This window comes from Siphateles boraxobius, unplaced genomic scaffold, assembly GCF_051911475.1.
Source record: "Siphateles boraxobius isolate OS27281-9 unplaced genomic scaffold, OSU_SipBor_1 130, whole genome shotgun sequence".
NCBI classification, from domain to species: domain Eukaryota; kingdom Metazoa; phylum Chordata; class Actinopteri; order Cypriniformes; family Leuciscidae; genus Siphateles; species Siphateles boraxobius.
The window spans coordinates 562479-634567 of record NW_027508734.1 but is presented as its reverse complement, the minus strand read 5'-3'; the positions used below and the strand labels follow the sequence as shown (position 1 = coordinate 634567).

Below are 72089 nucleotides of genomic sequence, written 5' to 3'. Positions count from 1 at the left end.
TTGTTTACCATTCTTAGATTCAGTAGCTCCACTTCATGTTAAAAAGTGCACAGTTAGACCTGAACCCTGGCTAAATAATGTGACTTGTGAGTTAAGGAAAATCTGTAGAAAATTAACGAAAATGGAAAAAAGATAAGCTACAGATATCTGTTCAAATGCTACACGAATCTCAAGTTAACTACCAGAATGCTGTAAAGATGGCTAAGATAAATTACTTTGCAGATGCAATTGCTAGAAATGGTAGTAGGCCGCAAGATTTATTTAATATAGTAAAATCTGTTTTTAATCCAAAAATTGATGTGTTATCGCATCCTCTCCTTATCACTTGCAAGGCCTTTTTGGATTATTTTGTCCAAAAGATCTCGGAGATTAGATCCACGATCGAAACAAGTTTGTTCGATCCTTCAGTTGCCCGGACATTATCTGTTAGTTTTGATCATTTTGAGATGATCTCCTTGCTGTCACTAACCGAGATAATTAAACCGTCAAAACCAACTGACTGTTTATCAGACATTATTCCAGCGAGATTAGTAAAGGAAGCTTTTGATGTTCTTGGCCCGAGTATTTCATCTATCATAAATAATAGTCTTTTAAATGGAATTGTTCCTAAGCAGTTTAAACATGCCTATGTCCAACCTCTGTTAATAAAAAACACATCTTGACTCTGCGGTTGTATCAAATTATCGGCTAATTTCGAAGTTACCTTTTCTATCGAAGGTTTTGGAGAAGGTCATTCTGAATCAAATTAATACCTATTTGCTTCAAAACGATGTATTTGAAAATTTTCAGTCAGGTTTTAGGGCTTACCATAGTACTGAGTCTGTTTTGATTAGAGTTTCAAATCAGCTATTGACTGCAGTTGACTCAGGGTCCTCAGCAGTTTGACACCATCGACCATGAGATCTTATTCACACGCCTTGAAAATAATGTTGGAATTTGTGGTACAGTACTTGAATGGTTCAAGCCCTTTCTATTAAATAGAACCTTCTCTGTAAATATTGGTCAAGAGCACTCACAACCTGCATCCATGCTCAGTGGGGTTCCACAAAGGTCCATTCTTGGCCCAATTTTGTTTTCTTTGTATTTGTTACCACTTGGGTTAATTCTTAGGAAACATGGAATCCCTTTTCACTTTTATGCAGATGATATGCAAATGTATCTCCCTCTGAAAAAGAATTGCAAAAACCAAATAGAGTTGTTGTGGGACTGCTTACATGACATTAAATCATGGCTATCCTTACATTTTTTAAAACTGAACAAAGGAAAAAATGAAGTTGTGTGGTTTGGAGTTTCAAATAATTCTGTTGATCTGGGTGATCTAGTCTCTTTGTGTAAGCCATTAGTTCGAAATTTAGGGGTTTTGTTTGATAGTGATCTCAAGTTTGAGAGACAGATTTATTCTGTGGTCAAGTCTTGTTTTTATCATTTGAGATTAATAGCAAAGGTGAAACCATTTTTGACCATGCATGATTTTGAAAAACTCATTCATGCTTTTATATTTACAAGACAAGACTACTGTAACTCACTATACGTCGGCATAAATAAATCATTGATTAATCGCTTACAACTGGTCCAAAATGCAGCTGCGAGATTCTTGACAGGTACTCGTAAGAGAGACCATATTACCCCAGTTTTGAGCACTTTAAAATGGCTACCGATCGACCACAGAATATTTTATTTTTTGTTTATAAATCAATGCATGGTATGGCTCCGCTGTATTTAGCAAATCTGATTAAGAAATATGAACCAAAACGGTTTTTAAGGTCAGCTAACCAGCTGGTTTTAACGACTTCTAGAACAAAACGGAGAAGCGGAGATCGAGCTTTTGCAGCGATTACCCCAAAACTCTAGAATGACCTACCTATTTCTATTAGACTAGAACCTATATTAAGTGTGTTTAAACAAAAGCTAAAGGAATATCTTCTAGATTTACATTTAACTGGATATAGTAGCTGTTCTTGTAGGCTTTTTAGTTGAGCTGTTTATTTTATTCTCACTTAAATGTGGCGTAAATGTCTGCGTGTTTTTGTATGGTTGTGTTTTTTGTCTCCATTCTTGTACAGCACTTTGTTCAACAACCAGTTGTGTAAAAGTGCTTAATAAATAAATAAATGAAATGAATATATAGTGTTGACATGGCAACTAGTAAATACACTAAGTTTCGTCATGCTAACGTGTGGAAAGTTTTAAACCATGTGATACAACTAGTTAGTTTGTGCCCCAATAACCTTTATTACGTATGTAATATTAATTTGTGAAATCTTCACCTGTTTGCCAAGTGTTTGTCATATCTGGTTTTTACAACTTTTACTCAGGAGCGAAAATCTGCCTTTAAACTTGAAATAAATAAATACAGATTTGACATTTATCATGATGATTATCAATATTGGCTGATATGAAAAATGTAGCTTGATATTTTTATTTTTGTTTATTTTTTTGTTGCAATATCATCCAGCTCTAGTCAAGACATCTGTCAAGGCTCTCTCAAAGTTATGAACAATCTTCCAGTAACATATCTCAACTCTATATAGACTCATATAATAACTCTATTGCGCTTCTTGTTACTGTTTGCTGGTGATTGACTAATCTCTTCTTGTTAATAAAGTCTGCAAGTGGATCTACAACTTCTTTGACACGCTCCCGTACGTAACAATCTGGTCTTTAATTATGTTCTCAAAACGTTATGTTCATGGGGAAAAAAATCTAAAATGTTTAATTAGACGTTCCTCTAACATTTCTTAAATGTTATTACTAGTTTCAGAACATTCAAAAGTAACGTTTACATAATATTTGCAGAGTAAAATATTCCTTAATGTAAAAAACTTTTTTTGAAGGTTCAGAGAACATTCAGAAATAGCATGTCAGCGAAACGATCTTAGAAGATATTTTTGCGCGCACACACACACACACACACACACACACACACACACACACACACACACACACACACACACACAGAAGAAAACCTACCAATTAAAACAAGGAGTGTAAATAGTTTGTGCTGCATTCTGAAACAACAAGATTACATTTTCTCAATATCAGCATAAATGCATTAACCCCTACTGATTATTGTCCAATATGTTTTTAAAACCACAAACCTGTTTGATCTTCTCGTCCTCTATTCTCCTCTCAGGGTTTTATGAGTCTTCCTAAGCTTTAATATTCTCTTTAACTGCATGCAAAACTTCAGCAGTCCTCGTGTCACCTTTACTGTCATGATGTTTAAAACCAGCTTGAAAAACTAACTGGACCGCTTCAAAACACAAATCTGTAGGTCATAAATTGTACATGTGGCTTTTATTCAAAAAGTGTGTTTTTTTTTTACTCAGTTTATTATTTTGTGGTATTTTTATGTTCATCTTCAACACTTGCTAACCTTATGAAAACGGCAAAAAAAAAAATTATAAGCTTCTGAATAATGGTCAGTGTTGTGCAGTGAATGAATGTGTTTTTGCACACCTCATCTGCTCTCCGTGTCAAACCAGAAGCCTCTCTTTCTCCTGTCAGAACACATTTGTGTAATGATGAGAGGTTGGCACCCGCCTCTGGCCATTAGGCAAAATCACAGGCGACTCATTCTCATACACTTTAAAAATTTCCAAGATTATTTAAGGATATACCATTTCAGTTCCCTTTCAAGGGAACTCGAGCTGCGTTGAGACGTGGTGGGAACGCTCTGCGTGATTGCGTCGTGAAGCACGTGTATAATCAGTCCAATGGAAGAGCGAGACGTCATAGGCGGTGACGTCATAGACCAGGAAGCTATAAAGCACACCAGAAAACAGACCGCGACAGCTTCTGTTGCCTTCAGCAAGCGATCTGTGTATTCTGTCCTTGTCATATTTATTGTTGTCTGTCAAGTTGCAATATATATATATATATATATATATTATGGCAAAAGAGAGCAAGCAGCTTTTGTGTTGTTCCCTGCCCACGTTATATCACGGGTGGGGACACACACATCAGCTTTTTGTTACTATTTGGGAGTGGAGCATGCCACAGTCAGTTCTCGAGGGGGCTGACTGTGAGCATTGCGAGAAACTGTCCGTGAGGACGCTCCGCTCCCGCCGGGCGTTCTTCGAGGAGGACGGTTCGGTTCGCGCTCCCCGCGCGGGTCCCGCTGTTGCCGATGCACGGCGGCGACTCGCATTTTGGGGTTCGCAAACGGATCTGACAGCGGGGGTTGGGACGGGCTCTGCCCTATCTCAGCTTTCACCTGTCAGATCCAGTGCTGGCGATTTCCAGTTCCGAGGAATTGGTATCGTTAGTGTTTTGTTTAGAAAAAGAGAACAAAACAAATAAAGATATTAAGAAAAGGCAGATGTTTGAGTTTTCAATAAATGAATAAATAAGTCAGCTCATAACTCTGTTGAATAAAGAGGAGCTTTAAAAGGAGGTTTATCTAGTGTTGTTGCTAGTTAAACATTTTCTGGCCAGCTGAACTTTATGAGAGTGAAAATAAGGAGTTTATTAGATGAAATAAATCTAAAAACAGAAAAACTCTGTATCTCAGCCTCCTCGTCGGGGACTGCCATTTTTCCCTATCTCCACACCACACTGAGGTGTCAAGATCGTGGAATAAGTCGGTTTCTATTTTATGTGTTTAATGCCCTACGTCTAACTATAGTAATGCTATGGGTATTAAGTATCATGGTATGACAGTGCCTCGGGTTAAAGAGACGCTTGCTAGCTTTCTCTCTCCCGAGTCGGCGTCATAATTTTTAACCCCGACGTTACCCACCAGCCATCTAAATAAAATAAAAAATTTTAGGCAACGCTGGTGGGTAAATTATAAAGACATGGATGAATGTGAGGTTGTCAGCACTGACGCTATTCGAGAATTGCGTCCTGCAAAAACAGATAAACTATACTGGGGAGGGACGGTTTCGAGAAATCGTTTCTCCTCTGCGTCCTCTGGGTGGCGACTCTCTGAGGAGGGTCGCACACGGCCAGTTCGGTTGTTTTCCTGCTGGTGGCCACGGACTGATATATATATATATATATATATATATATACGTTTTTCTGATTTAAAAAGTAAAGAAAAATAAGATAAAATTATGTCTGTTCTTCTGGATGCTCCGCTTTCAAGAAACTAAGAATAAACCGTTCAGCGGCGTTCCAGAGGTTTCTTCCTCACCAATCTATGTTTCTGAGACTGCTGGGCGGAGCAGTCTCAGTCTACTAAGCTCCTCGCAGCACAGCGAGCATCGCCATTTGGGCTCCTCCACAATCAAAGGGGACTTGGGTGGCGGTAGCAGTCTAGCCAGTTAGAGATATGCAAGATCTGAGGACTATTTTATCTCTAAAAAAGCTTGGACAATAGGAAGCCTTGATGCCGAAGCTATCAGGCTTCTAAAGGGTGGTCCCCTCCGGGGTAGGGATGGTTTTTGAGAAAATCGTTTCTCCTCGGCGCCCTCTGGGGTGCGACTCTCTGAGGAGGGTCGCAGCGCTGCCAGTTCGGTTTTCCTGCCGGTTCGCCGTTCAGGACACCAAGGTGTCAGTGTCCCCAAACGATCCTCCGAGGGGGGTCGTAGAGCAGTCAGTTCGGTTTCCCTGCCGGTTCGCCGTTTCAGGGTGCCGAGGTGCCTGCTTTTTCCAATGATCCTCCGAGGAGGGTCATTGGAACTAAGTTATTTAAAGGGAGGCAAAATCTGAGGACTGTCATCTCTAATAAAGCTTCTGAGGGCTCCTCTGGGGCAGGGACGGTTTTGAGAAATCGTTTCTCCTCGGCGCCCTCTGGGGTGCGACTCTCTGAGGAGGGTCGCAGCGCTGCCAGTTCGGTTGTTCCCTGCCGGTTCGCCGTTCAGGGCACCGAGGTGTCAGCGTCCCCATACGATCCTCCGAGGAGGGTCGTAGAACGGTCAGTTCGGTTGTTCCCTGCCGGTTCGCCGCTTCAGGGCACCGTACTGACTGTTCAACCAAATCCAGAGGCCAGTCTTGAGAGACTGGTTCCCCTAGTAGAATTTCTGGCAGCGTGGAAACTACTGCCACATATTTCTCGGTGGGTCCTGCACACTATAGAAAAGGGTTCAGAATTCGGTTGTTGTCCGCCCAGATTTCTAGGGGTCCTCCCCACTGTGGTGGACCCCGAGCAGGCTTTGGTTATGGAGCAGGAAGTACTGACACTTCTGCAAAAGGAGCTGTAGAAGGGGTTCCTCCTCCCGGCAGACAGTCAGGGTTTTACTGCCATTACTTCATTGTTCCGAAAGAGGATGAGGGGTTGCGTCCTACTCTAGACCTGCGTCAATTAAACAGCATATTATGCTTACGCTAAATATGATTGTGTCACAGATTCAGTCCGAGGACTGGTTTGTCACAATAGAGTTAAAGGACGCTTACTTATCTTTCCATCCTCATCACAGGAGGTTCCTGAGGTTTGCTTTCAGGGGCGAAGCATACCAGTATCGGGTTCTTCCATTCGGCCTAGGTTATCACCCCACACCTTTTACAATATGCGTGGATGCAGCTCTGGCTCCTCTGAGATTCCAGGGCATTCGCGTATTAAATTATATCGACGATTGGTTGATTTTTAGCTCAGTCCGAGCTTTTGGCAGTTCAACATCAAGATGTCGTTCTGTCCCACATAAGGAGGTTGGGGTTGCGGCTCAACACCAAAAGGAGTGTACTCCTCCCAGCTTGAGGACCACTTTCTAGGTGTATTATGGGATTCGACAACAATGCAAGCACGTCTGTCTCCTGCACGTATTTCTGCGATTCTCACAGCCGTAAAGAATGTAAAACTAGGTCAGTCACTCACTGCAAACAGTCTCTGAGACTGTTGGGTCTCATGGTAGTTGCGTCTAACGTAGTTACTTTTGGCCTTCTGTACATGAGACCCCTGCAGTGGTGGCTCGGGACCAAGGGGTTTTCTCCGAGGGGAAATCCGTTTTTCGCATGATCAAGGTCACGCGGCTATGCCTTCGTGCCTCGGTCATGTGGAAGAAACCTTGGTTCCTCGCCCAGGGCCCAGTGCTGGGTGCTTCTTGTCGACGCGTCACGCTATCGACGGATGCTTCCCTCACAGGATGGGGGGCGGTCATGAGTGGCCGCTCGGTGAACGGTCTTTGGCTGGGGCTCATGGCAGTTGCGTCCAACGTAGTTACTTTTGGCCTTCTGTACATGAGACCCCTGCAGTGGTGGCTCGGGACCAAGGGGTTTTCTCCGAGGGGAAATCCGTTTTCGCATGATCAAGGTCACGCGGCTATGCCTTCGTGCCTCGGTCATGTGGAAGAACCTTGGTTCCTCGCCCAGGCCCAGTGTTGGGGGCTTCTTGTCGACGCATAATGCTATCGACGGATGTTTCCCTCACAAGTCGGGGGCAATCATGAGTGGTTGGTCGGCGAAGGGTCCGGACAACACACTGATGGTCTCGTATATCAGAGCAGATATCCTGTTGAGGCAGGGGCTGTGGCCCGGGGAATGGAGACTTCACCCCGAGGTGGTGGAGCTTCTTAGGGAGAACTTCGGTCAAACTACAAGTCGACCTTTCGCATCGCTTGTACAATGCATTGCCCTTGTGTTTCTCCCTCACGCATCCAGCTCCGCTTGGACTGGATGTAATGTAATAGGTGTGGTTGCCACTACACCTATACGCTTTTCCCGATATCTTTGCTCCTGGGAGCTCTGGAGTTGTGGATACTGTGGGCTCGGCCTCTGAGGGGGCCCAGCTCATAGATTCAGGTTTCTCGACCGAGGTCGTGGAGACCATACTCCAGTCTAGAGCTCCCTCCACGAGAAGACTAATATGCTGTTCTCTGCCTGGTGCAGAGAACGCCTTCTGAATCTCGTTTCTGCCCTTTTTGGTACAGTACTTGATTTCTGTAATGAATGTTTCTTTGCTGGGCTATCTCTGAGGAGAGATCCCTAATTTTGTCTTCTCCGTGGTACATGAGGCTGAGGCCTGCACGTACTTGGATTTGCACCTGGTTGGTGGTAGTATTTCTTCACCCCAGATCGGGCTGTATTTCTAGGTCCCTACTAAATGTGCGGTCATTTGTGCTCCAGGCCTTCTGTCCTCCACCTTTAATACCCCAGATCAGGAAAATCTTAAATCTGTTATGCCCTGTCCGGGCTTTGGATGCTTAGGTCCACAGAGCTGCTCAGTGGCGTTTATCAGAACAATTATTTGTCTGCTTCGGGTAACCTAAGATAGGTTGCCCTGCATCTAAACAGATAATGAGCAAGTGGGTAGTTGAGGCTATCTCACTGCTTATGAAGCGGCCGGACAGCGTTCACCTGTGGCTGTTCAGGCCCATTCTACTAGGAGTATGGCTGCCTCTAGGCTTTAATTTCGGGTGTTTCCCTTCAGGATATTTGTAATGCGGCAGGCTGGTCCTCACCTCATACATTTGTCAGATTTTATGACCTACACCTCTCCACTCCCGGGGCTAGGTTGCTTGCTTCTAGTGTGCGCAAGGACTTCACACAGAACGGGCATTTGTCTTATGGCGTAGTGGGTATGGGGTTCCCACCGCGTCTCAACGCAGCTCGAGTTCCCTTGAAAGGGAACGTCTCAGGTTACGTATGTAACCCTGGTTCCCTGAGAGGGAACGAGACGCTGCGTTCTCCCGCCATACTTTCTGCATGCCCTGATCGACTTGCTTCAGGCTTTTTCAGAAGCTGTCGCGGTCTGTTTTCTGGTGTGCTTTATAGCGTCCTGGTCTATGACGTCACCGCCTATGACGTCTCGCTCTTCCATTGGACTGATTATACACGTGCTTCACGACACAATCACGCAGAGCGTTCCCACCGCGTCTCAACGCAGCGTCTCGTTCCCTCTCAGGGAACCAGGGTTACATACGTAACCTGAGACGTTTTTCAACTTTTTCTAATAGAATGTGCTACTTGCTTCTTCGTAATAAAAATAAAAATTGATAAGAATGTGAATGTGTGCCTTGAAATGCAATGTAAGTCGCTTTGGATAAAAGCGTCTGCAAATGCATAAATGTAAAAGTAAATCAGAATCAGAATCAGAATCAGAAAGAGCTTTATTGCCAAGTGTGCTTGCACACACAAGGAATTTGTTTTGGTACTGAGGCTTCCAGTGGACATATACAAATACAACATGAAACATAATACTACAAATTATAAGAATAAAAAATAAAAATATAAATATATGAGAATAAAACTATCACAGTTGGGTTTAGTCAGAATAGACATTTTCAGATTTACAGATTGTGAACCTATTTACAGTGTTTTGAATATTATAAATAAATAAATCTACATATAAGTATCACCTGAGTTGTGGGATATTGCACTAAACAGTGGGAGTATTGCACTTACAGGCATATGCCTTGGGAGGAGTGTTAACTGTTCAGGAGGGAAATGGCCTGTGGGAAGAAACTGTTCCTGTGCCGAGATGTTCTTGTGGCCAGTGATCTGAGTCTCCGTCTTGACGGTAACAGTTCAAACAGGTGGTGTCCAGGGTGAGTGGAGTCTGTGATGATTTTACCTGCTCTCTTCCTCACTCTGGAAGAGTACAGGTCCTGGAGGTTTGGCAGGGGGGCACCAATAATCCTCTCCGCAGTCCGGACTGTCCGTTGTAGTCTCCTGATGTCTGATTTGGTAGCTGAACCAAACCAGACAGTGATGGAAGCGCACAAGACAGACTCAATGACGGCTGAGTAGAACTGAATCAGCAGATCCTGTGGCAGGTTGAACTTCCTCAGCTGGCGAAGGAAGTACAGTCTCTGCTGGGCCTTTTTCACAGTGGAGTCAATGTGATTGTCCCACTTCAGGTCCTGAGAGATGATAGTGCCCAGGAACCTGAATGACTCCACTGCTTCCACAGTGCTGTTCATGATGGTGAGTGGGAGGAGTGCTGAGCTGTTCCTCCTGAAGTCCACGATCATCTCCACTGTTTTGAGCGTGTTCAGCTCAAGGTTGTTATAACTGCACCAGGCAGCCAGCTGTTCAACCTCCAGTCTGTAAGCAGACTCGTCACCGTTTCGGATGAGACCGATGACAGTGGTGTCGTCTGCAAATTTCAGGAGCTTGACAGTGGGGTCTTTAGAAGTGCAGTCATTAGTGTACAGGGAGAAGAGCAGTGGGGAGAGAACGCACCCTTGGGGAGCGCCAGTGCTGGTGGTGAGAGTCCTGGATGTGTGTTTCCCCAGTCTCACTCGCTGCTGCCGGTCCGTCAGGAAGCTGGTGATCCACTGACAGATCGAGGATGGTATGGAGAGCTGGGTCAGTTTGGCTGTGAGAAGACCAGGCATGATGGTATTGAAGGCCGAACTGAAGTCCACAAAGAGGATCCTTGCATAAGTCCCTGGTCTGTCGAGATGTTGCAGGATATAATGCAGTCCCATGTTGACTGCATCATCCACAGACCTGTTTGCTCTGTAAGCAAACTGAAAGGGATCCAGCAGGGGTCCAGTGATGTCCTTCAGGTGGGCCAGCACCAGTCTTTCAAACGACTTCATGACCACAGGCGTGAGAGCGACAGATCTGTAGTCATTAAGTCCAGTGATTTTGGGTTTTTTGGGGACAGGAATGATAGTGGAGCGTTTGAAGCAGCAGGGAACTTCACACTGCTCCAATGATCTGTTGAAGATCTGCGTGAAGACCGGGGCCAGTTGGTCAGCGCAGGCTTTTAAACAAGCAGATGAGATGCCGTCTGGGCCTGAGGCTTTCCTAGTCTTCTGTTTTTTGAAGACTCGGCTCACGTCCTCCACACAGACCTTAAGCTCAGGTTGGATGGCAGGAGGGAGGAGTGATAATTGGAGAACAGGAGGTGATGCTGAATGTGTGAAGTGCAGATCAGACCGGGTGTGTGGTGTGAATGAGGGCTTTTCAAACCGGCAGTAAAATGAATTTAAATCGTCAGCCAGGTGTTGATTGTCCACAGATCGAGGGGATGGTGACTTGTAGTTGGTAATGTTCCTCAGGCCATTCCAGACTGATGATGGGTCGTTGGATGAAAACTGGTTTTTCAGTTTATCAGAGTAGTTCCTTTTAGCAACTCTGATCTCCTTTGTCAATCTGTTTCTGGCCTGGTCATACAAGATTTTATCCCCACTTCTGTAAGCATCACAAATGATTACACAAATGTAATCATTGGTGAAATTTACTAGCAATTTCTTAGTGAAAATGATCTCGAAGTAAATCCTGCACCAGATCCAGTGTATTTCCAGTGTACACTGGAAACACAGTGACGGCAGTGATGGAGGACAGACGCTGAGTTAGGGAAGAATACTTCTTAAAGTAGGACGTTACATTCTAAAAAAGTAACAAATGATGTGACATTGTTACTTTTAATGGAATGTTACTTTCTGCGTCTGAGACTCTCCTCTCGGTTTTTGGATGTGACACTTATTTGTATCTGCAAAATCCGTTATTGATTGATGACCTGTAGTTTTCAAAGCTGTGAACAACATGGGAAAGGAGGAAAGGTTTGACACACACTGACTGCTTTTACTGAAATCTCACCCTCTCGAGCCAGAATTATGTCGTATGAAAACTGACTTAACCGAATTCATGTTTATACATCATTCTGAAACATTCATCTAACATTTTTTTAACGTTACTACTTGTTTCAGAACATTTAGAGAACATCTAAAAGAAACATTCCCATAATTTTTGAAGAAAAATGGAGTGTTCACTTAACGTTCGTATAACCAAGAAAAAAAAAAACGTTTTTAAAAAACTGTCACGACGCTACACAGGGGAACAGTAGATCCAGTAGCAGTATGTTTATTGGGTAATCCGTACACGTAATCCAGTCCAGGCAAGGGTCAAACACCATATAAGCAATCCAAGAACAAAACAAGAACGAGAACGAGAACGAGAACGAGAAACGAGCAGAAACAAACCTCAGAAGTGTGGTGACATAAAACAACGACTCCGTGACAAACACTAAAACAGACAGGGTATATATACACACACAGAACTAACAAGGTGATGGAGAACAGCTGAGTGCAATGAACTGATGAGTGACAGACAGAATGCTGGGAAATGAAGTTCCAAAGTGAATGACACCGTGGAGAAGGAGGACCTCTAGTGGACACCAGGGAACACAAACCCAACACTGTGACAAAAACGAACGTTCAGAGACAACGTTTCCACAACTTAATGGGATTGTTAGCAAAATATTCGTAGAACATATTTTTGTCAGCTGCCTGCTTAGCAATTTTAAAATGTAATTGATCAGTAACAAATTAACTATATTTCAATTATATAAATCACATTTCTCCCAATGATTTAATAACTTTCCCAGACAGCAACATACAGTAGTGTCGACCCAGATCCGGCCCACATCTGGTACACATGGATCCCACACGCCCCGGATCTGGGCCGATACTATGTTGCTGTCTGGGTTGTGGTGTTTGATAATTAAGTGCATTTCTTTCTTTCTTTTTAAACGTTTTTCGGGTTTTTGTGTGCATCTGACTAGTTCATAAGCTCTTTGTAAAGTATTGTGTGTTGATTTCTTCAGCGAAGAGAAGTAGTGTTTCAGTGCAGCTGATGAGTAAGTAACTGGCAGTGGTAATTTGTTCTTGAGTTTATACCACATAAGGCTTTCTGTAATAATCTAGCCCTCATGCAAAGCATTTCATTACCTGAGGACAGTGATGGGTCTTCTCTTTCCTACAATCTAAAGCCCAATAGCCAAAAGCAAAACACATGGAAATGATCTCTGATCCGATGGATGCACATGACAAGTCAAGTAATCTCATTTGGTTGTTCTCAATGAGACATATTAAAATAAAATTTGTTTATTTGATTTAGTTGTTTACTATAGAAATGTGTTTTGATTCAGTCAGAAACTGTATGGAGGCCAAATGCTCCAAATAAACTGGATAAACCCACTGGACCCACCTACTGTCTTTGGTTCACTGCAGTTTTAAGGAGAAAATACTCAGCAATGCTGTCGTCTTATGAATTTACACATGGTTTGTGTTAAAGCATATTAAAAACACCACATAGACATATAAACAACATTAAAAACTAGCTTTTCACCACAGGGGGACTTTAAATAGTGGCTGGTGAACTGACTCTCAAGCGGGGTTGTGCTTTGGTTCGGATTTGGTTTTTTAAAGATGTAGTCTGTAAGAATGACAACTAGTGGTCAAAATAGGTACTGCAGTCGAATTCAAAATAATAGAGATCGTCGTTTCTCCTGCCCCGCCTCCTCAGACTCGACGCTCACACAGGTCGCCAGTTTGAGCACACGCAACAGGAGCGAGTGCAATGGACAATGAAAATTGGCAACGTGCATTATCACAAACCAAAACAATAACAAACATTCCAGCCCGGAAACGCACGTCTCAAAGTAAAATAACTGGATGTAGGAGTGTTTTACAGAGAAACGAGTATGTGAACTTAGCATGTTTCCTTAACGTCTGCAAACATATTATTGTACTTTTATGTTTTAGTCCATGTTTAGGTCCTGACTTTGCTTAGGGCCCCCAGAATGATAAGTGCTGTGACAAAAGCCACAGGAACAATGGCTGTGTCTGAATTCACCCCATTAACTGTTGAATAGTAGTTTATTTTAGCCATATGTAGTGGTGTCCGAAACCATATTGGACATTATTGAGTACACTCGTTCAATCCCACAATGCACCACAATAACAATTGTACAACTGATGTACGCTCAATGCCAGAGAATACCCATAATGCACTGTGAGGGTCGTGCCGAATGAATCCATCCAGTTTCCAAACCCCTGGTCCAATGTGGCTACAGCGTAATATCAAACAGGAATAAATTCCTTTTTAATTGTTTATTGCATCGTTTAATTAAGCTTAATACATGCTAGTTTCCATGACAGAGTTACTAAAATACCTCAATGTCTATCGTTCCTTAAATATGATACACATTTCACAAAGCAGTTACAGGACAAAGAATACACTTTTGATGAATGTATTGATAAAAACAGAAACTGGAAAATACTTAGTCTAAATCATTAGTTTTTGTATTATTTTCAAATTTTATTATCCAAAGTTTCCAAGGTTTTCAAAAATTAAACACTAAATCACTTGGTACTTAGAGGAGCCCAAGACTAGATTATTATCACTTTCGTAAACAAATTAAATGAATGATATAATGAGAAAGAAAAAAGCTCATCAGTAACTTGAAATGCATTTAATCTTATTTGTAAGTTCTTATTCTTGTATTTGTCCAGTATGTAAAGCATCAAAGCAAGAACAATGTCAGTGCATTAAATGTGATTGATTAAACACACTAATATCATTATATACCTCTAAAAATTCGTAACCGTTTGCAGAAGTTATTGTACATGTGTAACGTTTCACGGATATCTCTCTTCACATGCAGTTGTTGTCTTTTGTGTGTTATTTTCTTGCAGCTGGAAGATCTTTCCATCGGGACGGACTCGCCATGTTACGGTGGATCGGGTGTCCATCTTCTGCTCCGAGAGCATCTGATTCACCTGCAGACCAGAGTTCATCAGCCATCCGTGAATATACATATACGGAAGACACAATAAAAACATTCTGTAAAGCCAGAGCAGAACTGTTGTGTGTCTCTGTTCATTTCTGGAGTGTGTTTCCCATACAACGCCGTAACTAGCGGCTTCACTACTATAGTACGATGTATCATTGAAGAAATCAACTAGCTAGTAACGACTGCTTCCCGAAACCATATTGTTTTAGATTACTATAAATTTCTATTACATTTGCTATAAATTACGGACATGGCATCTCAGGACTATTTCTCATTTATTTTCTCAGTTATGTTCTTACGCACTCCAGCACGTTCACACATGCCCACTCGTCAAAAACTGCACTTTAAATCTCTTGACAAACTAAAAGACGTAAATTACATTTGTATGTATTCTAAAATAAAAGATACAGGTTATACTGAATGCCAGATTGCTTATTTGGCTCAAGATCAGGATTTATTGAGTCCACATGTCATGAAAACTAGAAACTAGTTTGCGATGCTGTTTGCGAATGTTCGTTGGAACGATGGTTTCAGGAAACACCGACTCGTTGAACTGCTGATAATGACAGAACGTGCTACCATAGTTGCCTAACGATGCTTTCGGGAAACACAGCCCTGATTGGGTAAACCAATGATTAAATGACTCATTCATAAAGAGATCCATTTACTTCATTTCTGAATGAATCAGCCGTTTCAACGAATCAAATTAATGACTTATTCATTTAGACATTTACCGCCCCCTACTGGCAGTTTTAGTATCATTTATTTAACTACATATTTTTGGGATAGTTCACCCAAAAATGAAAATTGTTTATTTACAATCGTGTATGACTTTCTTTTGCGTATAATATTAAAGAAGATATTTTGAAGAATGTTGTTAACCCAGCTGTTTTAGTCTGAAAATATATCTAAATACCAATTCAGATGGAGCTTCTGAAAAAAAAAACATGGCCGTTGAAGCCCAGAAGTTTATGTGTAATACATTCTATGTTGAATCAAATGAAATATTTCTCCCTAAAGCTACTTCTTGTAATGTCTATTTGATGCTTTTCTCATTTAACACAATAAAGACTTTCAATGATCTTTTGTGGTTAATTTCTCAGCTGAATTTGATGTGATTAAAACTGCGATTAATTGATCGGCACATCATGTAGTTAGTTAAGGTACATTTACACCACTATCATATGCTTAAAACAGATACGTTTTTCCTTTGAGTTTTCTGCGTACAGACACCATTGTCAAATCGATCCACATTCAGACGGATCCACAAAAACGACTAAAAACGCTGTTCTGCTGCCAGGCCACTAGATGGCGATGAAACACTATAGACTGAACACATAATATTCACGTGCATGACATCATCGCCTTCAGAGATTCACGTTTTTGTTGTTTACACGGAGACTGTTTTCACAAACTTGCAGTTTGAAACCCGTTTTCAAAAGTTTGCGTTTTCAGGCGTACAAAACGCCGGTGTCATGTAAATATACAGCTAAAATGCATAAAAAGTCATACGTTTTTAATTGAAAACGGTGTTGTGTAAACAGACCCTCAGATTAAAAATTTTAATCATTTGACAGCCCTAGTATTATATATATATATATATATATATATATATATATATATATATATATATTTCCTTTTGTTTAAGGTTAAGTACTAAAATGACCAACTACAACTGAAATTGTATCTATATATCTATATATATATATATATATATATATATATATATATATATATATATGTATACTGTATATGTAACTAATAAAAATGTCAAAACACAATATGTTTTTATGGAAAATATTAAAATAAAGATGATCATGCAGCAACGACTCACCTTAGTTTCGATGGCCGCCATCACAGCCGATTCGTTCAGATATCCGGCTGATCTCACTGCGACTCTGACAAGCTGTATTTCCCTAACTACAGCTAAGAAAAACAAACACATATTATTGTGATTAATAATTAAAAACACACTGCACATGCGAGAGTCACAGGAGCTCACGGGTTTTGCAGTAGAAGAACTGTAGAGTCGAGCAGGAGACGTCCGCCATCTGTCCTTCAGTCCCGGCGGACGCACACTCCTCCTGGCCGTCAGTGTTATCGGGCTGTCCTGTCTCCCATCTGACCGAAGACCACGACACGTTGGTCTGATCTGACCAGAGCCACAAGTTCTTGGACAAGCCGATCCAGGTGTCCAGACCGTTGTTTTCAGTAATAACACCTGCGAGGGCCTTGTTCTCCGTGTCGTCTGTAATCGTGGCCATGTCTATGTAGTTGGTTCTGCAGTAAAGTTGAGCGTCACGCCACGTCATGCTCGTGTCGATGTACTTAAACTTGTCTTTGATTTTGTTCTTGTCTGTAAGGATTCAGACGTGTGGTCAGGACATTGAAACATGTTTGACAATCTGAAGAAAGAGTGTGATAAAACATGACCTAAAACTCAGTTTGCTTCTCATTATAAGGACCTTTTGACTGAAAAGCAAGATATTAAACGCGTATTTAGATTGGGTTAAGGAAGAATATTATGAGGAAAACGACTTTGCACAAGAGACTAAGCAGACTTCCAGATTGTCAGTGAATGTGTTGCATTGTTTCTTACCAGTTTGGCAAAAAAAGTTTTTTTCATCAAGGCAGGTTGTATCACCCCATTTTTCGTTTGCGTTAAGAAATACACAGGCCTCGTCTGTGCGGTACGTGTTCGGCTCCAAGGATTCCCACTTTTCATAGCTTATCACCTTATTTTGATAAGACCAACGCCAAGTGAGGACGCCGTTGTAGAAACCAATCCAGGCAAAAGAGCCAAAGTTCACAGCGTCTGCTGCTTTCTTCAGTTTCTCTCGGTCTCCATCGCTCTGAACCGTAGCCAGATCCAGGTGTTTCTCTCTGCAGAACGACTGCGAATCCAGCCAGGTCTTCTGCTCTTCCATCAGAACGAAGCGATACGGGTCGCACGAGGTCTTGCAGAGGATTCCTGTGGATGGGAACAGCAGGAACATCAGCTGTGGTACGCTGATCTGACAGCAGTTTCAGTCTGTAGTTTCCCACACTAACACTCACCCAGCACCAGAACAAGCTGGATCCTCATCTTTGGTTTGTTCACTGGAAGAAAGAAAACGAACACAATACAAAATACTGGAGAGTTTTTCTGCAACCAATTGTTTCTAGTCAAGGTTTTTGAAACACTCTCTCAAGCTTCATTCAAACGTTTCATGTTTCTTTTTTTTAAGCAACTGTTTTCATTTTTTTCTAATAATGCAAACAAATACTAGTTACAGGTGACAGATACAACAAAAACCAAGGCCAACAGCCAACATGGGGTGTGTGTGTGTGGGTGTGGGTGTGTGTGTGTGTGTGTGTGTGTGTGTGTGTGTGTGTGTGTGCGTGCGTGCGTGCGTGCGTGCGTGCGTGCGTGCGTGCGTGCGTGTGTGTGTGTGTGTGTGTGTGTGTGTGTGTGTGTGTGTGAGTGGAAGCATTTAAACAAAGGAACATCTTACAGATGTATAACAGACGCAATAAAAAAATAAAAATAGAAATAATAAAAACATTCTTGACAATAATAATAATGATGATGATGATAATAGTAAATATAATAACTGAAGGATGGAGGATGAGATGATATGATAATATAGTCTTATATAATAATACAATAATGGTATAATAAGAATAGTAACAGTAGTAATAATGATAAAAACAACAATAATTATCTCTTTTCATCAGGAATGAAGGGGAGGTTGGAGGATAAGGAAGAGGACAAATAATTATAATAATAATAATAATAATAATAATAAGGCTATTAATAATATAGTAAAGCCAGATTCTTTCAAGAATAATTTGGTAAAACTTCAAGTCACACACTGGAAATCATGATCAAGAGGGTCATGATTTATTTCTCTCGTCAGCTCAATGCTGCAATTTTAATTTAAAGCTTTGTACTGATAATATAGAAATGGTATTAAATTGGAAAAATGCAAAGTAGAATTGCAAAAAAATACCAACTTTACCTGCTTTTGACGACTGAAGGTTGGCGCTTCCAGCTGCTTCTCACAAGTATATTAAGTTTCTGCTCACAAAATCCTTTTTACTTGCCTTTTAATAGCTCTTTATTACGTTATGCAAAACCTTTAGTCTAGTACTGTATGTACAACACTGAGACTGATTACTGCAATATGAGGCTCTTTATTCAAATAGCATCAGAGAGCATGAAAATACATGGTAAAATCACAGAAGTTAAAAACTATAAAACTGGTATATCACAAAATGAATATGTTTATATGTATGTACATTAAACGTAATGCGTTACAATATTGCGTTACTCCTTAAAAAAAGTAACTAAATTTGTTACTTTTTATGGAAAGTAATGAATAAAGTAATGAGTTACTTATTTGGAAAAGTAAATGTAAAAGTAATGCTTTACTCGTTAACTTGAAAAAGTAATCTGATCACTTAACTCAAATTACTTGTAATGAGTTAACCACGACACTGTGTATGAATTAATTTATTTACCTTTATTCCTTTATTTACCTTTATTTATTTATCTTTATTTATCTAGAAAAAGTTGTATACTATAAAAGTGTACGTCAAAAATGTATCAATTTACTTCATTATTAACCTGTATTTTACCAGAAAAACCAAAACTCTTTTAGAAGAGTGTCTTCTTGGCCAAGACAAAATAAGACACTATACATGAAAATAACTAAATTTACCATCGAGGTCAAAGAGCGGCTATAATTATCAGTCATTATATTTGCAATCAGATAAACCAGATTCCAGATATTTTAAAATGAAATTTTGTTTACCTGTAGTATCAACACTAGTGGAAATTGCTCTAGAGGTTTATGTGAAGAGATAATGTGGACTATTACATAAACATAAGCAACTGATTTATGTTCTTGTTGTTGAATAAGTTCATATCTTGCACTATATCAGCTCTCAAGTGAAGACATGCTGTTTCTCACAGCTTGTTTTGATGAATCTGATGATTGAAACTCAGTAAATGTATATTATTGGTCTTATTGTGAACGATTAATCTGTGCCTGTTCATTTTTTTTTTTAAATACCTCTAATAATTTAGTCTGCTTAAACCCCGCCCACAATTGACTGCTGGCTACGTCACAATACAGAAGGAAAAAATTCATTTTGAATATATATTTTTTCATTGATTAAAGATTTATTATCTATGTAGATTTATTATTTTGTAGCCATTTCCTTAAATATAGTAGTGAGGGGTTAGAGTACATAAGTTTTACTTCTTCCTACTCCTTATTGTACATGTAAATAGAGGTTATTTTTTTTAAGTACTGGGAGTATGGAGTTTTATTTCGTTGTTCATCTGTTTTTTTTACCATTATTACTATTATTATTGTTTTCTTTCTGTATTTACATGTGCAAAAAAAGATATAAATCAATCAATTGCTACTTCTGTTTTATCATGATTTCAAGGACACATACAGTTTGTTTTATTGTCATTTAAATCCACACGCATCTTCCCTCCGGCTTCAGTGTTGAAAAGCACAGAATATATCCACACATAGTTAGTATAAATTCTTATTTTTTATTTTTGTGGACAGCGATGTTGAATTCATGTCTACCTCGAACCATCCCATTTACTTTGCATGAGCACTTGAGGCTCATTTCCCTGCACTTTTGCTTAAGAAAAGTTTTACAAATAAGTGAAGGTAAAGATGACAACATGTTTGTTTGAGTCCTATTACTCTGAGTGCCATTGCAATTCTGCAAAACTGCAAGCACATTATACGCTTTACACTCAGTTTACATGTGTAAAACAAACTCTAAACACATTTCTCTACATCAATCAAATCTAATAGCTCTTGCGTTTTCACCCTTGCATTTCTGTTTATTTTGTAAATATATACTGAATATGCATAAAAGTCAAGCTAGCTTTATTTCTGTAGCACATTATGATACAGGTTGTTTGAAAGTAGCTTCACAATAGTAAAAAATTCAGGTTCTCCTGAAAAGCAGCTCTAAACAAGCCAATAGAGTCATTATTCAGCTCAAGTCACTTCCGTGTTGAGTCAGCTCAGGTCAATAACTGTAAAGTTGATCAATTGTACAGACATACTGTATAAACGTGTGCTAAACTCCTGTACTGAACAGGGAAAAGACACAAGATAGTAGTGTTTTACATTTTTCACATCTGTGTGTAGTTTGGTGTGTATGTTGATAATCATTTGATGTTTGTGTGTAGAGTTAATACACAAAAATTGCATTTTTAGGAGAGTTAAAATAGTTTTGAATGAACTGTTTGCTTTTGCAAGAGAAGTGACGTTTTGCATGTTGTGTGCGTGTTTTGTGGTTTTGTGTGTAGAGTTTTGAGAAATGGAGCCATAGTTTCAGAAATTGAGTGTAAGCAATTTGAAAAACTGTAATAATCTATGAAACGCCTCCTGTGATCTGCAGTGAATTCATAAGCTGCTATAACTGATTCATGTGTGCTTATAATTCACTAAGATAAGTGTCAGAAGATCCAGTTCACAAGAGTCATTTATTCAGAAACAGGTCGTTCTACAACGTTTATCATTTTCATGTATTTTTTGAAAAAACTGATTTTAAGCCATTCAAGCACAAGATGCTATGAAAGAGAACTTGTTTATATATCGTTTCTGTTCGCACACACAGAAAGCCGCCGATCAGACCACACGTGAACTCTGTTTCACGTCTTCTTGAGTAAATACACTACACTGTCAACATGGCCGTCTTGACAAAGTAAACACAGTTGTGTAACAGTGTGACTCTGTGTTTTTCCCTTTTTTCTAGTATTTTGGTTTAGTCCTGTTCAGTTTTCCTGCTCCTTGTTTGTCTCCAGTTGTTTCACCTGTGTTGAGTTAATTATCTTCATCCGTGTCACCTGTCTCCTATTCATCATACTCATCAAACTCTGTATTTAGTTTCCCTCAGTTCTTTCAGTCTTTGTCCGTTCTCGTTGAAGTATAACGTGTGTTGTGGCTCCTGAGTTTTGTTCTAATAAGTTCCTGTCTACAGTTCCTCATCGTCTTCCTAGGGATTCCTAGTAAACCACGTTACGTAACAGAAGAATGGACCTAAGAGATGGACCACTTTGCAGCAGTCAAACTGCTGTGCCTGCTGTGAAGGACCATTTCCCGAGGAACATTTGGAGGATTTCCTCAGCCTTGTACCAGCTACAACTTTCCCGGATGACTGCCTCTGCAGCTTCCTGTATGCCGGCCTCAAGACCGCCACCAGAGAGCAGCTGTCCGGGGAGGGCCCTCAGTGGTGCTTCACCGAATACGTAGAGTGGCGAACAGTCTCTGTCTGGGCAGACATGATGTGAACAGTCTCTGGCTGGGCAGACATGATGTGAACAGTCTCTGAATGGGCAGACGTGATGTGAACAGTCTCTGAATGGGCAGACGTGATGTGAACAGTCTCTGGCTGGGCAGATGTGATGTGAACAGTCTCTGCCTGGGCAGACGTGATGTGAAAAGTCTCTGGCTGGGCAGACGTGATGTGAACCGTCTCTGGCTGGGCAGACGTGATGTGAACAGTCTCTGGCTGGGCAGACGTGATGTGAACAGTCTCTGCCTGGGCAGACGTGATGTGAAAAGTCTCTGGCTGGGCAGACGTGATGTGAACAGTCTCTGGCTGGGCAGACGTGATGTGAACAGTCTCTGGCTGGGCAGACGTGATGTGAACAGTCTCTGGCTGGGCAGACGTGATGTGAACAGTCTCTGGCTGGGCAGACGTGATGTGAACAGTCTCTGGCTGGGCAGACGTGATGTGAACCGTCTCTGGCTGGGCAGACGTGATGTGAACAGTCTCTGGCTGGGCAGACGTGATGTGAACAGTCTCTGCCTGGGCAGACGTGATGTGAAAAGTCTCTGGCTGGGCAGACGTGATGTGAACAGTCTCTGGCTGGGCAGACGTGATGTGAACAGTCTCTGGCTGGGCAGACGTGATGTGAACAGTCTCTGGCTGGGCAGACGTGATGTGAACAGTCACTGGCTGGGCAGACGTGATGTGAACAGTCTCTGGCTGGGCAGATGTGATGTGAACAGTCTCTGGCTGGGCAGACGTGATGTGAACAGTCTCTGCCTGGGCAGACCTGATGTGAACAGTCTCTGCCTGGGCAGATGTGATGTGAACAGTCTCTGGCTGGGCAGATGTGATGTGAACAGTCTCTGGCTGGGCAGACGTGATGTGAACCGTCTCTGGCTGGGCAGATGTGATGTGAACAGTCTCTGGCTGGGCAGACGTGATGTGAACAGTCTCTGGCTGGGCAGATGTGATGTGAACAGTCTCTGGCTGGGCAGATGTGATGTGAACAGTCTCTGAATGTGCAGACGTGATGTGAACAGTCTCTGCCTGGTCAGACGTGATGTGAACAGTCTCTGGCTGGGCAGACGTGATGTGAACAGTCTCTGGCTAGGCAGATGTGATGTGAACAGTCTCTGGCTGGGCAGATGTGATGTGAACAGTCTCTGAATGGGCAGACGTGATGTGAACAGTCTCTGGCTGGGCAGACGTGATGTGAACAGTCTCCTGCTGGGCAGACGTGATGTGAACAGTCTTTGGCTGGGCAGACGTGATGTGAACAGTCTCTGGCTGGGCAGACGTGATGTGAACAGTCTCTGGCTGGGCAGATGTGATGTGAACAGTCTCTGGCTGGGCAGACGTGATGTGAACAGTCTCTGGGTGGGCAGACGTGATGTGAACAGTCTCTGGCTGGGCAGATGTGATGTGAACAGTCTCTGGCTGGGCAGACGTGATGTGAACCGTCTCTGGCTGGGCAGATGTGATGTGAACAGTCTCTGGCTGGGCAGACGTGATGTGAACAGTCTCTGGCTGGGCAGATGTGATGTGAACAGTCTCTGGCTGGGCAGATGTGATGTGAACAGTCTCTGCCTGGGCAGACGTGATGTGAACAGTCTCTGAATGGGCAGACGTGATGTGAACAGTCTCTGCCTGGTCAGACGTGATGTGAACAGTCTCTGGCTGGGCAGACGTGATGTGAACAGTCTCTGGCTAGGCAGATGTGATGTGAACAGTCTCTGGCTGGGCAGACGTGATGTGAACAGTCTCTGAATGGGCAGACGTGATGTGAACAGTCTCTGAATGGGCAGACGTGATGTGAACAGTCTCTGGCTGGGCAGATGTGATGTGAACAGTCTCTGCCTGGGCAGACGTGATGTGAAAAGTCTCTGGCTGGGCAGACGTGATGTGAACCGTCTCTGGCTGGGCAGACGTGATGTGAACAGTCTCTGGCTGGGCAGACGTGATGTGAACAGTCTCTGCCTGGGCAGACGTGATGTGAAAAGTCTCTGGCTGGGCAGACGTGATGTGAACAGTCTCTGGCTGGGCAGACGTGATGTGAACAGTCTCTGGCTGGGCAGACGTGATGTGAACAGTCTCTGGCTGGGCAGACGTGATGTGAACAGTCTCTGGCTGGGCAGACGTGATGTGAACAGTCTCTGGCTGGGCAGATGTGATGTGAACAGTCTCTGGCTGGGCAGATGTGATGTGAACAGTCTCTGCCTGGGCAGACGTGATGTGAACAGTCTCTGAATGGGCAGACGTGATGTGAACAGTCTCTGCCTGGTCAGACGTGATGTGAACAGTCTCTGGCTGGGCAGACGTGATGTGAACAGTCTCTGGCTAGGCAGATGTGATGTGAACAGTCTCTGGCTGGGCAGACGTGATGTGAACAGTCTCTGAATGGGCAGACGTGATGTGAACAGTCTCTGAATGGGCAGACGTGATGTGAACAGTCTCTGGCTGGGCAGATGTGATGTGAACAGTCTCTGCCTGGGCAGACGTGATGTGAAAAGTCTCTGGCTGGGCAGACGTGATGTGAACCGTCTCTGGCTGGGCAGACGTGATGTGAACAGTCTCTGGCTGGGCAGACGTGATGTGAACAGTCTCTGCCTGGGCAGACGTGATGTGAAAAGTCTCTGGCTGGGCAGACGTGATGTGAACAGTCTCTGGCTGGGCAGACGTGATGTGAACAGTCTCTGGCTGGGCAGACGTGATGTGAACAGTCTCTGGCTGGGCAGACGTGATGTGAACAGTCTCTGAATGGGCAGACGTGATGTGAACAGTCTCTGCCTGGTCAGACGTGATGTGAACAGTCTCTGGCTGGGCAGATGTGATGTGAACAGTCTCTGCCTGGGCAGACGTGATGTGAACAGTCTCTGAATGGGCAGACGTGATGTGAACAGTCTCTGCCTGGTCAGACGTGATGTGAACAGTCTCTGGCTGGGCAGACGTGATGTGAACAGTCTCTGGCTAGGCAGATGTGATGTGAACAGTCTCTGGCTGGGCAGACGTGATGTGAACAGTCTCTGAATGGGCAGACGTGATGTGAACAGTCTCTGGCTGGGCAGACGTGATGTGAACAGTCTCTGGCTGGGCAGACGTGATGTGAACAGTCTCTGGCTGGGCAGACGTGATGTGAACCGTCTCTGGCTGGGCAGATGTGATGTGAACAGTCTCTGGCTGGGCAGACATGATGTGAACAGTCTCTGGCTGGGCAGATGTGATGTGAACAGTCTCTGGCTGGGCAGATGTGATGTGAACAGTCTCTGCCTGGGCAGACGTGATGTGAACAGTCTCTGAATGGGCAGACGTGATGTGAACAGTCTCTGCCTGGGCAGACGTGATGTGAACAGTCTCTGGCTGGGCAGACGTGATGTGAACAGTCTCTGGCTAGGCAGATGTGATGTGAACAGTCTCTGGCTGGGCAGACGTGATGTGAACAGTCTCTGAATGGGCAGACGTGATGTGAACAGTCTCTGGCTGGGCAGACATGATGTGAACAGTCTCTGGCTGGGCAGACGTGATGTGAACAGTCTCTGAATGGGCAGACGTGATGTGAACAGTCTCTGGCTGGGCAGATGTGTTGTGAACAGTCTCTGGCTGGGCAGACGTGATGTGAACAGTCTCTGGCTGGGCAGACGTGATGTGAACAGTGTATGCCTGGGCAGACGTGATGTGAACAGTCTCTGGCCGGGCAGACGTGATGTGAACAGTCTCTGGCTGGGCAGACGTGATGTGAACAGTCTCTGGCTGGGCAGACGGGATGTGAACAGTCTCTGGCTGGGCAGACGTGATGTGAACAGTCTCTGGCTGGGCAGACGTGATGTGAACAGTCTCTGGCGGGGCAGACGTGATGTGAACAGTCTCTGCCTGGGCAGACGTGATGTGAACAGTCTCTGGCTGGGCAGATGTGATGTGAACAGTCTCTGGCTGGGCAGACGTGATGTGAACCGTCTTTGGCTGGGCAGATGTGATGTGAACAGTCTCTGGCTGGGCAGACGTGATGTGAACAGTCTCTGGCTGGGCAGATGTGATGTGAACAGTCTCTGGCTGGGCAGACGTGATGTGAACAGTCTCTGCCTGGGCAGACGTGATGTGAACAGTCTCTGGCTGGGCAGACGTGATGTGAACAGTCTCTGGCTGGGCAGACGTGATGTGAATAGTCACTGGCTGGGCGAGCATGACGAGATGCTCTGTTTAGGCTGGACTGGCATGAAGTGCAGGCTCGGCTGGACTGATGTGAAGTGCACTCTTGGCTGGACAGACAGAGATCGCATGCTCGGCGGGATGAAACTCAGGCAGGACAGTCTCAGGGGACGAGACTCACGTTCGGGGATGAACACAGGCAAGGCAAGGCGATGTGCAGATCAGGTGTTGTAATGGCGTACCACGGGATAAAGCTGTCCAGACATTTGGAGAGTGCCTCTCTCCAGGTCAGACCGGAGAGATTTGGGGCTCCCTAGGATCGACTGCCTTAGCCCCCAACCGGTAACACTCCTTGATCGTCTCATCATTTAAGTTTCTGTTGACAGCGAGAAGACGGAACCTCTCTGTGTATCTGAATGTGTATCACTACATGACACTCACTTCATAGTACTGCTGCTCATATTGAGACAGGGCCGAAGTTTTCATGACTTTCCATGCAAATCACTTCTTTTTTTCTCTGATTTTGTCTGCATTTGTGTAAAAACACATTTGATGCACGTCATTAGCTGAGGACATTTTTTTTTAAACTATGATTTTCTGATTTTGCTACCTTTTAAGTATAAAGATGAAGCTAATTTAAATATGCAAATGAAAAAGGGTGTGTTTTCACCCCTCAGTCACAGCTATATTACAAACCATCTTCAGAGGAGTTGGCTGTCATAATCAGTGATGGAGCACACATTGATTCAGCTCTTTTTGCTCTCAGGTGCGTTTTTATGAATGATTTTTTGTTTGCTGCACAAGATTTTTTTTCTCTTTTTATGTTTTAAATACATTTTTCAGAATCTTGTTTTACTTTTTATTGTTAATTTTGTTACTTAATCATTTGTTATGCTTATTTTATGGTTATCTTTATATGCAAAGCATTTTTAATTACCATTTTGCATGAAATGTGCTGCATAAATAAACTTGCCTTGCCTTGCATGAATGTGTTTTACACTTGAATATGAAGAAACTTTTTTATTTTATCATATGCATAACATAAGTCAAGTCAAGTCACCTTTATTTATATAGCGCTTTTTACAATACAGACTGTTTCAAAGCAGCTTTACAGAGATAACAGGAAAATAATGTTGTAATAATATTGTTAAATATAAAATTAAATGTCCCCAACTAAGCAAGCCAAAAGCCGATGGCGACAAAGGCAAAAAGGCAACAGTGGCAAGGAACCGAAACTCCATCAGTGACAGAATGGAGAAAAACCCTTGGGAGAACCCAGGCTCAGTCACTCAGTCCTCTTCTGGCCAATGAACGAACAGTGTATGATTATGATTGGGCTAGCATAATAGGTCAGAAGTCAGATTGGATCAGAACTTTCACAATATTTATCCAGTTCATCTGGTTAGGGGTCGGAGTCATCACGCCGGTATGGAGATGAGTTTGTTGAGGTGTCCATGAGGCCTTCACAGGGTTGATGAGGCTGGCACTTCAGGGATGTGTTGTCGTCGTGTCCATGCGATGGTCCATCATCAGATCCAGATACGGCCTGGATCCGGCGGACTGCGGTAAACCTCGGGATAAACAGAGAGACTAATATTAGCGTAGACGCCATCCTTCTTATGATGGACCAAATACATCAGAATTAATGGGAAGTGTTCCCGGTTCCGGCTGATCTAAACTATGCAGCCTAACATTGAATTATAGAAGTGGATAAGATGTATGAAGAGAAGTAAATGATTAATAAACTATTTAAATGTATATTCATGCATCTTAAATATTTCTATGTTCTGTAGCACTGTGTTGTGTTTGTTTCATGTTTCTGTTTAGAAGATAACTGAGTCTTTAAATCTCCTTCGTAAATGATTTATAAGGCACAACTAGTCATCACTTTAGATGAGCTCACAAAAATAGTTAACTGACCACTGCTAAATGCTTTATAACTACCTGAAATAATCATGAATTACAGTAGAAATACATGTTCATAAAGCATTTATTGACACACTAAGTAACTATTACTATATGTCTGAATAATAAGATTTATGGATGTACATTTAAATAGTTTATTAATAATTTAGTTACACTTTCAAAGTGATCTTATGAACCACTGACAACTCCTAAATAACTGGTTTGTAAATAATGCAATATTTCATTTAGAAATGATAAATTGGTAATTAACAAAGTATGAAAATACAATTATCAAACACATTATAGATATGCTTATAAATCAAGATTAAAGCATTTATAAATGTATTTATAAACTGCTTATTTATGTCTAATAATGCTTTATAAATGATGAATTAACTGTTTACTAATGCTGAGCTGATGATTGATAGTGTGCAGTTATTATAAAGTGTTACCCAGATGTCAAGAACACAAAAGCTTTTCATTAACAAAAGACATGATTTCCTATGCAAACAAATCTGCATTGATTCTGCCTATATTTGTGTAAACACATTTGATGTGCATCATTAGCTGAGCAAACGTTTACACCATGAATCCCTAATGCTGCTGTTGTCAAAAAATAAAGACAAAACTAATTTCAATACACAAATGAACATGGGTGTGAGTATTTACCCCTGGACAGAACAATATTTTAATACAGGGTGCATTGATTTTTAGATAGTCTATGGAGAAGACTTCACTAATCTAATCTCAGCAGCGATGAAGCTAAGATTGATCCATCTCTTTTTGCTCTCAGGTGAGTGTGTTTTGTGTTTGAATGTGATCTCCATTAAGTCATTTTTTATTGACCATCTGAACACTGAATTACTGGATTTTTGTACTAACTTTGTATTAACTCCACTTAGGGTTTCTCTCTCTGATTCTGTGTGGCTCGCGTGAATATATTCTGATCCGAGAGTATAAAACGTGGGACGAGGCTCAAGATTACTGTCGACAGAACTACATTGACTTGGCCACTGTACAGACTGATGAAGAGTGGAGCGATTTAAACAAGTTAAGAGCTGAACTACAGTTTTACATTTGGATCGGACTTTATGATGACGCGAACAGCTGGCGTTGGTCTCTTCCAGATGAAAATGTGACTTTCTTAAACTGGGATTTTGATCAGCCAAACAATTTGCATGGAAGACAATATTGTGTAAATCTACGGTCAACTGGATACTGGTGGGATGAAGCCTGTAATTTGACAATGCCCTTTTTTTGCCAAAATGGTGGTAAGAATAAAGACAAAATATTTTCAGTACCAATTCAGTCTATATTAGTTCAGCCATTAGTATCAAAGAGCTCACAGATTTCACTGCATGCCACTGTACATGAGCTTAAATATTCAGTATTGCAAGTTTTCTGACATCTTATATATAAATATGCAAATTATGCATTATTATATATTAAATGTGCACAAAATTGCATACAGTTCTAGAACAAAATTGGATGAATTTTTAATATTGGATGAAGCCAGTTTAAAAATTCTTGTTTGATTTTTTTGACATGTTAGAGTTTAAGTTATTTATAGAAGGGATTTTGTATTTCTCTTCTTATCACTCCATAAATTAGAAAATACTGTCGACAAACGGAAAAAAAAATCATTTTCACCATGTTTTAGGAATAAACTATAATATAAATCAGGTTGAATGATATATAAACAAACCCCTCAGTAAAAACCTTCAGAATATAGATAGGAATAAAACTGTAAATTTTGGTGTATATAATTGATACACAAGTTGAGAAAGAAACTAATTTTGAGAAATCGGCCTTTAAAAGATACATATTGTAATTGATATCTACAGATGCAAAAAGATAAAGTGTAAAAAAATAAATAATGTACTTTAGATCTTTATTTCCACTAGACCTAAGAAGACATGTTAAGGAAGCAAAATCTCAAAATTGACCAGTGCATGACAAATAAAATGGTTTTATGTAATAGCTTGATCAATTAAATTGGCCTGTTGAGTTAATCATAGTTATTCTGATGTTTTACAGAAGGAGAGCCAGTACTAGTTACTGATCCACTGATGTCCTGGAACGAAGCTCAGAGTTACTGCAGAAAAAAATACTCAGACTTGTTCACCGTGAAGAACGATAATGAGAATCTACAGCTAACCGGGATGATCGAACAACACACTTGTGGCTGGATCGGTCTGTTCAGGGACTCGTGGAAGTGGTTGAATCAGACACGCACAAGCCTTTATTCCCCTCTCCCATGGGCTGTAGGACAACCAGATAACTCATTTGGCAGAGACATGTGTGGCGCTTTAGATGATTACGGTCAGATTGATGATGAGACCTGCTCAAAATCGAAGTTCTTCTTATGCCAGACAAGTACAGTGTTATTTAAACCATAGTATTTTTGTTGTTGTTTCATTGTGTAGCTTTATACATTTTTAAGCCAAACAATCTTAATCTAAAATAAAAGAAAATACTTTAGATATGCTGTAACCAATATATCTCAGTATTTAAATATACAATTAGCTCTGAAATTAATTAAAAGGGTAGCCCCGGGTAGCCCCCCCCCCCCCCAATTGTAAAAAGCAAGTTGAAAATAATTACAAAATGTTTCACTAAATGAACACAAGCAATAATAATACATGTGATATTTATCAACATATATTAAAGAATAAAAAAAATTTGAAAAAAGAAATCAATGCAGAGACATACAAATGTTTTGGAATGATGGTGCAAATCAGTTCATTTAAATGGACAATTTGAACTTATGCACGGAAATAAATCAAGCTAAATAACTTTCACACACGTTTTACTACAGAGGTTTAAATGGAAAAAGCTATTAAAACATCTGACTTAATTCTCATCATTTCTAAAACCTAAACTAGTGTGATGAATTAATGCAATCTTTACAATGTTCATGTTTTTCACAACGCGTATTGTAAATATTCGGCATATCACTGAGTCCTGTTCATAACGCAAAACACTCACTGTGCAACCAAACCTTTTCTAATTTTTATTCAAAGTGATTGTAATCGTCTGTATTTGTATTTTTTCACTTTCATTTCATTCCACAGCACGAGTGAAGCAACAGATATTAAGACTTGAGGTGAAAGCAGGAGATAATGTCAACGATCAAGCGATTACAGCTGATGTGTTAAAGAAGGTGAGTCAAGTCAAGTCGCCTTCATTTATACAGCGCTTTTTACAATACAGAGTGTTTCAAAGCAGTTTTACAGAGAAAACAGGAAAATAATGCAACACAGTTTGTTTCCAGAATAAAATAGCGTCATATTCCAGCTTAATTAAGTTCAGTGATATTTCATTTTTGTTAAAAAAAAGTTATTAATTTAGTTAATTTATATATATATATATATATATATATATATATATATACAGTATACAGTATATATACAGTATATAGCCGCTCTGGAGAAAACAGTGATGTCATTGTCCAGCTCAGTTCAGATGTAGTATCCACAATTATGAGAAAAGGTGAATATATGACAAAATTTTTAAACTATGGTATATAAATTCTAAATTATGACATATTAATTAATAATTATGACTCATTCATAATTATGAGATAAAAAGTTGTACTTATGAATGTCATAATTTCATGAATGATTTTATGACTTTGTCATAATTTCAACTTAGTATATCAAAACGTTGCCTTTGTCAAAATGTTTTAAAATTTTGACTTTATAAGATATGAAAATTCAAATGAATGAAATAATAATTATGAAATTCATAATTATGAGATTAAAAGTAGAAATTACTTTACTTTTTGTCATAATTTATGTCTATTTCAAATTAGTTTGTCATAATTTTAAATTAGTATGTCATAATGTTTACTATTTGTCATAATTTAAACTTTAATGTTATAATTACAATAATAATTATTTGACTTTTTATCATTATTACTCATGCCATAATTTTGAGTTTTTATGTCATTATGATTCACAAAAGCTTTTATTTGTTTTGTTATGAGGCAGAAATGGTCTTCCATGCATCATAAACAACTGTAACGTTTATAAACTTCTCTCCTCAGGTCCAGCAGACTCTGCGAGCGCAGGGAATAGCAGCCGATGTCAAGTTAACCTGGCGGAAACATCCGGATGGAATGATTTTCCAAAAACTGAAGAACGGATCAACAGGCATGAACGAAGAGCTTTAAGGGCAAAAGATTATTATAACTTTATTTAATATTATAACTTCATAACTTTATTCTAGAGCTGCTGTAAAGCCAAAACAATCTCTGTTACTTTAATTTCCTATTATCACTGTAAAGTTGTTGTGAAACAATCTATATTGTTAAATGCGCTAAATGAAGGCGACTTGACTTGACTATTAAATATTACGATTAACAAACTTGAATAGAGTACTTCTAGTTTGTAGCGTGTTTAGAATTAAGATCAGTTAGTTCATTAATATAGTCGGCTAACGTTAAAAGAATTAAATACACATTTTATGATATCTTCATGTTGTGATAATATTTCTGAAATCTGCTTATATTAAATTTACAGTGAAGGTTCTTTATTGACATCAATGGTTCTATGAGGAAACTTTAACATCCATGGAATTACTAAAGGTTCCTAAGATCATTCAAATGTTCTTCACACTAATAAAAAATGCTTCTTTTAAGAACTGATCACTGAAAGCTTCTTTGTGGAACTAAAAATGGTTATTTTATGGAATCACTGCAAGAAAAACGACAGACACCCAAAAACTAAAATCTGACATCACTCTGTAAAATAAATACATAAGTAAATAATAATAATTGTCAGCATGTGAGTGTTTCCATCGGTGTGATTGTTTCAATTCAGTTTCTTGCATTAAATATTTGTATTTGCAGCCTCAAAGATACTTTCGACTTTACGAATGTTATTATTTTACTTATTATAATTATTGTTGCACCTAGCTATCACAGCTTAAAATTTTGCATTAAATAACTTTGCCGCAATTAACTTATTGAGATATCTCAAATATCCAAGTTGTCGCTTAATACAACTTCACATTTCAAGTTGACTAAACGTCGATAGTAATGTCAATAACGATGCTGAAAATATGTCAAATGAGTGCACTGCAATAAAGTGGCTGGAGTATTTCATTTGACATTTAAATACTTAGAATAACAACAACAGAAATACATTAAGAATAATGCAGGCAGAAGTGATTAAGGATTAAGGAATGATATAGCTAGCATCGATCTCTCTCTCTCTCTCAGATCATTTGGCTGTTATAGGAAAGATGATCCAGTCGGGATTATCAGCTCTTTAGTCAAATATCATGAAAACGCCTCTGAGTGGATTCAAGCAGAAACAAAGCTTTGAGTCGAGCGAAGTTGAAGAATTCACTGACCTCAGTGTTTCTCTGGGACATTTCTTTAAAAAAAAAAACGAACTGGTTTTATGGACTTAGATATACTAAATATGGACTCAGACCTTTCTGACAATATGTGTTTTGTCAAGATTAGAAAAGATTTTGATCATAAATTATGAAACATGATGACGCCCAATAGCCCGATAAAAGAATTTAGAGAACCGTTTCTATGGTAACACAACGTCCAATTTCAAAACGGGTTTCATAGGATGAATTCTGTGTTTGTAAGCTTTCAAATGATACCTAATTTATGATAACTACTAAAATATATGATGTAATAAAAAAGGCGATAATAAAACACAATATTATATTTTAGAGGATAATATATATATTATAATTTTTAGAGGATAATATTATTTTATAAACTTGTATTGACGAATGCTAGATTATATGGTTTATTATGAACTTTTAGCATGAAAACCAAAATTTCTATTAATAAAAGTGTGTGCGTCGACTTTTTGTGACAAAGGTCATGAACTCCTGTTATGATGTAGATTTTTTTGAGGTGCACCCTTGTCATAAATTCCTCTATTACTGTTCCTACATAATTTGTAACAAAAAACAGTGCTAGAATATCTATTTAGGAGTCTTAGATCTTTCCAACGATTTATAGTTTGTCATGATTAGATTAGGATTTAATTGTAATATAGTCAAGTAAACTCGGTGACAGTTATCTCAGAAAAGAGAACATATGAAGACAAGTTTCTTTGCTTAAGAACTCGAACACTTCTCATAAAACTGTTCCCAGATATTTGTTCTTGTTTTAAGCACAAACTCACTTCATTTTGATACTTTTTTAGAAAGCAAGAAGTAATTTTGCCTCTTCAGTAAATGTTTCTTGATTATTGAAGTCTTTATGCAGCCTGTCACAATTTTCCATTGCGTGCCTCATTTAATGTGTTTTGAATAAAAGGCTTCATGTTTCAAGCAAATTGATGAAAATCAGTCTGTGTCATTAAGAAGAAAACCAGAACACTGACAGCATTAAAATAGCAGTTCTTTATCAGATCTCAGAGTTCAACACAACAGGTAAGAAGCTTTGAAGCCTTATCAGCAGTTCACATGTCGTTTTACAGTAAACATATCTAAACATGCTTTAAACCAGACACGTTAACTCAGAAGAAATACTTTTATTAAGGCTTGTTTTCGTATTTCATAAATCTTCTGGTGATTACAATCATTCATTTAGCAGATGCTTTTATCCAAAGTGACTTACAAACGACAAATGCAAATGTCTAAACATTCTCAAATCAAGATGCATTTACTGGAAATACACAATGACACTGAAGTCTTTGAGAAACTTCATAAATTAAGTAGATAAATGAGAACAAAAATCTGCCAACAAACTTGTTTTCACTTTGAATTAAGTTTATCTTTTTGACCCTATTGGTATTGGCAGATATTTGTACTTGTTTTAAGAATGAACTCAGAAAACTGTTTTTTTCTTTATTATTATTATTATTAGAAAACAACTTTTTGCAAGAATTTTGGGGCATATTCATTTAAAAAGAATTCTGTCTTGTTTTCCAGAACAAATGATCTAAGCGTTCTTAAATCAAGATACAATAACTGGAGAAGCAAAATGAAATGAAGTGAAATGAAAATAAAACTGAAGTTTATGCTTAAAACAAGAAAAAATCTCAGTCAAATAAACTTAATTCAAAGGGAAACGAGTTTATTTTTCTGACCTCATTGGTATATTTTTAATCTGCTTACTTAGTTTGAGTATTATTTGAGTTCTTGGTTTGTCATTATTTGCTGTTGACAGGAGCCATGGACCCGATGCTTCTTCTCGTCTTCATGAGCTGCGGTGTATATTATGTTATAGGTGAGATATTACACTATTATACTTTATGTTAGCAGCTCAGGGTATTTTTGCATCCTAATGAAGTATGTAGAGACCCACGAAATATATTGTATTTGCATCTGAATTTTAAATGGCAATTCTAACCAAAAATGATATATTTTTCAAGGCACGTTAAATCCCTCTAAAACCTTCTACTTCGTGAATCAAACCAAAGCATTCGACGAGGCTCAACGACACTGCCGAGACCATTACACCGATCTGGTGACTCTGTGGGGCCGGGCAGAGATGGAGGAGCTCTTTGCTCTTGAAGACTTCACGTTCACTGAATCCGCCTGGATTGGACTGAAGAGCACGAGTAGCCAGGAGTGGCAATGGTCTCTGTCCGATCAGGAGTTTTACAAGGAAGGAGAAACTGAATACAGAAACTGGGGACCAGGAGAACCAACTAACACACCTGGTGAATATTGTTCAGTAATGGATGATAAGGGGAAGCTTCGTGACACACCGTGTAAGGAGACTCGGACCTTCATATGCTACAATGGTAATGAATTACTGGTATTACATTTACATTTATGCACTTTTGTAGATGGTTATTTTAGGAAGCCACTAAAGAGTCATTATGGTGGAGATAAATAAAAGATGGGAGGGGAAATTATATCTCAAAACTTTTGCATTCCCCGAGAAACTGTGTGTTCGCTCACAAAACTTTTTGTGATAGAAAAAAAAAAAAAATTGGTGTAGAAACAATTTCCACTCGTAAATTGCTAGTAAATTTCACAATTAATTACAAAGAAATGGCAGGTAACACATTGAAGTAAACATGACATTTGAAAAGACTAAAATAAGCTGTAAAGACGGAGACTCGCAAACCGTTTACGTTTCGCAAACGTTGTGTTTTAATGCAAATAACTCAAAAGTTTGGTGAGTGAACACAAAGTTTCAGGGGAGAATGCAAACAATTTGCAGGCAAATGCAAAGTTTCTCATAGGAACATAAAACATTTGTGAGGGAACATAATATGACATATTTGACTTTTTTTCCATCACCATGTAGTGGTTTTAGTATTTTTGGTAAAATGTTCTCCTATGATTTTTTGGTGCGTCTGAAATCACGTACTGTCTGAGTAGGTACTATATTACATACTATATATTACCAGACAGCAACATAGTGTCGGCCCAGATCCGGCTGACATCCGGGCCGTGTGGAATCCATGGAATCCAAACTTTGAATCCATGACTTGGTGTTGTTAGCCCAGTTGATTCCTGCAAATGCAACTCTTCTCTTTTTTTATCTCTTAGGTCAGAATTATAATGGACAGAAATACATCTTGATTAATGAGCTAAAGTCGTGGAGAGAAGCTCAGAGTTACTGCAGACAGGTTCACACAGATCTGGTCAGCGTCAGGAACCCGGACGAGAACCTTCAGATCCAGAAACTCATTCCTGTAGGAGTCAAATATATCGGCCTTTATCGAGACCCTTTCGTCTGGTCCGACAGCAATACGTCTTCCTTCAGGAACTGGGCCTCTAATCAACCGGATGGATCGGGAGAATGTGTGGCTCAACAATTACAGGATCCCAAACTGTGGGACGATCAGACGTGCAGCAGTCCTAGACCTTTCTTCTGCTATGCGAGTAAGTGTGTTTTTCCATGTCTGATGTGTAGCTACGCAAAGCCATAAAGATAGAGATAAAGATAGAGATAAAGATAGTTTCGTGGTTTAAAATTCACATTTCTTTTGGCTATAAATATATTTCAAGTAACTAGTAAAGTAACGCATTACTTTTAAAATTTACAACAGAATATCTGAGTAACTTTTTCAAATAAGTTACTTTGTTTTTCCATTTATTGACTGACAGCTCTCCTGTCCTCATGTTGAGACAAATCGAAGTGCAGAGGCGTTTCCCCAACACTGCATGTGCAAACTAAAAACATTTTATGTATGTCGCACTTGAGGTATAGGCAGGTTTGAATGTGTGCAAGCAAGACTCATTTGGATGACAAGAACAGTTCAGTGAATAGATCACAGTTTTCTATTTTTTGAAGCTGTTTCCCTTTCCAATGGTAACTCAACACTGCGTCTTGGATGGACTGCGTTTCCGGTGTCTGAAGCATGTGTGAAAACATTCCAATCTGATTGGCTGGCGACAGTCCGTGATGTCATTATCGTAGCACTCGGAAGAATAAGAGGCTCGTCATCAGCTTTTTTGTCTTCAGGAGCCGTTATTATAGTTAACACGTGGTAAAGGCAGGATCATGTAAAATCCAAGCAAGGGTTTTAGGAAGTGTGGGCCTCAGTGTCCCAGGGTTTTGACATCTAAGGAAACACATGACCTGTGTGTTTATTGCTAGTGTAACGGAGGCCAGCTAGTAGTCGCTGTGCAAGTAAACCTCACTCCTCTGATCTCAAGAGGCGCTCTTGCGACTGACACTAGAGGTTGCAGTCTTTAGCCTCGTTAGAGCGCCCGACTCCCATGCCGGAGATCTGGGTTCGAGGCCCGCACAGAGAGGGGCAAGTGACGGGTGTTACCGAGGCTTCAGTCGTTACGATCACAGGTCAAACTCACCAAGTATTTTTGAGAAAGGTTTGACTCTTTCTCGCGCCTTGAACACGGGCTTGAGCGATTTGCTGGATCTGGTTGGTGAAGGTAAGGAAAGTGTGTGTACTATGGCCCTGTCGTAAATGGTACCCTAAAAACTCACGGTCTTCCTTCGAGTCCGCACTTTCGTGACGTAACGCAACTTTGACTGTCGGGAAGAAGTCTGCTGTATGTGACCGCAAAGGGGGCTCTCGCGAGCACCCTTCTGAAACAAAAAAAATGACAAATATTTTCACCTATTGAGGCAGGCTTGGTGGAGTGGGTATCGGTTCCCCATAGCGTCTATCCGAGACGCAGTGTAGAGTTCCTATTCCAAAGGAAACGTCTCAGGTTACATATGTAACTGTGGTTCCCTGAGAAGGGGAATGAGACACTGCATTATTGTACATCCGGGCACTCCGCTGATGACGTTACGGCGTGTCACCAACCAATCAGATTGGAGTGTTTTCACACATGCTTCAGACACTGGTGGCGACCCCATAGCGTCCATCGAAGACGCAGTGTCTCGTTCCCCTTCTCAGGGAACCAGAGTTACAGTCGTAACTGTTTTGCTAACATGTATTTGCCGCAGTCCCAGTGTTTAAACAGGTTCTGAGACTGGAGCTGGAATCGGATCAGAATCTGAACGATCCTGATGTGAAGGCGACCATCCTCCAGGAGGTGAGAGACACTCGTCTTTATAAATTCATCTTTATTCTTGAACTTAGCAAGGACAACATTCACACAAAAACAGCTGTTCAGGGACTCAAATGAATCTGTGATTCTTTTATGTTATTGGTGAATCTTTTGTTTACTGTACATGAACCATCTGGACGATCCTCTCAAATGAATCCGACTTCACGACTCAACACAGGCTGATTAATTTCAGAGTATAGTGTTGCTGTTTTCTAACTAACGGCAGGTTTGTTTGTGAAAGTGTCTCGTGAATCAGTGCAGTATTTGTCCAGCACACATGAGTGTGTGTGTGTGTGTGTGTGTGTGTGTGTGTGTGTGTGTGTGTGTGTGTGTGTGTGTGTGTGTGTGTGTGTGTTTCCACAGATTCAGCAGAGACTGATCTCTCAGGGAGTATCAGAGATGTCAAACCTGCAATGGAGACAGCAGCCGAACGGGAACATCTTTCAAGCGAGAGCCTAATATCTCTGTCCCACCAGAGCTTCTGATTCTGTCTGAACACTGTAATAAATACTGAAGCAAGAATATAGAGCTGAGAGAGAGAGTTTCCTCTATGTGCTTCAAACTAAATCTCAACCATAATCTTTCTCTTACATCAGTACAGTAACCTTGGTGATTCTGGGCTTTTTTTCTTTTTAATATGTAAAATATTCAATATGCTGTACTTAACTATTTGTTTATTGTTCAAAATTAGTAAATATAGAGTTGTAGTAATAGCGTTTGACTTTGGAATAGGATTCTTAAGCAGGGATATACAGACCTGCAGGGAACGTATGCATAAAAAAAAAAAAATAATAAAAATTATATATATATCAACATAATTCATAAATGATTGATTTCTTGACCTGTCTATTTATTTAATTTGTAAAATATATAACCTATATATTATTTAATCTTATTTTATTTCATTTTAAGCTTATTTCTTTTTATGCTCATTTTAATTATTTTATTTTATTTATTTCATTTTTAGCCTTATTTTATTTCATTTTATGCTTATTTTATTTAAGCTTATTTTATTTATTTCATGTTTTGCTTATTTTATTTTAAGCTTATTTTTTAATGTTTTTTAGCTTATTTTATTTTAATTTAATTTCCTTTTTGTTGAAAAATTATCCGTTTCCACGTTATTACACGTTTGTTTAACGTTTCCATGTTATTATAAGACAAATTACTTTCTGTCTGTCCTTTGGGTTCAGAAGACTTGTAATGCTTGAGTCATATATTTTTTCTTTAGTGATAATTTTTTTGACCTGGCTGTGGCACATGAATGTGTTCAGCTAATAAAGCCTCAGATGTGTTTATTCAAATATAGAAACAGCAAAGGAATTGCACAGAGAATCACAATTGTTCAGGAACAGACATTTGAGCTAGTGTCTAACAAATATTAACCAAGCTTTAATATATTTAAATATCATAAGTCTACTAGTATAGATTGGTCATTATAGTATTATTGTTTTATTATAAAAATAAAAAAAATTAAAAAGTGCGACTCCGGTGGGACTCGAACCCACAACCTTTGAATCACTTCACTAGATTCGCCTAGAAGTCCAATGCGCTATCCATTGCGCCACGGAGCCACCTGTTGATGGAGTCGAATTTTACACATATTATTTTGCTCATCGCTGTGTATTGCTCGAGTTGTGTATTTTCTGAGTTTTTGTATGTTAAATGTTTATTGATCTGTAACTTAAGAAATATTAATCTCTTACATGTTGCTTTAGATCCGCGTTGTTTGCGTCCAGGCTTGTGTCGCCAGTGCGTGCTGTGATTGGCTGAGACGCTGGCAACGTCACACGGAAACTACAGGAACATGAAACGGGTCCGATATTGATATGTTACATTGTTAACTTCTTAACATAAACAAATAAAAAGGGGTTACAAACAACGATTATTACATGGTACACTTAAATACGGTAAATGTAAGTATCGGCAAGGACTTCTGGTCTGGACGAGGGCGGATTTTTGGAAGTTCCCGTTTTGTTGACGTGTGTTTGACTCTGAACCGGTCGGGTTTGTTGAAGGTAAACACATTTGTATTCATATGTTGCTTTAAGTAGTTTATTACCCGTTCCTTTTTGTTGAAAAATGAATAGTTTTGTCGTGGAACGTGTGTTTTAAAGTTTAAACCGGTTTAAAAGTAATACGTTTGAAACATGATGAAACAGTGATTTATATTTGATTACACTCGACTGTAAAAATACATATATAAAATCAAATTTTCCGCCGCATAAGAAAAAAAACATGATTTTGTAAATCATATAAATTTGAAATAAAATATAAATTATGACAGTAGAAATTGTGAAAATTGTTAAAAGTATTAATTATGACATTAAAATGTCGAAATTATGACACAAAAAGGTAAAATATGACTTAAAAGTTAATTAGTCGAGATAATTTAGTCGAGACTAAATGACGATTTTTTTAAACTTTTTTGACAAGTCGTAATTATAATACTATTATTTTTTTCTCTCATAATTCCGATATAAATTAATATATATTCACATAATTCATAATACATTTTAAAAAGTAAACGTATAGTTATGGCTAGTAGCCTATATTATAATTTTGACTTTTTATGTAATAAATGTGACATTTTATGTCGTCATACCAAAGAATAATTATTGTTTTCTTAAGTGGCAGAAATGGTCTAGACATCAGTATTGCGAGATATTCTTCCTGCATGACTGTATTATACTGATGTGTGGTCCTGGTGTAACAGCATGAGTGGCCAGGAGGTGTCGCTGTTGCTCCAGGAGTGTCTGAAGCGCGCAGTCACCGGACCACAGGGAGACACCGACACCGTGACGCTCCCACACCCCCGCGGTAATGACGCACAACACTCAGGCAGGCCTATACATACAAGTTTATCTGTTTTATATTTATAGTGTTTTATAGTAGTGGTGGCAGATCGAGGCTTCATACAAGACTGAAACAACTGAAGCAAATGTGCCGTATTGTGTCGAGGCTTAAACAATCTGACACCGTCTCCACGGGGACCCCTAGTGGTCAGAACAGTGTTAATGCAACATAAACCCGGGCCAAACATGCATAAAAACACCTTTTATACATCTATTGCAATTTTTTTTATTGAAAGTAAAATCTTTCAAATGCAATAATCTAATCATCTAATAAGATTATCAAGTGTCTGTATGTTATTTTATCAATTGTCAGGGTGTGTTTTGTTTTTTCTATGAGTGGCTCAGCTAAACAGGCCCTTAAAGGGGTCATCGGATGCAAAATTCCCATTTAAATGGTGTTTGCATATAGGGACGTCACGCCATTTGGAGCAGCCATCTTGAATAGAAAATGCTATCCCGCCGGTGATAATACAGCTCGTCGCAAAATATTTCTATCATGCCCGAGCGATGCTGTGCAGTTGGATGCGATCAGATACGTGATCATGCAAAAGGAATATCTTTATGCCGATTTTATAATTTGGTGATAAAAATACATTGACCAACCTTTGCGGTGATGATTGAAAAATCCTTCCCCGCTGGCGTCCAAATCAAAGAGTTGCTGACCCATCCGGACTCGTGATACCGATAGCCTGCTAAGCTTTTGTATGCTTTTAATGAAGCCCCGGTGTAGCGTGATCGGAAGTGAATAAGATAGCTGTAAATCTCACCAAACTCAATGTCAGGAAGTTATTCCACACATGTAATGCCTGTAAACTTGTGGTGCTTCATATGGATCTATGATTCCTAATTCATTTATCTTCCTCTTGTATGTTTCTTTTTGTGATGCTAAGTGCGATGACATGACGTGAAGAGTTAGCTGACGGCCGCTGCGCTAATAATAGATAGTGGTGGGGGAAAAAATCGATTCTGTTCAGTATGGAGATATTTTGCGCACGCAATTATACCAATACTGTAGCGCAAAGTATTGCAAAATTTAGGCTAATTATAAAATAATTATAATAATAATTATATTATTAGTATAATAATATACTAATAATTATAATAATATATTAATAATATATATTACCATTGACATTTTGAAGTGTTTCGAAGCGTTCTGACGTAATGAACCTCGTTTACTGAGATCACGTGACTCTGGCTGTGTGATACACACTCCGAACCAATGATTCGGAACAAAAGATTCGTAAAGGTTTCAAAGCTTCATGAAGCAGTGTTTTTAAATTGCCATCACTATTTTATAGTGTTTTTATTTATACTGTTGGGAAGCTACTCTGAAACCGTAGTTTGACTACTCATAAGTTAAAGTAGTTAAACTACAGTCAAACTGCCCTTCTAGTTACTATGAAAAAGTAGCTAGCAACATTAAAGCTCCTTTTCTTTTTTTTACCGTGACATTGTATATTACAAATAACTTAATAACTGTTAATGAAGAATGTTCTGATTTGGGGTTTAAAACAACCCAGACAGCAATATAGTGTCGGCCGAGATGATGCCCACATGGATTCCCCACGGCCCAGATGTGGGCCGGATCTGGGCCGACACCATGTTGCTGTCTAGGAAATAAAGCAGAATAATTAATCATTTTAAAAAAGGCCAGTCTTCATTGTGAAATACCAACTCACTCCTGACATCCTTTTTCAAAACAAAACACCGAGCCATGAAAGACATATTCCTATTAAATAAGGCTTGACCTTTGACCCTCAGGGTCGTTTCCCGATGACCTGCACACGCTCCTACAGGAGGCGGCGGACAGAAAGTGGCCGTTCGTGGAGGAGAAATGGCAGTACAAACAGTCCGTGACGTCTGAGGACAAGATGAACTCGTCAGACCTCGTCGGGAAGCATCTGCCGCAGTTACTGGTAATAACGGATATATTAATCATAGTGTCGGCCCAGATCCGGCCCACATCTGCTAAACGTGGACTCAACACGTGGGCTGTGGGGTGGATCTGGTTTCTGGGATCCGACACTATGTTGCTGTCACTCATAAGTTAAGTAAACCACTTTATTAATCCTACAAGGGGCAATTATATTAGAGCAGTGGCAACACATCACAAACTAAAAAAAAACATATTTTGCATATGCTACCTTTTCGCCTTTGTTGCCATTGGCTTTTGGCTTGCTTAGTTGGGGACATTAACCCCCCTTTTGGGACGGATTGGGCGGTACCGCCCAAAATGGCATACTTTTACAAATGTGTCATTATCTTAAAAACTATTAATGATAGAGATGTGCGGTCTTTTTTGCCGTCTTCCTCAGATTCCGCTGAAAACAGTGATAACAAACTTACCCGGCTTGCATACACACTTCCTTGTTGCGCAATACCACTACGTCAAAGGCCAGTGAAATCGATGTAGTTTGGCAGATTCACGTGCAACAACCAATGGAAAAATTGACGATGGAGGAATATTTTTCTTACCCAATCAGAGGAAGGTTACTATGACGTATTCTAGCAAGGAGGACTCTGTAGCCGTGCAAGGGGTGGTACTATATATACTATTACGCAAACAGCGTTGAGTGGCAGAGACGACAGAAAGCGAACGGACGCGTCGAGTATAAACAAGGCTTTACGGAGCGAGAGCACACAGAAATATGAGAGAGAGACAGAACAATTATAATATACACATACAATTATAGAATTATTTATTGTTTTAACACTTTTTTGATGGCAAGCAGTAAACGATTTAGGTAGAACAAGCTCTGGAACAATTACTGGAGAGTGACGAGGAGAAAGCATTGCTTAGAAAATTCTAAGCATTCCTAAGAAAAACGCCTGGGACTATTTGTAAATAAAGTTAAAATTTTCATTGTTCTTTACACATTTTATTTAACAATTACACATGTCTGTCAAGCAAAGGCTTTGACAAATATATTTTTTGTTCAAAAACTGTTCACTATTGTTGTGTGATGTGTGATTTTCAGAAATAAATTCCAAAAATTGAATTTCCGTTTTTGAAATTCTCTAGTTTATAATACATTTTCACTCATACTTCCTTTATAAACATATTACATGCGTGCTTATGGTAGATTAGGGTCTTCTGAATCCATAGATACCAAACACATAGTGTTCCATCTCCATTACATATAGTTTATGAGCCCAAATGTAAAAATAGAGAAAACGGACCAAAAAGAGCTTAGTCCCCAGAGGGTTAAATGTAACATTAAATTTAATATTCAACAATAATATTGATCTGCCTGCATTGACTCCATTATATGAGAACTGAACTGAGCTGGACAATGACATCACGGTTTTCTCCAGAGCGACTATATATATATATAAATTAACTAAATTAATAACTTTTTTAAAACAAAAATGAAACATCACTGAACTTACTTAAGCTGGGGCCTGTTTCAGAAAGAAGGTTAAGTAAAAACTCTGAGTATGTTAACCCTGAAATGAGGGAAACTCTGGGTTTTCTGTTTCAGAATGGGAGGTAAGTCAAACCTGAGAGAGCAGGGTAAGTCAAGCCCGTTTCTGAAAGAGAGGTAACTTATACTCAGAGTCAATAACCATAGTAACTCACTCTATGAACCTAACCTGGTCGGGAGCAGGTTTACTTCCGTAAACCCAGAGTTTATTTCGGTCTCCTCCCCTTTTTTAAAGAGGAAGCGGTGTTTAAACACCTCATTCATTCTTTCGGTACATTCATTCATTGCTGTTTTTACCGCTGTTTTTAATAAGATGAAGTCTATATAACTCATTAACTGGGGAATTATTTTTCATAATTTCTGGTGTATTGAGTAGGCTACTTACAACTATCTGGGGTTCTGTTGGGACAGGAGGCTCCAAAAGACAGATATTACCATCCGAATCTGTTGGGACCAATGAAAAACCCAACCAGAAGTAAAATAAATGGAAATATCAAAAATACCCTATATAAAAAATAACACATATATAGACCTTTTACATTTTAAGAAGGCCCTTGGATCTTCGGGAGTGACTGGCTATGATGAAGTCCCTCCAGGAATTCCCTGCACTGCTAGACACTGGATGCTTTTTAGTTATTTAATATGTCAAATGTTTGTAAAGTCAGGTAGCATGAATTATGTTTTTATATTTCATTTTCAGCTGCTGCCACGTTCTTTTAATGACCTAGCCTACATGAAAATTAAAATTAGGTTGAATAACATACTGTTCTTCCAGTTTCACCTCTGATATTGTAACAGTTGGGTAAGTTACTCTAAAATAGTAATTAATTACTAACAAAAATGACATCTTCAACAGAGTAATTATGTTAATGTAATAATTACTATCTCTAGAATGTATTGGTCTACTTATTACTAATTACTTTATAAATCCCATATCAAACTCAACCACTTAACAATACAAGGGGAGACAAGAAACTGCGCTTTTAATGCTTTCAAATTAACTATATACAATTGCATGAATTATTCTTGAATTGACCAAAGTGTGTATAGAGGGAGAAGGTTACATTAAAAATATACATTTTAAAAATGTATGTTAAATCCACTAACGTTATTGTTTTATACAAAATTGTTCTATAGTCTATGCAGTAGCCTATTTAATGTAATTACATCAGATTTTATTTTAAATTACAGAAGAATTAAGAGTAATCCCTTTAATTAAATTACAATATTTAGATTACTGTAATTAATTACACCCAACACTGTATAACAGTAATTCCTCTTTTTGTTTGGCGCTGTTACCATGGTGACTCATAATATCTGCGCTCCATTGATAATGGCTTTTTATAGTTGCTGGCCCAAAGTCCCTAGTTCCCAGGGAAAGTTCTTGCGGTAGAAACACACTGAGTACCAGCCCAAAGTCCCTAGTTCCCTGGGAAAGTTCCTGCGGTAGAAACACACTGAGTACCAGCCCAAAGTCCCTAGTTCCCAGGGAAAGTTCCTGCGGTGGAAACACACCGAGTACCAGCCCAAAGTCCCTAGTTCCCAGGGAAAGTTCTTGCGGTAGAAACACACTGAGTACCAGCCCAAAGTCCCTAGTTCCCTGGGAAAGTTCCTGCGGTAGAAACACACTGAGTACCAGCCCAAAGTCCCTAGTTCCCAGGGAAAGTTCCTGCGGTGGAAACACACCGAGTACCAGCCCAAAGTCCCTAGTTCCCAGGGAAAGTTCTTGCGGTAGAAACACACTGAGTACCAGCCCAAAGTCCCTAGTTCCCTGGGAAAGTTCCTGGGGTAGAAACACACTGAGTACCAGCCCAAAGTCCCTAGTTCCCAGGGAAAGTTCCTGCGGTAGAAACACACCGAGAACCAGCCCAAAGTCCCTAGTTCCCAGGGAAAGTTCCTGCGGTGGAAACACACAGAGTACCAGCCCAAAGTCCCTAGTTCCCAGGGAAAGTTCCTGCGGTGGAAACACACAGAGTACCAGCCCAAAGTCCCTAGTTCCCAGGGAAAGTTCCTGCGGTAGAAACACACTGAGTACCAGCCCAAAGTCCCTAGTTCCCTGGGAAAGTTCCTGGGGTAGAAACACACTGAGTACCAGCCCAAAGTCCCTAGTTCCCAGGGAAAGTTCCTGCGGTAGAAACACACCGAGAACCAGCCCAAAGTCCCTAGTTCCCAGGGAAAGTTCCTGCGGTGGAAACACACAGAGTACCAGCCCAAAGTCCCTAGTTCCCAGGGAAAGTTCTTGCGGTAGAAACACACTGAGTACAAGCCCAAAGTCCCTAGTTCCCAGGGAAAGTTCCTGCGGTGGAAACACACCGAGTACCAGCCCAAAGTCCCTAGTTCCCAGGGAAAGTTCTTGCGGTAGAAACACACTGAGTACAAGCCCAAAGTCCCTAGTTCCCAGGGAAAGTTCCTGCAGTGGAAACACACAGAGTACCAGCCCAAAGTCCCTAGTTCCCAGGGAAAGTTCCTGCGGTGGAAACACACCGAGTACCAGCCCAAAGTCCCTAGTTCCCAGGGAAAGTTCCTGCGGTGGAAACACACCGAGTACCAGCCCAAAGTCCCTAGTTCACGGGAAAGTTCCTGCGGTGGAAACGCGGCTTATGTTGCTGTCCAGGGAATAATGCGTGATCTAAATCCTACTGCGATTCCAGGTACTCCTCAGAGACAGCATCACATCTGGCAAGCCGCGGTTGGCCGTCGCCGTCGTGTTTCTGCTCGACCGGCTGCTGTATTGGATGGACGGATCACATGTCCTGCTGAAGATTGCTAAGGCGTTGCACAAACGTTACCCAGACGTTCCCATCGCCCCCCAGGTCATCATTAGACAGGCTCGGGTCTATCTGAACACTGGTGAGCTCAACTCCGTTTGAGTGTGTATGTATTCCCAGAGAACTAGAATATGTTATTCTGATAACGTTCCCATTATGCTATGAGAAAGTTCTCCGAATGTTGTATTTCATTTCCGCCTGAAAAAAAAAATTCCGCCATTTTGAATTTTGACCAAAACCTTCTTTTTGCAATCTAGTCCTAGATTTTTCGCCCGAACAAAACCAAACGAGTGCAAAAAGAAATTTTGCTGGACAGCAGGTGAAAAAAGAGATGAAACAGGAAACAAATTTGAATATAATGGACATGAATGAATTTCGAGAACTTTTCGGCAAAAAGGCAATTTATTTACTTTCAGAAGACTTGTAAATCATGAGTCATATAAACTAATATTAATATTCTGTAGTGATATGATTTTTTAGTGATCATCTTTTTTGTCCTGATTAGATCACTGCAAACAAAATTCAGTTTTGACTGAACTATCCCCTTGATATGTTTAAATCATGCATTTAATTTTTGATTCACGGTCGCTAAAGGGTGGCAAAATGTCCGAAGTGGGCGGAGCCACTTTTACTAAAATAGCTAGAACTCGAGAACGAAATGAGATATTTTCACCAAACTTGGTACTCATATGTACGAGCTCAATCTGAGGTCACAGTAAGAGCGAACATGGCGATTGGACACTTGGTGGCGCTATATCATGGAAATAAACATGAAAATGGTTATAACCCCCCAACTGTTAGTCCGATTGACTTGAAAATTCGGCATGCAGTGTCTTGGTCCGAGGTACCATGTATGTCTATGAGGACATTGGCGTATCTCGAAAAACATGGCCACCATCGGCCAATGAATTTGAGCACCTATTAGACCAGGTTAAAGGAGGCCGATCGGAACGAAACTCGTGGGCATGTTCGACTCATGGCCTTAGAGGCCTGTAAGAATTTTGAAACAAATCGGCCACTAGTTGGTGCAAACAGGATTTACGCCTCTGTAATCACGTGATGTTTCACACATCCCCACAAAATGTATATCATGTAAAAATATCTCCTCATACTGTACAACTTTGCCTCAAGAACCACTGCTGTCAATCAAATCTTTCATTAAATATTCAAAATTATATTTAAAAAACTGCTTTTTCGAACTAGTCCAAGGTTTTTTTGCTCAATCTGAATAACCAGCGCAGTGCAATTCTCTGGACACTCCGGATCAATAATTATCAAAAAAAGGTTGAACTTTACCCTTTGAGTAGCTATAACAGGGTAATTTAGAAAATGGGTGTGGCCAAATGCCCACAAAAGCCTGTAACTCCTAAATGAAAACTCAGAACTTCACGAAATTAGTTGAGCACATGCGACATATGATTCTAAACAAGCATGCAAACATGTAAGGAAATCAGATCATAAAGGGCGCTATAACCGTTAAAAAGCTTTAAAAAATATTAATTTCCTATGGTAAATTGCCAGTATTGGCTGTAAATTGTTTTTTTCATCTATGATGTAAGTGGTTACAATGCTTGCTTAATAAAACATAATATCTACGTATTTAAGCATATGCTTAAAGGCCTTAAACGCTTGAACCCTGTTAAATGCTGCTCACAGTTATATTATCATAATGGGAACGTTTTTTGAAAATTTCATCAACCATCTGAAAAAGTAGTAACGTTCCAAAAAAGTTTTTCCGTGGTTATGTGAACATTAAGGGAACATTACATTGTATCATTCTTCAAACATAATCAGAATGTTACTTTTAAATGTTCTCTGAACGTTCTGAAAACATTAGATGAACATCCAACTCAAATGTTTCAGGAAAATACTCAATGAATAGCTGTATAATGTTTTGTGCCAACGTTTTGAGAACATTTACATTGAACGAACGTTCTATTAATGTTATTGGAAGAACGTTTGTTCATAACGTTGAGAGAACGTTATCCCTGTTCGCTGGATTGAGCTTTGACAGATTGTCTGGTTTTGCAGGTAAACTGCAGAAGGCCGAGTTTATTCTCAGCAGTCTGATCAGTCATAAAGCTTCAACAGGTACCGTTTGCTTTCATTCCTCTCCCTCCTGATCTGTCTATCTCTGCTGGGTTGTTTCCGAATGCTTTACTCTTCTTCAGGCTGTTGGACGTATCAGAAGACCAGTGACCGGACGCTGGTGCAGGCCGTCAGTCTTCAGGTGCGAGGACAAGTGCTTCAGACTCTCGGTGAGGACTCGAGATTGACACACGATTAACACACGATCAAAACTCCAACAATCTCCTGCAGTGCTTCTGTGTCTGATTGATAGATTAGAGACTTTTATCCAGAAAAAGTCTTTCAGTGTAAATGTACAAACGTCCTCCTACAGCTCGAGCTTCACGAGTCTTTCTGATGTCAAAATCTGAGATCATTTATTATAAAAATCATAGATTTTAAAAATTATTTTAAAATCATTTATTTATTTTAAAAATCATAGATAGTTGAGAGTGTCAAATATGATCATCAGGCTTTTGATGAAGGTTTATTTGTTCATCTTCAATCATCATTGTATTGCATTGCATTGTGTTTGAAAACTACAGATCATCAAACTAAGCATTTAAATATCATCTTACTTAGACATATTATTGGCTGATATTGATATTTATATGCATTTTATGAGAAAAATCTAATATTTACAATAGAGAGAGGGAGAGATATTACAATATTTACACAACCTTCAAGCAAGATACATTTATTTAATGTAGAGTTTCAGTTTTATTGATAAAGTGTTTGAATTACAAACTGATCCTTCAGGAAAATAGTGTTTTAGACATTTCTTGTTTTAAGTATTTTGCAAGATGAGAAAAATAAACATTTTATAGTCTTAGTTTTGCTTCTCAGATAAATCTGTCTTGCTTTAAGGATGTTGAGGTCATTTATTCTTGATGTACTTGGTTTTAAAAGACATTAATACTTTTATTCATCAATGATTCATTAAATCGACCAAAAGTTACTAAAGATGTTTATAATGTTACAAAATATTATTTTTCAAATAAATGCTGTTCTTTTGAACATCAAAGAATCCTGAAAAATAAAATAGTTTCCACAAATATCGGAACTGTTTTCAACATTAATAATAATAATAATAATAAATGTTTCTTGATCATTAAATCATCATATTATAGTGATTTCTGAAGGATCATGTGACACTGAAGACTAGAGTTATGATGCTGAAAATTCAGCTTTGATCACAGGAATAAATTAAACTTTACTATATATTCACATAGAAAACAGCTGATTTACATTAATAATATTTCACTGTTTTACTGTATTTTTGATTTTAATACATACAGCCTTGGTGAGCAGAAGAGACTCTTTCAGAATCATTAAAAACTTTGAATGGTAGAGTATAAAGAGAACAGTCATGTCAAATTATGGTGAAAATGAAGGACTGTTTGAATCATAAGTGGGTTGAATGGGTGTGTGTTACTGTACATGTAATGTGTGTGTTTATTGTAGGTCTGTGGCTTGAGGCCGCAGAACTCATATGGGCGTCTCTGATCGGCTTTTACGCTCTTCCACAACCTGATAAAAAGGTCTGGACACACTTTACACTACAAACACTGTTAACCTCTATCTCTCCTGTTGCTCATAAGTGTGTGTGTGAACACCAGTCACGCTCTTGACTCTGAATCAGTGGCGGCTGTTGTTGTTGGTGTTTTCAGGGCATTGGAACGTCCCTCGGGCTCCTGGCCAACATACTGACCTCCATGAACGACAGAGACTTCACTGCGCTTCAGGAAAAGCCACATATTGACCTGGTAAGACAGTCTGAGATGTCCTGAATCGGGTTTTCCCAGTGCTGAGCGCGTCGTCAGATGTACTCTCTCTTCCAGAGTTTCCTGGGAGAGACTCGGCATCGTCTGCTGTGTGCGGCACGGGCCGCTAAGATGGCCGTCGTGTTCAGTCAGTACGGGTCTCTGTACGTCCTGACCAATGTGGTGAGTTTCAGCATAAACTCAATTATTCCTCAAACACAGCTGTTTGCCCTTTACTGTCATAAAGTATTTTATATCCTTTTTATACATTCATATATTCATTATCTTTTAAATATGTGATTATGAGATTAAAAAAATTATGAGATAAAAATTATGAGATAAAAGTTCAGAATTATGATAAAATGTCAACATTTTGAGGTCAAAATTGACACAAATAAAATCAATATTATGTGATAAATCACAATTATGACATAGTAAGTCATAATTGTGAGATATAAAGTCAAATTAACAAAGTCAAGATTTGAGATAAAAAGTCAAAACTGATAAAATGTTGGAAATATAACATACTGAGTCATAAATGATGAGATATATAGTCAAAATTGATTATGACAGTCATAATTATTATAAAAAGTCAATTAGAAGTCAAAATTGACAAAAAGTCAAAATTATATGTAGTTTTAATTGTCCCAGTCATGATTGAGATAAAAAGTACAAATTTTGAGATGTCAAAATTGACAAAAAATAAAAATTGTGTCATACATCAAAAAGTCTCATAATTATGAGGTATAAAGGCAATTTTGCAAATTTTGACAAAAGGTCAAGATTATGACATAAAAAGTCAAAATTATGACAATCAAAAGTATGTAAACAAGTTGACAGTATGTCAATTATGACAGTCATATTTACGAAAAAGTCAAAATACTGACATTAAATCATGATTAAGAAAAAAAATTGAAATTATGACATACCGAGTCATAAATTATGAGATATATAGTAAAAATGAAGATTATGAGATTAAAGGCTAAGATTATGACGGTCATAAATTGTGATAAAAAATATAAATTATTAGATGAAATTGACAAAAAGTCAAAATGATGATAGCAAGTACATTTTGTAATTTGTTACTTATCTCATTATGACTTTTTATGTCATAGTTATGACTTACCAAAGCACAATGTTTTTCTTATGTGGTGGAAATGAGCTACCATAAATATGCATGACTGTTTTCATTCACCGTTCACTCATTTGCTCTGTTATTATGCTAAATCTGTTCTACAGTCTCATGGTACGTTTACACAATGATATGCTTAAAACGGAGATGTTTTTCCTTTCAGTTTTCCACGTACAGACGACACCAAAGTCAAAACGATCCCCATTCACATGGAACCGCAAAAACAATTAAAAAACCCTGTATTCTGCTGCCAGGCCATTAGATGGCGATGAAACACTGAACATGTAATATGCATGTGCATGACATCATCATTTTTTCAAAAACTTGCACTTTGAATTGCATTTTCAGGCGCCTAAAACGCTGTTGTCGCATAAACTTACAGCCAAAATGCATAAAAAGTTGTACGTGTTTAGTTGAAAACGGTGTCGTGTAAACAGAACCTCAGTTCAGCGTGCTGTTATTCCTGACATTAACACTAGATGTGTTTTCATTTCCCCCTCCCAATGCTCTTTTGCAGGTCGCCCAGGGCATTTGTTTACTATCCTACAGTTTCTCCAGGAAATGCCCCATGGAGGATCAGCAAACGTACCTGGCTTTGGCCAAGGAGGCCTTTGAGATCGGCTTGTTAACAAAGACTGCAGGAGACGCCGTCACCAGCAGGCTGGAGTTGCACACATTCCTCAAAGCCGCGTATTGCTTGGCCACGACACACCGATGGATTAGCGGCGAGTCCGAGACGGTCCTTACGGCGACCAGCGTCTGTCGGGAAGCCTTGGCGTTATTTGTCGAGTATTGTGCTAGAGCGGATTCCTCTTCGTGTGCTGAGATCATGGCGAGGATACAGCAGATTAAGTCCTTGTTGAAAGTTGAAACCTTCCGTAATTCCGATCCATGCTCTTTTATTCCCGATAGCTACCGTTCAATGGAGTTCGGCCCTGTTTTGTTCACGCTCAGCGATTTTGCAAAGGCGTTGGATGTTTTCGGGAAGCACCACAAGTCGGTTTGTGAGGCGTTCGAGAAAGGCGTTCGAGGCGATCCGTATTCAACTCATTCTCAATGCATAACAGCATTTCAGACGGACACTGAAGTTCTTCCAACAGCCGATCATTCGAATCCGCTTTCCTCCAAGCAGAATCCATCTAGTAGCGGATCTTTAGTTATGGTTGATCAGGGTTGTGATGAACAAAGCAGTTTTGGATCTTTTGAGGCTCTTGATGGAGGTAAAGAAGCAAATGTCGTCTCTCCAAGCATTCCCAACAACTTTAGACACAACAAAGGATCCCAAACTCAATCCCAACCAAAGCTAGAGCCCGTCATAACTGAAGGTGTTGAGGACAACGTACTGAATACATCAGGAACCCAACGGAGAGACCTTCGGAAGAACCTGGAAGCAAGAGCGTCTTCGAGTTCCTCGTGGGAACACGTATCGGGATCGTCTCAGAGCGGTGTAGAAACCACAGATGATGATGTGGAGCAAAGCAGATTCGGATCTTATCAGGGACTTGATGACCATAGCAATGGAAGTCGAGAAGCAAACGTCGTTTCTCCAAGCGTTCCCAACACCTTTAGACACAAGAAAGGATCCCAAAATCAATCCCAACCAAAGCTAAAGCCTGTCATAACTGAAGGTGTTGAGGACAACGTACCGAATACATCAGGAACCAAGCGGAGAGACCTTTGGAAGAACCTGGAAGCAAGAGTGTCTTCGAGTTCCTCGTGGGAACACGTATCGGGATCATCTCAGAGCGGCGTCGAAACCACAGATGATGATGTAGAGCAAAGCATATTCGGATCTTATCAGGGACTTGATGACCATAGCAATGGAAGTCGAGAAGGAAACGTCGTTTCTCCAAGTGTTCCCAACACCTTTAGACACAACAAAGGATCCCAAAATCAATCCCAACCAAAGCTAGAGCCCTTCACAACTGAAGATGTTGAAGACATCGCACCGACTACATCAGGAACCCAACGGAGAGACCTTCGGAAGAACCTGGAAGCAAGAACGTCTTCGAGTTCCTTCAGCAGCGGCTCTTCATGGGAACACGGATCAGGACAATCTCAGAGCGGCGTAGAAACCACAGATGATGATGTGGAACAAAGCAGATTCAGATCTTATCAGGTTCTTGATGACCATAGCAGTGGAAGTCGAGAAGCAAGCGTCGTCTCTCCAAACGTTCCCAACACCTTTAGGTACGAGAAAGGATCCCAAACTCAATCCCAACCAAAGCTAGAGCCTGTCATAACTGAAGACGTTGAGGACAACCCACCGAATACATCAGGAACCCAACAGAGAAACGTTCGGAAGAACCTGGAAGCGAGAACGTCTTCGAGTTCCTTCAGCAGCGGCTCTTCATGGGAACGAGTATCGGGACAATCCCAGAGCGGCGTAGAAACCGTGGAGGACCTTGAAGATCCTTCCCATGACGGCAACGAAATCAATAAAGGTGCCAAGTTTGGGGGGAGCACTTCCTCGTTTTCCCTGTGCGATAGCTTCGGCTCGCACTCATCTTGGCAAAAACTGTCCGTGAGCCCCGTCGCTAATGTAGAGCGCCTTGAGCTAGCGCACAAGAAGAAAGCGTTCCCGCCAAAGATTCAGGAAGGCCCAGGAACGACCACCGACAGCGACCCGTTCGAGGAACTGTGGTTTGAGCATCTGTCGGACTCTATGGGAGACGACGAGCTGTTGTGCAACGGATGCTTCAGGAACTGCATCATGGGAAGTGGCGTTCTGACGGGGCGTGACTATCGAGCGCTCCTGGCTGGAGTTTGTGAAAGCTGCCTCGTCAAGCGGCTCCCGAACACCCCGCTGAAACCCCTGGACCGCACGCAGCTGGAGAAGCCCTACGGTGGGTGCGTGCGTGTGTGTGCGTGTGTGTGTGTGTGTGTGTGATGGGGGTAGGTTTAGGCGTAGGGTTAGTGTAGGGGGAGAGAATATACAGTTAGTACAGTATAAAAATTATTACGCCTATGGAATGTCCTCACAAGTATAGCAAAACAAGTGTGTGTGTGTGTGTGTGTGTGTGTGTGTGTGTGTGTGTGTGTGTGTGTGTGTGTGTGTGTGTGTGTGTGTGTGTGTGTGTGTGTGTGTGGATTAAAGAATTTTTTTATATTTATACTGGAAAACAAGACAGAAATGTCACTTTATGTCTTCTGTGTTCTTGTGTTCTGCAGATGCCATCGTCCTGAAGTACTCAAAGGCCTCTGGTGTCTGGGTGGGCTGCGAAACCAGCGTTTATATTGGGAAACCGATGGGAGTCAAAGGCAAACAGAGACAAGCCATTGAGCTTCAGTGCCTGCACCAGGAGCAGCTTCTCAGCAGGTCAAACACACACACAGATCCGTTATCATGGTCGGAAGAGAGAGAGAGAATAAAATATTAAAGTCCCCCTGTAGTGAAAACCAAGTTTTTAATGTTGTTTATATGTCTATATGGTGTTTTTAATACGCTTTAAAGCTCCAGTAGGTAACTTTTGTAAACAAATATTTGTTAAAACTGTCATTATATCCTGACAGTAGAATATGAGACAGATAATCCGTGAAAAAATCAAGCTCCTCTGGCTCCTCCCAGTGGTCCTATTGCCATTTGCAGAAATACAGCGCTCCCGGTCAGAAACAACACATCAGAGCCAGGAGGAATGTCTTAGCAGTGTCAATCACGCTCGTGTACGCGCTGATCACCCCTCTCTTGCACAGCGCGAGCGCGTACCGTCGTTCAAAGTCAAGATTGCCGGTGTGCTGCAGCTGTGCTAATGGCAGAGAAACAACCTAAACTGCCAATTTCTCGAGTGGCACCTGCTCATAAAACAAAGAGGTAAAAGGAAAAAGACAGATGACGATAAACAAGCGAAAAAGAAAGAATTAGACAGAGCCCATTGACTCGGTGTCAAAACTCTAGCAGCATAACATGTAGATAAAATGTCACGCACTGTGCTAAGCAACAATTTACACCTGCTAATTCACTGGCTTGTCATGTTGCTGAAATAATGTACTAGCAAACCTTATCTAGCATTACAAATCAGTAGAATAATTACTTACATACTGTAATGTTAGTTACCGTTATTTTAACATTATCTTAGCTATTTATAACTTATAGTGCAACGTTATAAAGTTACATGTGTTGCAAAATACATAATGATTTGATGACCAAGTTTGTATTTAAAGTATGGGCAGGCCATAGTCAATGTAAAGCATATTGTTGATGTTTCGTCCCTATTAGTGAATGTTCCATAACTGTTTATAATCCACCGTCATCGGTGGTTACTAGCCTGCGCGTTCATGGCGGCTCCGCTGTGGGGGAGGAGCTGTGGAGGGAGGAGCTGCGGGGGAGGAGCTGTGAAGGGAGGAGCTGTGGAGGGAGGAGCTGTGGGGGAGGAGCTGTGGAGGGCGGAGCTGTGAAGGGAGGAGCTGTGGAGGGAGGAGCTATGGAGGGAGGAGCTGTGGGGGAGGAGCTGTGGAGGGAGGAGCTGTGGGGGAGTAGCTGTGGAGGGAGGAGCTGTGGGGGAGCAGCTGTGGAGGGAGGAGCTGTGGAGGGAGGAGCTGTGGGGGAGTAGCTGTGGAGGGAGGAGCTGTGGGGGAGGAGCTGTGGAGGGAGGAGCTGTGGGGGAGGAGCTGTGGGGGAGCAGCTGTGGAGGGAGGAGCTGTGGGGGAGGAGCTGTGGAGGGAGGAGCTGCGGAGGGAGGAGCTGTGGAGGGAGGAGCTGTGGATGGAGGAGCTGTGGAGGGAGGAGCTGTGGAGGGAGGAGCTGTGGAGGGAGGAGCTGTGGGGGAGGAGCTGTGGAGGGAGGAGCTGTGGAGGGAGGAGCTGTGGATGGAGGAGCTGTGGAGGGAGGAGCTGTGGGGGAGGAGCTGTGGAGGGAGGGCTGTAGCTCAGCAGAGAGCAAGGGGGTGGGACCAGTAAGTTGTGCTTCTTCAAATTTCAGGCTAAGTCAACGTTTTCTCAAAACTCCCTACTGCAGCTTTAAGACAAACCATGTGTAAATTCATAAGTCGACAGCATTGCTGGGTATTTTCTCCTTAAAACTGCAGTGAACCAAAGACAGTCTCAAAAACACGCTTTGAAATCGCTGGTGTTTCTGACGTCACAAACTACCTTGCAACCAATCAGATCAACGTGTGATCGTCAACGAGTGGATCTCTGAGTGAGTGAGTGAGTGGAGGCGGGGCTCATTTGCATATTCATAGAACCACGCATACTAATTGAGGCAAAGGCGTCGAGTTAAATTCAGGATATTTTAAGGCATGAAGAAGTTGTTTTTTTTAAGGAAAAAACTTTTAAATAAGTCATTTTGGTGATCAGAGATGAGTTTTAAGCGATACAGTTATTGACTACAGGGAGACTTTAAGGTAATAAAACACATAAGTATAGTGTTTTTACGATTTACAATGTTAACTCTGGAAGAGTCCAGAGTAAAGTAAAGGGTTTAATGGAAATACATGTGGTGCTGTTCTTTAAAATAAACTATTATTATTTATAAATGCTCATTTTACCATTTTTATAGTACATTATTATAGTACAGTATTATTTCAATATTATTATTTTTAAATAAAAATAATAAAAGAAATATAATTTGTATTAATATTAACAATAATTATTATTATTATTAATAATTAAATATTTGTTGTTTACAGTTCAATATTATTTCAATAGTAATATTTTTTATTATTATTATTTTATTCATATTATTATGATTCATCTTTCTTTTTTTTTTGCAGTACAATGGTATTATTGCAAAAGAAATATATACATATATTGGTGTTGATATATAATATATTCTTATATTGTAAGAAATGTCTTTTTTTATTTTCATTCTTTTTACTTTGAATTATATTCAATATATTAAAATTTTAATAATAACAATAATAATTTCATATTGATGATTATTATTATACTTATTATTATTAGTAGTAGTGGTAGTATTATTGTTGTTGTTGTATAGTCATATTAAATGAGAGAAAATAATGTCCTCAGTTGATCTCAGGCCTGACTGTAATGTAAATGTATTTCTAATATTAATATTCTCTGCTCAGTTATGTAGGGAAGGAGTACCTGAAGAATAAAGGTCTTCACGCCCACCTGGACGACGTGGAGAGGCAGATGACGGCACAATACTACGTCACTGAGTTTAATAAACGCCTGTATGATAATAACATCACAACCCAGATCTTCTTCATCCCCTCTGAAGTGCTGCTGGTGAGATCAACACCTTATGAATATATTATCACAATGGACAAATAATATGTCTCGCACATTTAGAGAGGCTGCATTTTTAAACAGAACCCAACATGATTGGTGCATTAGACTGAATGTGTAATAATTAATTATGGTGATAAATCAGTGGGTAAGTTATTATTATTATGATTAAATAATTTGTATTTAATATTTAAGTTTATTGATTTTTTCATTTTTATAAAATATTTTGAATAATAATAATCTTAATAATTATTCTGATTATTAATATTAAATACCAGATTTTATTTTACCATGCAATAGTATTATTGGAATACTAATATATTTGTTTAAGGAATTTTAATTGTAAAATGCAAATGTGAATATTAAAATAAAATGAATAATAATTATTATTATGAGGCTGTTAAAGTGACTGATGGGATCTGCTTTTGGACCATATATTATACAAACCATATATGATTTTTGTTATTGTGTTGTGTATACAGCACATGAAGGATTGTGAATACGATGAAGCAGAACTGAAGGCTGGTCTGTTTCAGGTTCTGAAGTCGCACCGGATCTTGACCTGTTTATCTGCGGAGCCGTTCATGTCTGGGACTTTTGTAAAACTCACCAACAACGCCAGAGGAAAAGCGGAGAATAGTGCGACCCAGTACGGCATCGCCTTCGGTCACTTCAGCTACGAGTTCTCCAGGCGTCAGGAGGTGGTGGTGGATCTGCAAGGTACATCTGAACCCTAAACACTCATTTATCTGAACCCAAAACTACTCATTTATCTGAACCCTGAACTACTCATTTATCTGAACCCTGAACTACTCATTTATCTGAACCCTGAACTACTCATTTATCTGAACCCTGAACTACTAATTTATCTGAACCCTGAACTACTCATTTATCTGAACCCTGAACTACTCATTTATCTGAACCCTGAACTACTCATTTATCTGAACCCTGAACTACTCATTTATCTGAACCCTGAACCCCTGAACTACTCATTTATCTGAACCCTAAACTACTCATTTATCTGAACCCTGAACTACTCATTTATCTGAACCCTGAACTACTCATTTATCTGAACCCTGAACTACTCATTTATCTGAACCCTAAACTACTCATTTATCTGAACCCTGAACTACTCATTTATCTGAACCCTGAACTACTCATTTATCTGAACCCTAAACGGTTCTACCACTTGGTGGCGGTTCAGTGGTTTCTGTAGAACCCTGGACGATGGAAGAATTCAGATAGTGTGCTACCCGCGGGCTTGTTGGTTACATGCGCATTAAATTATTCGCAACAAGACCCCTACAACTAATCAAGTTGCTAAAGTGATTTTGTCATTTGGGATTAATGACAGGACATGTGCGTCTACTAATTGGGTGGGCACTTGGATTAGGAAAACCTTGGAGGCGGCGGAGGGGACCTTTCCTAACGTGCAGATTCTCATCCCTGTTTTAAATCATCACAGGTACTTACCAAGGAATCAGATTGAGGCTCTCCACCAGATTAACACTTATATCTCACATATTGAAAAAAACATACCTGCTCTCCCCGTCCAGGATTTCCGGACAGAACTAGACCTGACCCATTGGACTGGGACCACGGGTCGGGCAATGCTGAAGCATTGGTTACTCTATTTAAACTAATAGGGGAGGAGCACTCGGCCATGCAAGGTCATAGGACCATCGTGAACCTCTCCCGTATAAAATTTTTGAGCACAGCCGAAGTGTCGGTGTTGAAAAAGGGCTTGTCATTTGTCCCAAGGGGCACCGGGATGGAAGGGATAGCCTGGAATAGGCTGGAGGCAGAGGCAGGACTTACAGAGTACCATAGGAGATTAAAACTGGTTTCCTTTGTCGCTCTCCTTCACCTTCCTCCTCCTGGTAGCCTGAAGGGCCCTAAGTTCCTAATGTGGTTCAGGAGGTCATCAAGGAGGATCAGAGAATAATGAAGCGGATTAAGGAGATAAAAGAGGACTGGAATCTTTAAAGAGAAGAATGGCAGGCACTCAATGGCTTAAGAAAAGATAATACCATAGTTATTAAACCAGCCGATAAGGGGAGCATGGTGGTCCTTATGGATAGGGAACAGTATATTAGAGAAGCAAATAGACAACTGGAAAATGGGGAATATTATAAAAAAAATGAAACAACCCATTTATCTGGAATCGATGGATCAAATCAAGGAGGAAATGGAGGAACTACTAAAGAAAGGGGTCTTGAATAAAAGGCAGGTTCAATACATCAAGGGATCACATACACCTAGGGAAAGGAGGTTTTATCTATTGCCTAAGGTTCATAAGGATAGGAAGACCTGGCCCTTTCCTGATGTCCCACCGGGGAGACCGATTGTCTCGGATTGCGGGAGTGAAAGCTACAGGGTGGCGGAGTTTATCACTTTCTATTTAAATCCGCTCTCTACGAGACACCAAAACTATACAAGAGACTTACGATTTTTTGGAAAAAATCAAAGGAATAAAGGTCAGTCCTGGGGCCAAGCTCTTCTCTATGGATGTGGAGAGTTTATACACAAATATTGATACAAAAAGAGGGTTAGAGGCCGTTAAAAAATGTTTCAACGTTACCCGGATGAGGGAAGGCCAGAAAATAATTTGTTGAGACTTTTGGAACTGAGCTTAACACAGAATGACTTTTAATTCCATGGACAGTACTTCAAGTTAAGGGGACAGCAATGGGGAAGAGATTTGCTCCGGCCTATGCCAATATTTACATGGCCGAATGGGAGGAATCTGTCTTCCCTAAATGCCAGTCTCTGCCCACACAATATTTCCGATATCTTGATGATACATGGGGAGTATGGGAGAGTTCAGAGGAGAACTGGAAAGAATTTGTTCACGTGTTAAATACACACCACCCTTCGATCCGGGTGACATTGGAAATGAGGCCAGATAAAATTGATTTCCTGGAAATATACCACCTATAAAGGGCCAGGATTTCAAGACATCGGGTTGCTAGATACAAAAGTTTTTTTTAAACCGACAGACACACACGCACTTCTGCACCATAGCAGTCCTCACGATGGTCACGTTTTTAGGGGGATTGTCAAGGCCCAACTCCTGAGGTTCAGGAGGATCTGCACCAGGGAGGCAGATAGAGTAGAGGCGGCCAAAATTCTGATGGAGGCCCTTAAAGGAAGAGGCTATTCACAAGGTTTCCTAAGGGAAGTGGCAAAGGAGGAGAGGAAGAAGGTTGGAAGGACTGTTGAGACACCACACAAAAAGATTCTTCCAGTTGTGTTAAGGTTCTCTGATACCGCTAAGAAATTAACAACGGGGGTGAGGAAGAATTTTGACACACTGACACAAAAAGAGTCATGGTGTGGTAAATACAGGGTCGTGGCGGCCTATAAGAGGAGTAAGAACTTACAAGACCTCCTGGTACATAGAAAACTGGGTCCCACGAACAGTAGGACTCCAGGAAAGATCCAAGATGTCTTTGTGAGGGGGAAGCGGAGGGCAGTGTATAGGGTCACCCAGGCCATTTCCCTGAAATGCAAGAACTGTGTATACTTAATTAGGTGTGCCGGTTGTGGGAAAAGATACGTAGGAGAAACGAAGAATTCAATCCTAACCAGGATGTGGGGACACAGAAGTACAATAAGGAAAGGGACCCAGAGTAAGAGACACATAGGGCCACATTTCAGGAGACATGGGATCCAAAATTTGAAGATCTCTGGGCTGGAGCATAATCCAGAATGGAACAAATCGGACAGACTAATGAGAGAAAGACACTGGATCAAGAGACTGGGAACGCGATTCCCTAAAGGTTTAAATCTTAGATAAAAAATGAAAAGATCATGATAATAAAAAAAACATTATGAGATATGAAATTGTGTGGTATCACTTATCAGGAGAAAATTGCATCTGTCCTACACCATACGGGAGAGAGACATAAATAGGATAGAAATTTGACTACCCCTGTACTTACATAAGCACTAAACCTACCCCGGATAGGGGATTGGGATTTAACTTCTTAAGGATACCCTAAACTACCCCTCACAGGAGGCAGAATCAAGTAAGATAGAGCTGGATTATCAGAGTACACATACACGCACTAAAATCTACCCCCCATAGGGGATAAAGGGGTTAGACCTGCACAAAATCTACCCCTATATAGGAGATGGGACGTGATTTCTCAAACATACCTAAACCTACCCCACACAGGAGGGAGCCCGTATTAGGAGGTGGTTCTACCATATCAGGGGATAGTCGATTTCTTAACATACCTAAACCTACCCCCTGCAGTAGGAGCCCTGATTGGATATGGGGGAGCGGTCAGTGCTGGAGGAATGGGAGGACCCGAGTTCGTGATTTATTGATTTAAGTTAATATTGTTAAAATTGGTAGGCGAGCGGTTACCTCTGGAGGGTTGGGAACAAGGAGACCCGGGTTCGATACCAGTAGTGTTTTTAAGTAGGATTGTTTCAAAATATATATATATATTTTTTGGTAGATGGGAGAAGGAAGTATGGGGGAATGGTTAGTACCTGAGGTCTGGGAAGGGGAGAACCCGAGTTCGAGACTAGTAGTGGATGGAAATTTAGGTAAAGATTTATTAATTTAATTGAATATTATTTTGGATTCTAAGGTATTACTAAAAAATCAATAGGGGAGAGGTTGCTACTGGAGGCTTGGGAACAGGGAGCCCTGGGTTCGATACCAGTAAAGTATAGAAATTTTAAGTAGGATTGTTTGAATATACATTTTTTTTGAGGGAAGGGGGATGGTTAGTACTGGAGGCCTGGGAATGGGAGGACCCGAGTTCAAGACCGGTAGTTGTTGGAAATTTAGGTAAAGATTTATTGATTTAATTGAATATTATTTTGGATTCTTAGATATGATTAAGAAAAAAACAGAGAGACCTGGGTTCGATTTCAGTAGAGTATAGACATTTTAAGTAGGATTGTTTGAATAAAAGGTTTTTCTGGTGGAAGGGAGAAGGAAGAATGGGGGTGTGGTTAGTGCTGGAGGTTTCGGAGAATATGGATGATTGTTGAAAATATTAGGGTCGTTATGGTATATGCTGCCTTACGGTCACATTTGCAATGGTAAGTGTGATGTCTGTTTAGGTGGGCATTAGGCATGTGCCGGTATCAAATTTTCATGCTGCGATTAATTGATTGAGCTTTTATCACGGTATTATCACGATATTTTAATAGCACAAGAGAAACAGGTTAAAAAAATAAACAAACTTCAGTTTTGTCCACTTAGTAACTTTAATAACTTTTTAAATAACAAAAAGTACCTCAAACATTTAAATACAAATAAATATAAATAAAACAATACACAATACAAATGTATAAAGTTAGTAATTGTACTATCAAACAGAAAGTGCAAACTGCAAAATAACCACTTTTGTTATTTGTTTTTAAATAGAAAAAACACAACTATAAAGAATCAACAATAAACATTTTCAACCTGCGATCTCTTCTGGACTGGCATGTGTTAGTCCTCCAGATTGAAGTGCAAAAATGTGAGCATGTTCACTTTTTCTGGCTTGAGCTTTGAACGCTGAGGTGAGAGGATGTGTCCACTGGCACTAAATACCCTCTCTGAAGGAACACTTGTTGCAGGAATGCAGAGAAACTTCTCAGCCACGGTAGCAAGATGAGGTAGTTCTTCAGCATGCAAACTCCACCACTGCAATGGATCTGCCTCTGATTTTATTAGGGGCACAGAAACATACACTTTTATCTCAGCTTCAATCTTTGACTTAATGTTGCCTTCACCCTCCTGCTCCTCTGCTCTCTGCTGCCTTGTGGAGGTGATTTTGTTGAGCAGGGTGGCCAAGCTTTGTTGCTGTTTTTCAGGAGGGGGTGGGAGGTGGGGGGTGGGAGTTGTGCTGCTTTGCTCTGTCTGGGCAGCTCCCTCACTCAGTGTTGTCATCTCTGCCAGTTTTGAGGCTTCCTCAATGCAGCAGTTGACTGTGGCATCAAGGTCATCAGAAAAGCTTCCCTTAAACCGGGGATCAACAAAGCTTGTCAAGTCCATCACCTTCTTTGCATCGGCAGTGTACCTGGACTCAAGATCTGACTTCATTACCCTCTTCAGGTCTTTGGTGAGGGCACTGTCTTCATTTTTTACCTCAAGAATGTCTGAGATGATGTGACTTAGCACCGGCCTCAGGGCTGACAGACTTACTCTGCTCTCTGAAGCCAAAGCATCAGTAAAAGCACTGAGTGGTTGAAGGATTTGCAAGACTTGCTCAATGACTGCAATATCTGCATCCTTTGGCATCAAATGCCATGCCCCTCTCTCAGTTGCCAGTACAGCACAGACTGCCTGCTGTTGTTCAATAAACCTCTGCAGCATTTTCTGTGTCGATCCCCATCTAGTGACTACGTCATGGATGAGCGACCTCTGAGGGATGTTTAAGGCCTCTTGTTTATTTCTGAGCTCTCTTCTTCTCTTCCAACTTCTTGAAAATCCCTGCACCAAATGTCTACAGCTTCGGACAGCTGTGTCCACCCTCTGATTTTTCAGAGCTTTAGAAAAGGCCAGATTCAAGTTGTGGCCAAAACACCCAAACCACTGACTGGGGAAGGTGGTGTCATTCTCGAATGCCTTTTTCATGTTTGTAGCATTATCAGTTGTAACACTGACAAGACGCTCTTTGTTGATGCCCCACTCCTGCAACATGTTATCAAAAAATTCCCTGATATTGTCAGCAGTGTGGTCGTCTGGAAAGAACTGCGTTTCCAGGCAGTTTGATTGAAGTTTCCAATCTGTGAGGTAGTGGATGGTGAAGCTGATGTATGGATGTCCACTTCCTCCACTGCTGGTCCATAGGTCAGTTGTTGCTGCATACCATTTTCCCTGGGCTATACGCTTGCCAACATCCTCTTTTAGACTGTTGTACATTTTGGGTAATTATGTCTTCGAGAAAAACTTCTGTGAGGGAACTTTGTAAAGTGGAACTGTCGTCTTCATCAGTTTCTGAAATCCTGGTTTTGCTACTGTGTAAATTGGTATCATGTCCTTAGCAATACAATATGCTATGGCATGGTTGATTTCCTTGGCCCGATGAGATGAGGGTCCATATGAAGCCTGACGCTGGAATGCCTCTTTGACTGTTGGCTGGACGATGGCTTCAGCTGAAGATGAACCAGCAGGACTGCTAGATGCATGGCCACTCTGTAAAATAGGGAAGAAAAATATTACTTCATACCTCTGAAAATGTCAATAAAAGATGCTGTTCAGACAGAGAATACAGGCAAAGTAATGCTAACTGAAAATTTGTTTTTTGTTTGTTAGATTAAATATATAATTTTAATTTTTGTAATTTTGTAATTAAATTAAATTAATATTAAATATTATAAACACATGATGATGAGCTTTCTTCCACTTTACAATAGTGTAATCAACACCATAATTACATAGCCAAATAACACATATAACATCTCTTGATATTTAATGGGTCATACTGACAAATTACTTACCAACGACTTGTCAGTACGACAGTAGCACTGTAATTCAAGTTATTTTTTCTAAATAACAAAGCCAGTAGGTAAGCTAATATAGCTAGCTAAACATTTATAAACAAAAAGTTTAGTGCACTGTGTGGAAAATGTATTTGTGTTGCGTTCCTTTTTAACTTTAATTTCAAATTAATTATTCTGCCAAACCTCCATTATTAATTACACAACTTACTTTTAGCTGATTATTGTATTTTTGTTGTTAATACAAGACGCAAACTTTAGCGTTGCTAGTGGAGTTCAGGCTTACTCTTAAACTACGTGGAAGCAAGCTACAAGCAGCAAATGGAAATAAGTTAACGTAATTTTGCCATCCTGTCTTTTCAAATAGTTTTTTTTTTTGTGGCATTCAACATGAGAAATAAAGTGTCTTACCTTTATCTCCCTGAATTGCACTGGATGGTTGTCGCGAAGATGAGCGAACATGTTAGACGTGTTCCCATGTTTCGCAGCCACTTTCCGTCCACACGTCTTACACAAAGGGAAACCGTCTTCGATCAGCAATCCCTCTGCATTTTTTTGGAACCCAAAATATTTCCAAACCTCTGACTTTACCCTTTTAGAAGGTGGATAAATCGTAGGCAGCATTCCCCCTTCCGCCATGCTTCTTCTCTATGTGAGAATTGTTTACATTAGACCTCAGTGCGCACTGCGCGCATGCACACAGTGCTTCTACACGTGGGCATTGTTTACAGAGTGCGTTCGCTCACGTGTTTTGCGCAGCATATACGCAGTGTTTTTTAAGCGGTTGATGGAAAATAAGCTGATGCGCGTTCTAGACATCTAAATTCGGATCTATTATTATTCACGGTATTTTGAAGTGCCCGCGATAACAATATCGTGCATATTCATTACCGCGATTTATCGCATTACCGAATACCGGCACATGTCTAGTGGGCATATGCTCAGGGGAAAGATTGGTAGAAGCTTGGTGATAGGGACCCGCCAATTTTGAACCCCGTGACACAGGCCCTGTTTGGGTACGCCGGGATACCTTGCGGTGTTAACGAAGGGGTCACTTGGACAGGGAGGTAAGTATCCAACCACTCTGGGTCCACTTGGACAGCACGCAGAGAAGGTGGCCTTGGGTTGAAGGGCCATAACTGGTACCCTGTCTTCTATCGATGAATAGCATTAGGGCTTATGTATATTGGTTCAGGTTGTTGGGGATGGGGGGAGTGGCACCTTGGAGTGGAACTCAGGACTTACAGATGCTACAGTCTTTGCAGATTTCTGTTTTTTACTTAGAACAGGACAATCTGCAATAAGATGGCCTGGTGTCTTACAATAAAAACAAGCCCTTTCTGAAATCAAACCATCATTAGTCATTTTGTTGGCAAATGATGAGGCAAAAGGCACAGACTTTACAAACCGAGACCTATTGTGCTTAATCTGCTCCTGAACCTCAGCTTGTTTGTCACCAAAATGTACCTTATGTGTTACCAAAATGTACCTTATGTGTTAAGACAAACTCATCTGCCAAGATTGCAGCTTGTTCTTAAGTCACTGCTTTCTGCTCATTCAAATAAACAGACACTACATCCGGCAGACAGTTTTTAAATTCTTCAAGCAGAATTAGTTGCCTAAGATGTTCCTTACTTTCCACCTTCTGAGACGTACACCACCGATCAAAAAGATTCTCCTTCTGCTTTGCAAACTCAACATAAGTATCGTGAGCAAATTTGGCACAACTTCGAAAGCGCTGGCAGTAAGCTTCAGGAACCAGCTCATATGCCTTCAATACAGCTGCTTTAACCTCATCATAATTAGCACTCTTCTCTAGGCTAAGAGCGGAATAAGCTTCCTGAGCTTTACCCACCAAGATACTTTGTAAAAGCAAAGTCCACACAGTTCTAGGCCAGTTTGATATGGTTGCCACCCGTTCAAAATGAAAAAAAATATCGGTCAACATCCTTCTCAGAAAAAGGAGGTACTAACTTAATGTGTCTACCAACATCAAATGAAGAACCATCACCTCTTGGAGTTAAAGTAGCAGCTTTTAATTCCAACTCTTTAAGAGACCGTTCGTGTTCAAGATACATTTGTTTCTCTCTTAATTTCGCATTAACCTCTAGCTGTTTCTCCTGGAAAGCTAGCTCTCTGAGCCTAAGCTTAATTGCAGCTTCAGACAAAGGAGCAGTCATGGATTGCTGGAAAACCTGCTTAACTTTTAAGACACCATTGTCAACCAAAACACTTCTAATGTTTTCCTTCACACTATCCTTCAGTCACTTCTCACTACTTGTGATGGGAATATCATAATGAGAGGACAACTGCAAAAGTTGATCCTTTGTAAAAAACTCAAGTAACTCTTCTGAAGGTTCCTTTAGGAAATCTTCTAAAGAAGCCATTACTAAACTCAACACTAACTACTCTTTAGTAGTAACACTACTTCCTACACAGAAGTTCAGCGACTACAACAGGTCCAATTACACACTACTACAAAAATGACAAAACAGCAAAAATGCTCTCAAACAAAGCTTTTAAAGCTTTAACCGGAAGTAGAACTAGCCCAGACACAAAATATTACTCACCCCAAGCAATCGAGAATATCAAAAGACAATACTGGGCATTAGTCTACACTAAAGTCCACAAAGGAACTTCACACAAACATTACTAACACACTAAAGTTACGATCATGGACTAAATAAACACTACAGTACCTAAAAAAAAAAAGTTTAATTCACCTAACTTAAGTATTCCTCTTTCACTTCCTTCAAAAAAGTGAGCATGGTTGCTGAACTCATACACAATACAAAACACATGAGTTACACCCGGATACCTGCCGAACACTTCTAACTCCTATCTATCTTCTGAGGTGTACCGGGCACGAGGCGACTTTAAAAGCAAAAGCTCAGCAACTGTGAACCAATTTATCAATGGTCACAGTTCTGAAATGCTTACCCCCGACAGAGAACAAGTCTCCACCCAGAATAACCTCGAAAACAAAAAAGCGAAAATAACAAAAGAGTGAACCGAAGGAAAGGATTGAGTAATCAACCCAGCTGGAACTCTCACCCTTCCTAACCGGGAAAACTCATGCATATAAAAAATACTCAAAATACTCATGCTCAAAAATACTCAAACAACCATACTCACCAAATGATCTCAATCAAAGGGAATAAACAAAAACAGTCCCCAAAATATCAAAAGAAACAAACCAAATTGGACGAGCCCCCATTATGTTACAACCCTGGCTCTAGGGATGCAACATAAAGGACACAAAGACAGAAGTCTGCCAATTAAACAAAGTTTATTTGATATAAAAAAGAAAAAGGGGACTGTAGAAGCAAAACACATTTACTGCTCTGCCGGCTGCAAGACGAGAGAGAGAGAGCAAGAGCATGCGTCCTAAGGCTTGTTCGACTTGAACCGGCGCTGCGCAGACCGATCGGTTGATGACATCAAAGTACCGCGAGAGCGATTCAAAAGCATAAGGAGCCGTCTGCTCTCTAATCGCTCTCGCGGTACTTTGATGTCATCAACCGATCGGTCTGTGCAGCGCCGGTTCAAGTCGAACAAGCCTCTAGATTTAAGTAGCTCCCGTCAGGTGACACCAATTAACCGGTTGACTGCAGGTGATCTACCAGGGAAACCTTCAATGACATACAGATTAGAACACTCAAACATAACACCCTCAAAAAACTTATTTATGTTAACCTTAAAAAAACTTATTTATGTTAACCTTAAAAAAACTTATTTATGTTAACCCTAAAAAAACTTATTTATGTAAACCCTAAAAACTTATTTATGTTAACCCCAAAAAACTTATTTATGTAAACCCTAAAAAACGTATTTATGTTAACTCTAAAATACTTATTTATGTTAACCTTCAAAAAACTTATTTATGTTAACCTTCTTAAAAAAAACTTATTTATGTTAACCCTCAAAAAACTTATTTATGTTAACCCTCAAAAAACTAATTTATGTTAACCCTCAAAAAACTTTAGTTAACTCTAAAAAAATGTATTTGTTAACCCTAAAAAACTTATTTATTTTAACCCTCAAAAAACTTATTTGTTAACCCTAAAAAAAAGTATTTGTTAACCCTAAAAACTTATTTATGTTAACCCTAAAAAAATTTATTTGTTAAATCTAAAAAAACATATTTATGTTAACCCTTAAAAAACTTTTGTTAACTCTAAAAAAAAACGTGTTTATGTTCACTCTAAAAAACATATATATTTAAACCCTAAAAAAAATATTTATGTTAACCCTCAAAAAACTTAATTGTTAACTCTAAAAAAAATTATTTATGTTAACCCTAAAAAAACTTATTTATGTTAACCCTCAAAAAACTTTTGTTAACTCTAAAAAAAAACGTGTTTATGTTCACTCTAAAAAACATATATATTTAAACCCTAAAAAAATATTTATGTTAACCCTCAAAAAACTTAATTGTTAACTCTAAAAAAAATATTTATGTTAACCCTAAAAAACTTATTTATGTTAACCCTCAAAAAACTTATTTGTTAACTCTAAAAAAACTTATTTATGTTTACTCTAAAAAAAACGTATTTATGTTAACCCTAAAAAAACTTATTTATGTTAACCCTAAAAAACTTATTTATGTTAACCCAAAAAAAACTTATTTATGTTAACCCAAAAAAAACTTATTTATGTTAACCCAAAAAAAACTTATTTATGTTAACCCTAAAAAAACTTATTTATGTTAACCCTAAAAAACGTATTTATGTTAACCCAAAAAAAACTTATTTATGTTAACCCAAAAAAAACTTATTTATGTTAACCCTAAAAAACTTATTTATGTTAACCCTCAAAAAACTTTTGTCAACTCTAAAATAAACGTATTCATATTAACTCTAAAAAACTTATTTATGTTAACCCTAAAAAACTTATTTATGTTAACCCTCAAAAAGCCTCCATTGTATCTTGAGTTTCTTCTGGGAACGATCACGTCAAAATATTCCTCATTATAATAATTCATACGCAGAATAAAGGGGCGGGGCCTGATTGAGTTAGTTAGTAGTGTTAAACTGGCGGTTATGGAAAGGGGCGGGACATTTCCCAAACACACTCGAAGCGCTCGACCAATCACAACACAATGCACCAGCCGACCAATCAGAGCACATTGTGCTTTTCAGAAGGTGGGGCTTCATAGAGACAGGAAGTAAACGTTACTGACAGACTGGGAAGAGAGGAGCCGCAACAATGGAGAATATGAGGAAAATAATCAACATTCAAGTAGGAAAACCTGTTCTAGTAGAGCCTGAAAACAACATCTTTAAGAGTGTGTTTGAAAAACGTTCCCGTTTTCTCCTCAGGATGGATCACGGCCAGCGGGAAGGGTTTGACGTACTTGACCGACCCTCAGATTCACTCGCTCAGAAAGCCCAGATCCAGCAACTTCCAGCAGACGGGAATCAACAACTTCCTGAAACACCAGCACGGAGACGACTGCAACGACATCTGCCGAGCCGCACGACTCACACACATCTCGCAACACACACCATAATCATGTTTCTATAGCTTTATTCTGTTTCAAAGCAGTGATAAACAGGAAGAGTCATGATCAGTGATGCAAACTTCATCAAATATGAGACTAACTCACATTCTGAACTGCTGAATTCACCCAAATATAAAAGAAAAATGTGTTTTATTTATTGCAATATATAGGGTATTACTATGTGGATACTGTATGAGAAATGAGGAACTGACTATTATCAGTCAGACCACAATAACCTTTGGACTCAATAAATCCAGTTCCACATTGTGAAATATGTGGGTCACTCACAATAACAGAGTCGTATGACTGTGACATCATTAATGCATCATGTGACTGAAACCAGAAGAACTCCATTCCAGAGTTTCAGAACACACACTCCTCCGGTTACACACACTCACGATTCAAACAGCTTTACTGGCATGGTGAAATAAATATTTTATTGGCCAAAGCATTAATAACACTATACAATAAATATGTTAATTATTAATAATAATAATGAAATAATAAAATTTAACATGAAAAAAATTAACTTTTCTCTTGATATTTCATCACTGTACACTTTCACAATTTTTTTAAGAACGTGCAAACACACACTCATTAACATAACACACTCCCTCATTCACACAAACACTCACAATTTTATTAGAAACAGAAAACACACTCACCATTTTATTAAGAATGACACACTCATACTCACACACACTCACAATTTTATTA

The 72089-nt window shown here is 39.9% G+C and overlaps 2 protein-coding genes and 1 non-coding gene across 7 annotated transcripts; 2 read left to right on the top strand and 1 right to left on the bottom strand.

The window, feature by feature from the left end:
* The first annotated feature begins 34069 nt into the window (after positions 1-34069).
* Positions 34070-39019, top strand: LOC143736774 (putative C-type lectin domain family 20 member A). The gene is made up of 6 exons (XM_077227472.1): positions 34070-34159; positions 34899-34958; positions 35104-35478; positions 36236-36571; positions 38109-38197; positions 38576-39019. The coding sequence occupies exons 2-6, from the start codon at positions 34904-34906 to the stop codon at positions 38669-38671; spliced, it is 951 nt and encodes a 316-aa protein (XP_077083587.1). The 5' UTR covers positions 34070-34159; positions 34899-34903; the 3' UTR covers positions 38672-39019.
* A 676-nt stretch (positions 39020-39695) lies between these two features.
* Positions 39696-39786, bottom strand: trnar-ucu (transfer RNA arginine (anticodon UCU)). Its single transcript is given in 2 exon segments — positions 39696-39731; positions 39750-39786. It is a non-coding gene; the product is annotated as a tRNA-Arg (tRNA).
* A 202-nt stretch (positions 39787-39988) lies between these two features.
* Positions 39989-71662, top strand: alpk1 (alpha-kinase 1). 5 transcript variants are annotated; one of them, XM_077227400.1, is made up of 14 exons: positions 39989-40230; positions 40929-41032; positions 42832-42986; positions 47147-47345; positions 49295-49354; positions 49435-49521; positions 50795-50871; positions 51001-51096; positions 51172-51276; positions 52743-55071; positions 55397-55544; positions 58252-58414; positions 58951-59134; positions 71191-71662. In XM_077227400.1, exons 2-14 carry the CDS (start codon positions 40930-40932, stop codon positions 71379-71381), a joined length of 3897 nt encoding a protein of 1298 aa, XP_077083515.1. In that variant the 5' UTR covers positions 39989-40230; position 40929; the 3' UTR covers positions 71382-71662. The 5 variants fall into 5 exon arrangements, with proteins under 5 accessions (XP_077083515.1, XP_077083517.1, XP_077083518.1 ...); XM_077227402.1 differs by lacking the exon at positions 42832-42986 and having other exon boundaries at positions 39996-40230; XM_077227403.1 differs by lacking the exons at positions 42832-42986; positions 47147-47345 and having other exon boundaries at positions 39996-40230.
* Positions 71663-72089: the final 427 nt, after the last annotated feature.

Bases quoted from the DNA above. Each gene is read 5' to 3' on its own strand.
- LOC143736774 (XM_077227472.1), top strand. From the start codon at position 34,904: ATGGACCCGATGCTTCTTCTCGTCTTCATGAGCTGCGGTGTATATTAT. The intron at 36,572-38,108 runs GTAAGTGTGTTT...TATTTGCCGCAG, and splicing joins ACCTTTCTTCTGCTATGCGA to TCCCAGTGTTTAAACAGGTT. The intron at 38,198-38,575 runs GTGAGAGACACT...GTGTTTCCACAG, and splicing joins AGGCGACCATCCTCCAGGAG to ATTCAGCAGAGACTGATCTC.
- alpk1 (XM_077227400.1), top strand. From the start codon at position 40,930: ATGAGTGGCCAGGAGGTGTCGCTGTTGCTCCAGGAGTGTCTGAAGCGC. The intron at 47,346-49,294 runs GTGAGCTCAACT...CTGGTTTTGCAG, and splicing joins TCGGGTCTATCTGAACACTG to GTAAACTGCAGAAGGCCGAG. The intron at 49,522-50,794 runs GTGAGGACTCGA...TGTTTATTGTAG, and splicing joins ACAAGTGCTTCAGACTCTCG to GTCTGTGGCTTGAGGCCGCA.